The sequence below is a fragment of the Aquarana catesbeiana genome, linkage group LG01 (genome assembly GCF_042186555.1).
Source record: "Aquarana catesbeiana isolate 2022-GZ linkage group LG01, ASM4218655v1, whole genome shotgun sequence".
Classification (NCBI taxonomy): domain Eukaryota; kingdom Metazoa; phylum Chordata; class Amphibia; order Anura; family Ranidae; genus Aquarana; species Aquarana catesbeiana.
The window spans coordinates 498,090,888-498,162,976 of record NC_133324.1 but is presented as its reverse complement, the minus strand read 5'-3'; the positions used below and the strand labels follow the sequence as shown (position 1 = coordinate 498,162,976).

At 43.0% G+C, this 72,089-nt stretch overlaps 1 protein-coding gene across 1 annotated transcript; it reads left to right on the top strand.

Moving 5' to 3' along the window:
* Positions 1–39,635: 39,635 nt before the first annotated feature.
* On the top strand, positions 39,636–59,886 carry TMEM221 (transmembrane protein 221). The gene is made up of 3 exons (XM_073591068.1): positions 39,636–40,718; positions 46,740–46,825; positions 58,389–59,886. Exons 1-3 carry the CDS (start codon positions 40,432–40,434, stop codon positions 58,940–58,942), a joined length of 927 nt encoding a protein of 308 aa, XP_073447169.1. The 5' UTR covers positions 39,636–40,431; the 3' UTR covers positions 58,943–59,886.
* Positions 59,887–72,089: the final 12,203 nt, after the last annotated feature.

Below are 72,089 nucleotides of genomic sequence, written 5' to 3'. Positions count from 1 at the left end.
AGCTGTCATATGTAGTTGTCCGTGGTAGTATAAATGTATATGCAGGGCTGTACTGTGATGAAATCAGATGGTAATTAACATGGGCAGCTATACATAAACAGGTGGCTGTGTACGTTACCGCTCCCGGGTCCCGTCTGGGAATCCTTGGGTATCTCCTGATAGCAGTAGCCCCTGTTTAATGAACTGCTCCGCTTGCCGCTGTGTACAATGCCGGACACTGTCCCAGTAAAGTTATCCGCGAGCCATGAGCCAAATAATGTTGCTCATATGTATGAATGGCCGGCCATACACCTGCATCTGTTTCCTTCCGTACGGTTTGTTCTGAGTATGGAGCAGAACGCCCTCTCGATAAGTGAGCCGGCTAAACCCCATGGGGGATGACAGCAGGCGTGACGTCCGGGCGGGATGACGTCAACGCGTTTCACAACACAAACGTGTGTAGCTTCATCTGGTGTTGAATGTGCAACAAATCTTCCTGAAAGTTCTTCCTTTTAAGCAAAATGAAGCAGGAGAAGTTGGGCCTTTGAATGAAGCACCTGGAGAAACTAGGTGCCTCCATCCCTAATTATTCCTTTTTAAAAAGCGCTTCATAAATAGACCCATTTTTCATGTAAATGCATCAAAATTTAATTGTCAAAGTAAAGCATTTGAGAAGAGAAATCTGTTTGTAGTGTAAGTCAACAGAATCACTAAAATGGTACAAACTTTATTATGGTAATGTAATTTCAAATGTCATTTTTAATCTTTGTACATCTGTAGCTTTCATTAACCCCCTTTCTGTCCAGTGTATGCACTAAAGTGGGTCTTCTATTGTGGAGCCGCATATGTGTGTACCTGTGTTTATACTGGGAGCGTGCTCCATAGCACTCTCTCAGCACGGAGATTGACAGCTTCTGGTCTCGTACTAATGATCAGGAGTTGGGAAGGCTGGCTCTCGAGTCTCGACCATATGATCACTGTGCAGTAGAGCTGCATGATTAATCGTTAAGAATCGTTATCGCATTTTTTCCCCCTTGACAAAGTACTTTCCAGATTTTTTTTTTCTATGCAGAGAATTCTCTGCTCTGCTGAAGCCACAGCCGTCAAGTCTGCCAAGTATCACAACATTCTTGAACCATGGAACTAAGTATAAACAATGGGGGTTATTTACCAAAGGCAAATCCACTTTGCACTACAAGTGCACTTGGAAGTGCAGTCGCTGTAGATCGCTGTAGATCTGAGGGCAAGCTCTGAAATGAGTGGAAGCTCTGCTGATTTTATCATTAAATCATGTGCAAGCTAAAATGCTGTTTTTTTTGTTTTCCTTGCATGTCCCCCTCAGATCTACAGCAACTGCAACTTGGAAGTGCAGTCGCTGTAGATCTGAGGGGGACATGCAAGGAAAATAAAAACAAATATATAATGTTTGGGGGTTCTAAGTAATTTTCTAGCAAATAATAATGATTTTAACTTGAAACCAGCAAATGTAAGAAAAAGGTTTAGTGTTTAAGTGGTTAAACTTGCCTCGTTTACACACCAAAGTGTATTCCTTTGATCTAGGGGACAAATCGTTACAGTGGGGTTGATTTACTGAAGGCAAATCCACTTTGCACTACAAGTGCACTTGGAAGTGCAGTCGCTGTAGATCGCTGTAGATCTGAGGGCAAGCTCTGAAATGAGTGGAAGCTCTGCTGATTTTATTATCCAATCATGTGCAAGCTAAAATGCTGTTTTTTTGTTTTCCTTTCATGTTCCCCTCAGATCTACAGCAACTGCACTTCCAAATGCACTTTCAGTGCACTTGTAGTGCAAAGTGGATCTGCCTTTAGTAAATAACCCCTTGTGTTTTGTACTACTTTCTCCTTTTTAATCTAGAAAATTATACATTGTTCAAATAAATGTTTTACCTCTGCTTGTCAGAAAGATTATTCTTTTACCTCCTGGTTTATAATTGCTGCTAACTTGGTCAGCTTTACTACATTGGACATTGCCTGCTCATTGGTCAGCAGTAACGAAGCTGATTTATTGTTTAATGAAGAAGCTGAAGGTGGAGCAGTGACATAGAAAACTCCATTGTTGTACCAGGAAATAAGTATGTCACCTGCTTGGCTATAGCATGGAAGAGATATGTAAACCATAGAATTGGCTGAACAGAGTTACAAATCTTTGGCAGGAAATGTGTTACAACTGTATTTAAAGTGATTGTAAAGGCTCATTATGTATTTATTTATTTTAAATAACAAACATGTTATACTTTTCTGCTCTTTGAAAGGGTTTTACACAGATGCCCCCGATCCTCCTCTTCTGGGGTGCCCCGGCGGTGCTCCTGGCTCCTCCCCCTCATCGAGTGCCCCCACGGAGAGCCGCATTCCATTGGGGCACTCGTGCGGGCAAGCTCCCAAGTCCTGCTGCTGCGTCTGTTGACATAGACAGCAGGACTTGGCCCCGCCCCCTGGCTCCCATGTCACTGGATTTGATTGACAGCAGCGGGAGCCAATGGCTCCTGCTGCTATCAATCTATCCAATGAGGACCCAAGACAGCGGCTGGAGCTGCTGTGATTATCCTTGATGCTGGAACGTTGAGGCTCAGGTAAGAAAAAGGGGGGCACCGGGGGGCAGCTGCCCCACAGAAGGTTTTTCACCCTAATGCATAGAATGCATTAAGGTGAAAAACCCTGAGGGTTTATGTGACAGACCCACCTGGGACAGAGGCTTTTAGAGGGGACTGAATTCTAGCCTCTTGCCTACTGACCTATGGGCCCTGGCATTTGAGGGAGCTACAAGCATTTAGGAAGATATTCTGTTATGTAATGCAAGAGGACATTATTAAGGAGGCCATGATGGTCTCTACCATTTGGGGTTTGGCTGTATTCCAAGGTTCTATTGTGTCTGTCTGCCTTGGATATTATGGGATGTGTATGTAGATTAGCTGTGAGATTGGTGGTGGTGAATTCCTCCAACAGCTCTCACTGCTGACAGTCTACTCAAACCCAGAATGCAAAGGTGGGGGGATTTTCCAGAGTATTACCTGTGTACTTGTGTTTTCAATAAACAGCAACCAAACGAGTATTGTCTTGTTTTTTGGTTGTTAGCGGTTGGAATATCTGATATCTATATTCAGACTGGGAGGAAGCGGCATATGACGACAGAACTCAATTGGAGTGTGGAACATTTCATTACAGTTTACAACCCCTTTAACTGTTTTCCCAGAGGTTTGCTTTAAGAGTAAATCCCCAAATATAATGTATGGCTGTCAATACAAACAGTAAAGGAAAAACAGTTAACAACTAAGCTGTACAATCACTGTGATGCTACATTTTTTTAATGAAAATGTACCAGAAGAACATAGGGAACAGTTAGGGGTCCATTTATATTTAAAAAAATGTGAAAAAAGCCATTTGTCTATTGAATCTGCATGTGCATTTATTCTGTGCAAATTGGGCAAAGACTAATATTCTTTAGGCTATTTTCTCTTCTGATCCAATGTTCTTTATTATGGGCAGAAGTAAAATGCTGCATTATGTCCACTAGATGGAGCTAAGGCACCTAGGAAATATCTACAGTTCTATAACAAGAGATACAATGTAACAGTTCTAGAGAATGTAGTGGGACTGGGAATAAGCAAATAAGATTTTGTGAGTGATTTTGTACACTAAGGCTCCATGCACACCGGCTTAAAAATCCCTGCTTCTACAGGAGTTTTGTGTTTTGCCTGTAGAAGCAGCTCTATGTTATCCTATGTGTCCATGCAGTTCCACTCAAAAGTGGAAGCTCTCTCTCCTCACTGGCCATAGAGGCAGCAGAGGGGGGGGGGGGAGTACATTGGCTCCTGCTACTGCCAAACAGCCTGTGAGGGGAGAGCAAAGGCAGGGCCGAGTTACGCTCTGTGTGACTATGGACACACAGAATGAGGCTTGGGATTGAGCTTGCATGAGTGTCCCCATAGCAAGAGGCTTGCTATGGGTGCACTCTGCAGGGGGAGGAGCTAGGAGCACTGGGGGGAGGGGGCATCTGAGAAGAGGACTGTATAACATGTTTGTTCTTTTTAAAACAAACATTTTCCCCTTTACAATCACTTTAAAGGGGTTGTAAAGGTAAAATTTTTTTCACCTTAATGCATTCTATGCATTAAGGTGAAAAAACTTCTGACAGTACCGCCGCCCCCAGCCCCCCCGTTTTACTTACCTGACGCCTCGAAAGTCAGCTTCTCGTTCCCGACATCTATTCCTCCGCTCACCCTGGCCGCTGATTGGCTACAGTTGATGGATTGGAAGCAGCGCAGCCATTGGCTTGCGCTGCTGTCAATCACATCTAATGACGCGGCGCGCTGGGGGGCGGGGCCGAGTGATACAGTGAGCGGCTATAGCCGCCGGCTGTATCACGGGAGCGCGCCCGCAAGCACTAACCACCAGCTGCCCCACAGAAGGTTTTTCACCCTAATGCATAGAATGCATTAAGGTGAAAAACCCTGAGGGTTTATGTGACAGACCCACCTGGGACAGAGGCTTTTAGAGGGGACTGAATTCTAGCCTCTTGCCTACTGACCTATGGGCCCTGGCATTTGAGGGAGCTACAAGCATTTAGGAAGATATTCTGTTATGTAATGCAAGAGGACATTATTAAGGAGGCCATGATGGTCTCTACCATTTGGGGTTTGGCTGTATTCCAAGGTTCTATTGTGTCTGTCTGCCTTGGATATTATGGGATGTGTATGTAGATTAGCTGTGAGATTGGTGGTGGTGAATTCCTCCAACAGCTCTCACTGCTGACAGTCTACTCAAACCCAGAATGCAAAGGTGGGGGGATTTTCCAGAGTATTACCTGTGTACTTGTGTTTTCAATAAACAGCAACCAAACGAGTATTGTCTTGTTTTTTGGTTGTTAGCGGTTGGAATATCTGATATCTATATTCAGACTGGGAGGAAGCGGCATATGACGACAGAACTCAATTGGAGTGTGGAACATTTCATTACAGTTTACAACCCCTTTAACTGTTTTCCCAGAGGTTTGCTTTAAGAGTAAATCCCCAAATATAATGTATTGCTGTCAATACAAACAGTAAAGGAAAAACAGTTAACAACTAAGCTGTACAATCACTGTGATGCTACATTTTTTTAATGAAAATGTACCAGAAGAACATAGGGAACAGTTAGGGGTCCATTTATATTTAAAAAAATGTGAAAAAAGCCATTTGTCTATTGAATCTGCATGTGCATTTATTCTGTGCAAATTGGGCAAAGACTAATATTCTTTAGGCTATTTTCTCTTCTGATCCAATGTTCTTTATTATGGGCAGAAGTAAAATGCTGCATTATGTCCACTAGATGGAGCTAAGGCACCTAGGAAATATCTACAGTTCTATAACAAGAGATACAATGTAACAGTTCTAGAGAATGTAGTGGGACTGGGAATAAGCAAATAAGATTTTGTGAGTGATTTTGTACACTAAGGCTCCATGCACACCGGCTTAAAAATCCCTGCTTCTACAGGAGTTTTGTGTTTTGCCTGTAGAAGCAGCTCTATGTTATCCTATGTGTCCATGCAGTTCCACTCAAAAGTGGAAGCTCTCTCTCCTCACTGGCCATAGAGGCAGCAGAGGGGGGGGGGGGGAGTACATTGGCTCCTGCTACTGCCAAACAGCCTGTGAGGGGAGAGCAAAGGCAGGGCCGAGTTACGCTCTGTGTGACTATGGACACACAGAATGAGGCTTGGGATTGAGCTTGCATGAGTGTCCCCATAGCAAGAGGCTTGCTATGGGTGCACTCTGCAGGGGGAGGAGCTAGGAGCACTGGGGGGAGGGGGCATCTGAGAAGAGGACTGTATAACATGTTTGTTCTTTTTAAAACAAACATTTTCCCCTTTACAATCACTTTAAAGGGGTTGTAAAGGTAAAATTTTTTTCACCTTAATGCATTCTATGCATTAAGGTGAAAAAACTTCTGACAGTACCGCCGCCCCCAGCCCCCCCGTTTTACTTACCTGACGCCTCGAAAGTCAGCTTCTCGTTCCCGACATCTATTCCTCCGCTCACCCTGGCCGCTGATTGGCTACAGTCGATGGATTGGAAGCAGTGCAGCCATTGGCTTGCGCTGCTGTCAATCACATCTAATGACGCGGCGCGCTGGGGGGCGGGGCCGAGTGATACAGTGAGCGGCTATAGCCGCCGGCTGTATCACGGGAGCGCGCCCGCAAGCACTAACCACCATGCGAGGGAGCTCGCATTAAGGTGGTTAATGCTTGCGGGGAGGAGCTGAAACAGCCGCCGAGGGACCCCAGAAGACCAGGTTCGGGGCCACTCTGTGCAGAACGAGCTGCACAGTGAAGGTAAGTATAACATGTTTGTTATTTTTTAAAAAAAAAAAATTTACCTTTACAACCCCTTTAAGCAGTGGACCAACATAACTATGTGAAAATTGCCACTTCGGCGTTAAAGTGATAACAAAAGAAGTGCAAAAGCATTTCTTAAAGTGGAGTTAAACACAATTTCCCAAATTAAGCTTATTACCAAGCTGGCATAATATACATTGTCAAATGGCAAGATTATTTTTTTTCCTAAGGGTTACCTTTTTATGCATTATTAATGTGGCATTTCCTGTGTCACCCACCCGCGGGTATCGCCTTCATATCCGGCGGCGCATTGTCTCCTGGGACCTATGAATCAGTCATCCCAGGAGTCAGTGTGGCTAGCCGCCGCTAAATATCGCAAGATCCTGAAACCGGAAGTGACGCGACGACGCAAGCACGTCTTGGAGGTGTTTCTTAAACCTCTATTTTAAATGAGGACAAACAGATAATATTTACCAGTATTACTCGATCATAAGAGGCAAACAAGCGCTGCACATGAGGCATTCGTCCTGCTGTTACTACAACAAAAGGTAAGTAATCTTAATTACAGTGTATAATTAGACTCATTATGTGTCTAATTATACACCTTTTTCAATGTGTAAATGTATTTTTCTATTAATCATCATTTAGAATTATTTTACATTTAAAGCTGTTAAAAACTGGTAAGTATTGCTGCATATATACATTGTATCTTGTATTTTTATTTATGTATTTATTTTTTTAATAATGCTATATGTCTTTATTGTATTAATTTAATTATATTTTTTATTTAGGTTTTTTTGTTATGTATAGTTTCACCGTATAGTTGTTTATTTGTAATATATACAGCTAAATTTTTTATGTATACAACGTTATATATATATATATATATATATATATAATTCTTTTTTTAGTACTGTATATGTGAATTTATTAATTTTTAAAATTTTTATTTTATTTTATTTTTTTTCTTTGATGATTAATTAACTTGTACATTTTTTTTAATTATTTTTAGATTAAATTGTATTTTGAAACAGTATAGAAAAGAAGATATATCTTTACGTCAAAGATAACTGCAATAAAGTTACAGGTATAAACAACAAAAGACACTCACATGAGTATAGATGGGTAGGCCGCACACCCCATGAAATACATGAAAAATACAAGAACCCCCTGACGGGGCTTTAAAGCAGCCAATGAAGTGCAGTATAAATAGTTGAAAAAATTCAATTTTATTGATACAAAAAATATGAATAGTATATTAAAAAGGACTTTGAGAATAAGTACTGACTATTAGAGTCAGGACATGAACTGGATATGGCATATAGTAGCAGCGGACAAATTATGCAATTAAAACCAATGCAAGACACAATGTGCCAAAGGGCAACCAATATTTTTACAAGTGTTGAATCCTTAAAAGTAAGAACAACAAACAGTGCCTATAAATGAGAGCAATATACAATACGGTGTGTGTGGAACAACGAAGGCTGTATGTGTGAATCCTGACGCGTTTCGACCCTTCCCGGGTCTTCTTCAGAGGATGGTTGTCCACTGTAAAAAGGTCAACATGTATCAATCATAGCAAACTCAACAGCACAAACCCATACATGCATACCAAATAATGTAGCTGTCCAGGCCGCATAATTACCTATTGTAGGATTTTTGACGTTATAAGGTCAGTTCTAACGTTGTAGAGTATTTAGGGTGGTGCGATTTCTCCTCTGCTCCCCCGTCTCCCCCGTGTCGCACCCGCTCCCAAGTGAGTGGGTGGTGGACCAAGTGTATCTTACGAGGGATCACGTCTACCAGCCCCCCATATATAGGAGAGGGAAGGAAAGGGAGGGACAACAGGCAACCGAAAATGCACCCGAGTAGGTTCACGTTAATGCTAAAAATGAAAAATGAAAAAATGTAATAAATAAATAGCAAGGGGTCAATAGGCTCGTCCACATAGATTGGGGGAGATTCCCCAATTTTGGAGTTCTATAGAATTGGTAAATTTATGGATCCATGGGTGTGCAGAAGGGCTTTGCTAAAGAAGAAAAAGAAACAAATGGGAAAAAAAAAAGGGGGGGGAGAAGGGAGAGGGGGAGAGAAGAAGGGGAAGGAAATGTGAACGAAAAAGTGAGTGTGAGACAAGAGTAGACTGAGGAAAAGCAAATGCCCTGCTGCTACCAATCAATACCCATGCACAATGGGAGTGTGTGGAATGGGCATTAGGGTAAATGTACCGACCAACCGCCAGTGAGTAAAACAGGTGGAAAGAGGGAGGGAGAGAGGGGAAGGAAGAAGGGGAAGGGGGGGAGGGAAAAAGGAGGGGGGGGGGGAGGGGGGAAGGGGAGAGGGGAAGAGGGGAAGAAAGGGATGGAGGACCAGCGTACGGAATGAGTGAGGAAAAAAGGGGGAGGGGGGGAAGGGAGGAGGGGAGGGGAAAAAAGGGGGGGAAAGAAAAGGGAAGGAAAGGGGGGGGGGAGGGAAGGTGATAGCGAAGGGAGGAAAATCACTGGGGGGGGGGGGGTATTTTGGGGTGAGGAGGGGTTACGTGCAATTCTGTGGGAAGTGGTGGGAAAGTGAGAGGGGGATAGAGGCGATTGGGGATGTGTGAAGATGAAGTGAGAGTGTCTATCAAGGAAAGGAAGGGAATGTGAGGGCTAAAGTGAGGAAAAAACCAAACATGCACAACACAACCTACAAAACGTGGAAAAAACAACAAACAAACAGTGTAAAAGTGTAGGGGTGGTGGTGGAACTAATTACCCAATCAAGCAGAGGCTGAATAGGAAGATTGGTATATTCCTCATTCTGAAAAGATTGAGGTATACATGAGAAGTCATGGCGAAATAAACAATGATTTCAAGAAAAGACTAAATTGCTGGAATGGTAAAAGCATAGCAATCATTCCGGGTGTACTTACCAATGTGTTCAGTCAGTGAGTACATGGACTAGCATCTCCAAGTTGAAAAAGATTCAATGAGGTTCCCCTGGTAATTCCTATATTTATAGGGAGTATTGATTCGCCAACTCCCATCAGGTGCAAATAAGTATTGCCTGCCTCCCTCCTCCCCCTCCATTAGGGGAGATGAGCAGCACAGCTGTGCGCTCCGATGTGACCCCCCCGGCGTTCCGGAGAGGACAGTGCCTTCAGGCATCCCTGTCTCCTCCGCCGCAACTGCGCAGGCGCCGTCACGTTTTTATCCTTTCTTCATCCTCTCTCCCTCTCTTTTTATCCTTTCTTCTTCCTCTCTCCCTCTCTTTTTATCCTTTCTTCATTCTCTCTCCCTCTCCCTCTCTTTTTATCCTTTCTTCATCTACTCTCCCTCTCTTTTTATCCTTTCTTTGTCCTCTCTCCCTCTCTTTTTATCCTTTCTTCATCCTCTCTCCCTCTCTTTTTATCCTTTCTTCATCCTCTCTCCCTCTCTTTTTATCCTTTCTTCATCCTCTCTCCCTCTCTTTTTATCCTTTCTTTATCCTCTCTCCCTCTCTTTTTATCCTTTCTTCATCCTCTCTCCCTCTCTCCCTCTCTTTTTATCCTTTCTTCATCCTCTCTCCCTCTCTCCCTCTCTTTTTATCCTTTCTTCATCCTCTCTCCCTCTCCTTTTTATCCTTTCTTCATCCTCTCTCCCTCTCTTTTTATCCTTTCTTCTTCCTCTCTCCCTCTCTTTTTATCCTTTCTTCATTCTCTCTCCCTCTCCCTCTCTTTTTATCCTTTCTTCATCTACTCTCTCTCTCTTTTTATCCTTTCTTTGTCCTCTCTCCCTCTCTTTTTATCCTTTCTTCATCCTCTCTCCCTCTCTTTTTATCCTTTCTTCATCCTCTCTCCCTCTCTTTTTATCCTTTCTTCATCCTCTCTCCCTCTCTTTTTATCCTTTCTTTATCCTCTCTCCCTCTCTTTTTATCCTTTCTTCATCCTCTCTCCCTCTCTCCCTCTCTTTTTATCCTTTCTTCATCCTCTCTCCCTCTCTCCCTCTCTTTTTATCCTTTCTTCATCCTCTCTCCCTCTCCTTTTTATCCTTTCTTCATCCTCTCTCCCTCTCTTTTTATCCTTCTTCATCCTCTCTCCCTCTCCTTTTTATCCTTTCTTCATCCTCTCTCTCTCTCCTTTATATCATTTCTTCAGCCTCTCTCCCTCTCTTTTTATCCTTTCTTCATCCTCTCTCTCTCCCTTTCTTTTTATCCTTTCTTCATCCTCTCTCCCTCCCTCTCTTTTTATCCATTCTTCATCCTCTCTCCCTCTCTTTTTATCCTTTCTTCATCCTCTCTCCCTCTCTTTTTATCCTTTCTTCACCCTCTCTCTCTCCCTCCCTCTCTCTCCCTCTCCTTTTATCCTGTGAGGGGCATACTGCCTGTTTTAGAAGGCATGCACCTATGCGCACGTCGAGTCACGGACTTCGCATGCAAATGTGCGTATGCGCACGCATTAGACGTGCTTTGGCGCCCAGCTGTCCATAAAAGATGCTCAGTGATGCTGCCCCTTGCAGTTTGATCTGCTTCTGTTCCCTGTGTTTCTGATTCTGTACCAGTACTCTGTTCCTATGTTTGACCCGGCTTTCTGACCTTGCTTCTGTCTCCAATCCTGACCTCGGCTTGTTTGACCCTGCTCTGTTACCTGTCTTTTGCCAAGACCCAGCCTGGATTCCGACTGTTCTCTGCCTGCCGTTTTTGCTGTGTTCCCTGATGTGTATGATCCAGCTAGTCTGATTCTGCTGATCTGCATCTGCTGCTCTGCAACATGTATCTGCTAACCTGCATCCGCTGCTCTGCAAACCTGCATCTGCTGACCTGCATCCGCTACTCTACAAGCCTTCATCTGCTGACCTGCACCCGCTACTCCAGCTTCCACTTGACAAAACCACTCCAAGCAGTAAGGACTCAGCAGGCACCTTCACCTCACTGTGCTCTTACCGCCACTATTCCCACTCCAGTGGTCTCCGAGCCAGGGTGGTACGGGAGGTCTCCCTCCGCACGTCAGGCTCACATCCCAGGTACGTTACAGTATCAAACCGCCATGTCTGAGCCTGCAGGAGGGACCTCGCCTATGGACTTTGTCTGTCAACATCTCACTGCCCTCACTCAGGTCATGGAGTCTCTGCAAAACAGCCTCGTCCGAATGGAAAAGAGGACACAAGATCTACCTCGGACTTTCTCATCTGAAGTTACCAAAGTAGGCTTTGTTATCACCTTGTTGCAGGGGGAGCCCCAGGCCTGGGCCCATCACCTTTTTGAAGTCCGCCATGTAGCTCTGGACTCTCCTTCCTCGATGCCATGGCCCGACTTTATGATGACCCTCAGCGGACTTCCACCGCCGAGGCTGCCCTCCATGCGCTCCAGCAAGGCCACCGAGCGGTCGAGGACTATGTTACCGATTTCAGACGCTGGAGCGCAGATATCCAGTGGAATGAGGCCGCCCTCCGACACCAGTTCCGTCTCGGTCTTTCTGAGAGTTTGAAGGACGAGTTAGCCCGGGTTGGTATTCTTGATGCTCTAGAGACTTTACTTACATTATCCATCCAGAGCAGAAAGGTCTACTTAGCAGCTCCGCCCAGCTTGGATGCTCCCCCGGATGCCAGCTCCTGTGCATCCCGTCAGCACCAGTCCAGTTCCAGTCAAGACCGAATCTCTTAATCAGACTTTTGCTTCCATGAAACTAAAGCAGCTTGGACTGATGAAACATTCCCTGTCTGCCCAAGAACGACTTAGTCGGCAGCAGAACTATCTATGCCTGTACTGTGGAGAAGCTGGTCAATACGTCTCTTCTTGTCCTGCTAAGCTGCGCAAGGTCCTGGCTACCTCTTCTTCCAACCACGCACCTCCCTCCACCAATGCCAATCACCTGGCCCTACCCATCTTGTTCCAATTGCCAGGAAGAACAATACCAGTGACTGCGATAATCGGCTCAGGCAGTTGTTTTATTGATTTAGACTTTGCAGCTCCACAACGCATCCCTCTCCAACCCAAGGCTCAGGGACTCTCCATCTTCCTGGCAGATGGGTCCCGCATCAAGTCTGGAGTAGTGACCCAGGAAACCCCTCCTTTGCCTATAATCACCTCCATTGATCATAAGGAACTATTAAGCTTGAATGCTATTGCATCTCCCCTGTTTCCATTCATCTTGGGCTTACCCTGGCTCCAGGCACACAATCCACAGATCAGTTGTGGAACCGGAAGTATTAAGTTCCAGTCACCCTACTGCCTGCACCACTGCGTGCCATCATGTCCCAGCACCTCTGGTCCTTTGCTATGCCTGGAACCAGATCCAGAGATACGCTCTTCTGTGCCCAAACAATACCATGAGTTCTTGGACGTTTTTAGTAAACGTGGGGCTGAAGTTCTCCCGCCTCATCGTCCATACGACTGTCCAATCGAGCTTCTTCCCGGTGCTGAAATCCCTTTCGGACAGATCTTTCCCTTATCTGAATGAGAACTAGGGGTACTGAAGGAATACGTTGATGAAAATCTCAAGAGGGGATTCATCTGCCCTTCCACTTCTCCAACAGGAGCAGGAATCTTTTTCGTGGAGAAGAAGACCATTCTCTTAGGCCCTGTGTGGACTATTGGGAGTTGAATAAGATCACGGTTAAGAACCGGTACCCTTTGCCCCTGGTACCTGAACTTTTTTAAAGACTCAGAACTTCCTCCGTGTTTACCAAATTAGACCTACGGGGGGCGTACAACCTGGTCCGCATCCGTGCAGGGGATGAATGGAAGACTGCTTTTCATACCAGGTTCGGCCGTTACGAGTACCTAGTTGGGTAAGGTAGTACCTACCTTTTGGACTATGTAACGCCCCTGACACCTTTCAGCACCTGGTTAATGACGTTTTCAGAGACTGTCTGGACATTTATGTAGTTGTCTATCTAGACAATATTTTCATTTTTTCCACTTCTCTTGAGCAGCATCGAGAACATGTCAAGAATGTACTCTGTCGCCTCCGTCAACATGGACTATACGCAAAACCAGAAAAGTGCGAATTCGAGCGACAGAGTATCCAGTTCCTTGGTCTCGTGATCTCAACAGAGGGATTCAAGATGGACCCTCAGAAAGCTTCAGCCATTCTGGATTGGCCTGCACCTTCAGACAAGAAGGGGGTGCAGCGCTTTGTTGGCTTCGTAAACTTTTATCGGAGGTTCATCAAGGGTTTCTCCGTTATTATTTCTCCAATTACGCAGCTGACCAAGCAAAATGTCTGGTTTCATTGGACTCCCGAGGCACAGGCTGTCTTCACAAACCTAAAAGAACTTTTCACGTCTGCTCCTATTCTGAGTCATCCTGATCCTGCTCTTCCTTATCTACTTGAGGTAGATGCCTCAGAGACAGCAATTGGAGCTGTCATCTCCCAACGCCAGGGTCTCAAGGACTTGATGCACCCCATAGCCTTCTTCTCCCGGAAGCTTACCCCATCTGAGAAGAACTATGATGGGGTCAGGGAGCTACTGGCCATTAAATCTGCCCTTGAGGAGTGGAGGTATTTGTTGGAAGGAGCAGCGCACCCTATACTCATTTATACAGACCACAAAAACTTGGAGTATCTGAGAGCTGCCAAACGTCTGAGACCACGCCAGACACGATGGACATTATTTTTCTCTAGGTTTTCATTCCACATAACTTACCGGCCTGGCTCCAAAAACACCAAACTGGACGCTCTTTCCTGCACCAATCTGCTGATCCAGCTCATTCCAGGTTCCAGTCTACCTTCCGGCTCAGTCTGAAGTTCTACTGCACAGTGCTTCCTGAGTTCCAGACCCACCTCCTACTGTTGATCCTGCCAGGCACTCGTGCCACTCCTGACTCCTGTGCTTCCTGTACATCCTACCAAGGCCCTCGAGTCGGAGCCGCAAGAGAGGCCATCTCCTGCAAGTCGGGCTTGTCTACAAGGTACATGACACAGGCACTGCAGGTTTTACCCTTTCTTCATCCTCTCTCCCTCCTCTTTTTATCCTTTCTTCATCCTCTCTCCCTCTCTCCTTCTCTTTTTATCCTTTCTTCATCCTCTCTCCCTCTCTTTTTATCCTTTCTTCATCCTCTCTCCCTCTCTTTTTATCCTTTCTTCATCCTCTCTCCCTCTCTCCCTCTCTTTTTATCCATTCTTCATCCTCTCTCCCTCTCTTTTTATCCTTTCTTCACCCTGTCTCCCTCTCTCCCTCTCTTTTTATCCTTACTTTATCCTCTCTCCCTCTCTCCATCTCTTTTTATCCATTCTTCATCCTCTCTCCCTCTCTTTTTATCCTTTGTTCATCCTCCCTCTCTCTCCCCCTCTCTTTTTATCCTTTCTTCATCCTCCCTCCCTCTCTCCCTCTCTTTGTATCCTTTCTTCATCCTCTCTCCCTCTCTTTTTATCCTTTCTTCATCCTCTCTCCCTCTCTCCCTCTCTTTTTATCCATTCTTCATCCTCTCTCCCTCTCTTTTTATCCTTTCTTCACCCTGTCTCCCTCTCTCCCTCTCTTTTTATCCTTTCTTCATCCTCTCTCCCTCTCTTTTTATCCTTTCTTCATCCTCTCTCCCTCTCTTTTTATCCTTTCTTCATCCCCCCTCCCTCTCTCCCTCTCTTTTTATCCTTTCTTCATCCTCCCTCCCTCTCTTTTTATCCTTTCTTCATCCTCTCTCCCTCTCTCCCTCTCTTCTTATCCTTTCTTCATCCTCTCTCCCTCTCTCCCTCTATTTTTATCCTTTCTTCATCCTCTCTCCCTCTCTTCTTATCCTTTCTTCATCCTCCCTCCCTCTCTCCCTCTCTTTTTATCCTTTCTTCATCCTCCCTCCCTCTCTTTTTATCCTTTCTTCATCCTCCTTCCCTCTCACCCTCTCTTTTTATCCTTTCTTCATCCTCCCTCCCTCTCTCCCTCTCTTTTTATCCTTTCTTCATCCTCCCTCCCTCTATTTTTATCCTTTCTTCATCCTCTCTCCCTCTCTTCTTATCCTTTCTTCATCCTCCCTCCCTCTCTTTTTATCCTTTCTTCATCCTCCCTCCCTCTCTCCCTCTCTTTTTATCCTTTCTTCATCCTCCCTCCCTCTCACCCTCTCTTTTTATCCTTTCTTCATCCTCCCTCCCTCTCTCCCTCTCTTTTTATCCTTTCTTCATCCTCCCTCCCTCTATTTTTATCCTTTCTTCATCCTCTCTCCCTCTCTTCTTATCCTTTCTTCATCCTCCCTCCCTCTCTCCCTCTCTTTTTATCCTTTCTTCATCCTCCCTCCCTCTCTCCCTCTCTTTTTATCCTTTCTTCATTCTCTCTCCCTCTCTTTTTATCCTTTCTTCATCCTCTCTCCCTCTCTCCCTCTCTTTTTATCCATTCTTCATCCTCTCTCCCTCTCTTTTTATCCTTTCTTCATCCTCTCTCCCTCTCTTCTTATCCTTTCTTCATCCTCTCTCCCTCTCTCCCTCTCTTTTTATCCTTTCTTCATCCTCTCTCCCTCTCTTCTTATCCTTTCTTCATCCTCCCTCCCTCTCTCCCTCTCTTTTTATCCTTTCTTCATCCTCCCTCCCTCTCTCCCTCTCTTTTTATCATTTCTTCATCCTCCCTCCCTCTCTCCCTCTCTTTTTATCCTTTCTTCATCCTCCCTCCCTCTCTCCCTCTCTTTTTATCCTTTCTTCATCCTCCCTCCCTCTCTCCCTCTCTTTTTATCCTTTCTTCATCCTCCCTCCCTCTCTCCCTCTCTTTTTATCCTTTCTTCATCCTCTCTCCCTCTCTTCTTATCCTTTCTTCATCCTCTCTCCCTCTCTCCCTCTCTTTTTATCCTTTCTTCATCCTCTCTCCCTCTCTTCTTATCCTTTTTTCATCCTCTCTCCCTCTCTTTTTATCCTTTCTTCGTCCTCTCTCCCGCTCTTTTTATCCTTTCTTCATCCTGTCTCACTCTCTCCCTCTCTTTTTATCCTTTCTTCATCCTCTCTCCCTCTCTTTTTATCCTTTCTTCATCCTCTCTCCCTCTCTCCCTCTCTTTTTATCCTTTCTTCATCCTCTCTCCCTCTCTCCCTCTCTTTTTATCCATTCTTCATCCTCTCTCCCTCTCTTTTTATCCTTTCTTCATCCTCTCTCCCTCTCTTCTTATCCTTTCTTCATCCTCTCTCCCTCTCTCCCTCTCTTTTATCCTTTCTTCATCCTCTCTCCCTCTCTTCTTATCCTTTCTTCATCCTCCCTCCCTCTCTCCCTCTCTTTTTATCCTTTCTTCATCCTCCCTCCCTCTCTCCCTCTCTTTTTATCATTTCTTCATCCTCCCTCCCTCTCTCCCTCTCTTTTTATCCTTTCTTCATCCTCCCTCCCTCTCTCCCTCTCTTTTTATCCTTTCTTCATCCTCCCTCCCTCTCTCCCTCTCTTTTTATCCTTTCTTCATCCTCCCTCCCTCTCTCCCTCTCTTTTTATCCTTTCTTCATCCTCTCTCCCTCTCTTCTTATCCTTTCTTCATCCTCTCTCCCTCTCTCCCTCTCTTTTTATCCTTTCTTCATCCTCTCTCCCTCTCTTCTTATCCTTTCTTCATCCTCTCTCCCTCTCTTTTTATCCTTTCTTCGTCCTCTCTCCCGCTCTTTTTATCCTTTCTTCATCCTGTCTCACTCTCTCCCTCTCTTTTTATCCTTTCTTCATCCTCTCTCCCTCTCTTTTTATCCTTTCTTCATCCTCTCTCCCTCTCTCCCTCTCTTTTTATCCTTTCTTCATCCTCTCTCCCTCTCTCCATCTCTTTTTATCCATTCTTCATTTACTCTCCCTCTCTTTTTATCCTTTGTTCATCCTCCCTCTCTCTCCCCCTCTCTTTTTATCCTTCATCCTCCCTCCCTCTCTTTTTATCCTTTCTTCATCCTCTCTCCCTCTCTCCCTCTCTTTTTATCCTTTCTTCATCCTCTCTCCCTCTCTTTTTATCCTTTCTTCATCCTCTCTCCCTCTCTTTTTATCCTTTCTTCATCCTCTCTCCCTCTCTCCCTCCTCTTTTTATCCTTTCTTCATCCTCTCTCCCTCTCTTTGCATCCTTTCTTCATCCTCTCTCCCTCTCTCCCTCTCTTTTTATCCATTCTTCATCCTCTCTCCCTCTCTTCTTATCCTTTCTTCATCCTCCCTCCCTCTCTCCCTCTCTTTTTATCCTTTCTTCATCCTCCCTCCCTCTCTCCCTCTCTTTTTATCATTTCTTCATCCTCCCTCCCTCTCTCCCTCTCTTTTTATCCTTTCTTCATCCTCCCTCCCTCTCTCCCTCTCTTTTTATCCTTTCTTCATCCTCCCTCCCTCTCTCCCTCTCTTTTTATCCTTTCTTCATCCTCCCTCCCTCTCTCCCTCTCTTTTTATCCTTTCTTCATCCTCTCTCCCTCTCTTCTTATCCTTTCTTCATCCTCTCTCCCTCTCTCCCTCTCTTTTTATCCCTTCTTCATCCTCTCTCCCTCTCTTTTTATCCTTTCTTCATCCTCTCTCCCTCTCTTCTTATCCTTTCTTCATCCTCTCTCCCTCTCTCCCTCTCTTTTTATCCCTTCTTCATCCTCTCTCCCTCTCTTTTTATCCTTTCTTCATCCTGTCTCACGCTCTCCCTCTCTTTTTATCCTTTCTTCATCCTCTCTCCCTCTCTTTTTATCCTTTCTTCATCCTCTCTCCCTCTCTTTTTATCCTTTCTTCATCCTCTCTCCCTCTCTCCATCTCTTTTTATCCATTCTTCATTTACTCTCCCTCTCTTTTTATCCTTTGTTCATCCTCCCTCTCTCTCCCCCTCTCTTTTTATCCTTCATCCTCCCTCCCTCTCTCCCTCTCTTTTTATCCTTTCTTCATCCTCTCTCCCTCTCTCCCTCTCTTTTTATCCTTTCTTCATCCTCTCTCCCTCTCTTTTTATCCTTTCTTCATCCTCTCTCCCTCTCTTTTTATCCTTTCTTCATCCTCTCTCCCTCTCTCCCTCCTCTTTTTATCCTTTCTTCATCCTCTCTCCCTCTCTTTGCATCCTTTCTTCATCCTCTCTCCCTCTCTCCCTCTCTTTTTATCCTTTCTTCATCCTCTCTCCCTCTCTCCCTCCTCTTTTTATCAATTCTTCATCCTCTCTCCCTCTATTTTTATCCTTTCTTCATCCTCTCTCCCCCTCTTTTTATCCTTTCTTCATCCTCTCTCCCTCTCTCCCTCCTCTTTTTATCAATTCTTCATCCTCTCTCCCCCTATTTTTATCCTTTCTTCATCATCTCTCCCTCTCTTTTTATCCATTCTTCATCCTCTCTCCCTCTCTCCCTCTATTTTTATCCTTTCTTCATCCTCCCTCCCTCTCTCCCTCTCTTTTTTATCCTTTCTTCATCCTCCCTCCCTCTCTCCCTCTCTTTTTATCCTTTCTTCATCCTCCCTCCCTCTATTTTTATCCTTTCTTCATCCTCTCTCCCTCTCTTCTTATCCTTTCTTCATCCTCCCTCCTTCTCTCCCTCTCTTTTTATCCTTTCTTAATCCTCTCTCCCTCTCTCCATCTCTTTTTATCCATTCTTCATCTACTCTCCCTCTCTTTTTATCCTTTGTTCATCCTCCCTCTATCTCCCCCTCTCTTTTTATCCTCCATCCTCCCTCCCTCTCTCCCTCTCTTTTTATCCTTTCTTCATCCTCTCTCCCTCTCTCCCTCTCTTTTTATCCTTCCTTCATCCTCTCTCCCTCTCTTTTTATCCTTTCTTCATCCTCTCTCCCTCTCTTTTTATCCTTTCTTCATCCTCTCTCCCTTTCTCCCTCCTCTTTTTATCCTTTCTTCATCCTCTCTCCCTTCTCCCTCCTCTTTTTATCCATTCTTCATCCTCTCTCCCTCTCTTTTTATCCATTCTTCATCCTCTCTCCCTCTCTTTTTATCCTTTCTTCATCCTCTCTCCCTCTCTTTTTATCCTTTCTTCATCCTCTCTCCCTCTCTCCCTCCTCTTTTTATCCATTCTTCATCCTCTCTCCCTCTCTTTTTATCCATTCTTCATCCTCTCTCCCTCTCTTTTTATCCTTTCTTCATCCTCTCTCCCAATCTCCCTCTCTTTTTATCCTTTCTTCATCCTCTCTCCCTCTCTTTTTATCCTTTCTTCATCCTCTCTCCCTCTCTTTTTATCCTTTCTTCATCCTCTCTCCCTCTCTCCCTCCTCTTTTTATCAATTCTTCATCCTCTCTCCCTCTATTTTTATCCTTTCTTCATCATCTCTCCCTCTCTTTTTATCCATTCTTCATCCTCTCTCCCTCTATTTTTATCCTTTCTTCATCCTCCCTCCCTCTCTCCCTCTATTTTTATCCTTTCTTCATCCTCCCTCCCTCTCTCCCTCTCTTTTTATCCTTTCTTCATCCTCCCTCCCTCTCTCCCTCTCTTTTTATCATTTCTTCATCCTCCCTCCCTCTATTTTTATCCTTTCTTCATCCTCTCTCCCTCTCTTCTTATCCTTTCTTCATCCTCCCTCCCTCTCTCCCTCTCTTTTTATCCTTTGTTCATCCTCCCTCTCTCTCCCCCTCTCTTTTTATCCTTTCTTCATCCTCCCTCCCTCTCTTTGTATCCTTTCTTCATCCTCTCTCCCTCTCTCCCTCTCTTTTTATCCATTCTTCATCCTCTCTCCCTCTCTTTTTATCCTTTCTTCATCCTCTCTCCCTCTCTTCTTATCCTTTCTTCATCCTCTCTCCCTCTCTCCCTCTCTTTTTATCCTTTCTTCATCCTCTCTCCCTCTCGTTTTATCCTTTCTTCATCCTCCCTCCCTCTCTCCCTCTCTTTTATCATTTCTTCATCCTCCCTCCCTCTCTCCCTCTCTTTTTATCCTTTCTTCATCCTCACTCCCTCTCTCCCTCTCTTTTAATCCTTTCTTCATCCTCCCTCCCTCTCTCCCTCTCTTTTTATCATTTCTTCATCCTCCCTCCCTCTCTCCCTCTCTTTTTATCCTTTCTTCATCCTCACTCCCTCTCTCCCTCTCTTTTTATCCTTTCTTCATCCTCCCTCCCTCTCTCCCTCTCTTTTTATCCTTTCTTCATCCTCCCTCCCTCTCTCCCTCTCTTTTTATCCTTTCTTCATCCTCTCTCCCTCACTTCTTATCCTTTCTTCATCCTCTCTCCATCTCTCCCTCTCTTTTTATCCTTTCTTCATCCTGTCTCCCTCTCTCCCTCTCTTCTTATCCTTTCTTCATCCTCTCTCCCTCTCTTTTTATCCTTTCTTCATCCTCTCTCCCTCTCTTTTTATCCTTTCTTCGTCCTCTCTCCCTCTCTCCATCTCTTTTTATCCTTTCTTTGTCCTCTCCCGCTCTCTTATTATCCTTTCTTCATCCTCTCTCCCTCTGTTTTGATACTTTCTTCATCCCCCCTCCCTCTCTTTTTATCCTTTCTTCATCCCCCCTCCCTCTCTCTCTCTCTTTTTATCCTTTCTTCATCCTCCCTTCCTCTCTCCCTCTCTTTTTATCCTTTCTTCATCCTCTCTCCCTCTCTCCCTCTCTTCATATCCTTTCTTCATCTTCTCTCCCTCTCTCCCTCTCTTTTTATCCTTTCTTCATCCTCTCTCCCTCTCGTTTTATCCTTTCTTCATCCTCCCTCCCTCTTTCCCTCTCTTTTTATCCTTTCTTCATCCTCCCTCCCTCTCTTTTTATCCTTTCTTCATTCTCCCTCCCTCTCTCTCTCTCTTTTTATCCTTTCTTCATCCTCCCTCCCTCTCTCCCTTTCTTCTTATCCTTTCTTCATCCTCTCTCCCTCTCTTTTTATCCTTTCTTCATCCTCTCTCCCTCTCGTTTTATCCTTTCTTCATCCTCCCTCCCTCTTTCCCTCTCTTTTTATCCTTTCTTCATCCTCCCTCCCTCTCTCCCTCTCTTTTTATCCTTTCTTCATCCTCCCTCCCTCTCTCCCTCTCTTTTTATCCTTTCTTCATCCTCTCTCCCTCTCTCCCTTTCTTCATCCTCTCTCCCTCTCTCCCTCTCTTTTTATCCTTTCTTCATCCTCTCTCCCTCTCTTCTTATCCTTTCTTCATCCTCTCTCCCTCTCTTCTTATCCTTTCTTCATCCTCTCTCCATCTCTTTTTATCCTTTCTTCGTCCTCTCTCCCTCTCTTTTTATCCTTTCTTCATCCTGTCTCACTCTCTCCCTCTCTTTTTATCCTTTCTTCATCCTCTCTCCCTCTCTGTTTATGCTTTCTTCATCCTCTCTCCCTCTCTTTTTATCCTTTCTTCATCCTCTCTCCCTCTCTCCATCTCTTTTTATCCATTCTTCATCTACTCTCCCTCTCTTTTTATCCTTTGTTCATCCTCCCTCTCTCTCCCCCTCTCTTTTTATCCTTTCTTCATCCTCCCTCTCTCTCCCCCTCTCTTTGTATCCTTTCTTCATCCTTTCTCCCTCTCTCCCTCTCTTTTTATCCTTTCTTCATCCTCTCTCCCTCTCTTTTTATCCTTTCTTCATCCTCTCTCCCTCTTTCCCTCCTCTTTTTATCCATTCTTCATCCTCTCTCCCTCTCTTTTTATCCTTTCTTCATCCTCTCTCCCTCTCTCCCTCTCTTTTTATCCTTTCTTCATCCTCTCTCCCTCTCTTTTTATCCTTTCTTCATCCTCTCTCCCTCTCTTTTTATCCTTTCTTCATCCTCTCTCCCTCTCTCCCTCCTCTTTTATCCTTTCTTCATCCTCTCTCCCTCTCTCCCTCCTCTTTTTATCCATTCTTCATCTTCTCTCCCTCTCTCCCTCTCTTTTTATCCATTCTTCATCCTCTCTCCCTCTCTTTTTATCCATTCTTCATCCTCTCTCCCTCTCTTTTTATCCTTTCTTCATCCTCTCTCCCTCTCTCCCTCTCTTTTTATCCTTTCTTCATCCTCTCTCCCTCTCTTTTTATCCTTTCTTCATCCTCTCTCCCTCCTCTTTTTATCCTTTCTTCATCCTCTCTCCATCTCTTTTATCCATTCTTCATCCTCTCTCCCTCTCTCCATCTCTTTTTATCCTTTCTTCATCCTCTCTCCCTCTCTTTTTATCCTTTCTTCATCCTCTCTCTCTCCTCTTTTTATCCATTCTTCATCCTCTCTCCCTCTCTTTTTATCCATTCTTCATCCTCTCTCCCTCTATTTTTATCCTTTCTTCATCCTCTCTCCCTCTCTTTTTATCCTTTCTTCATCCTCTCTCCCTCTCTTTTTATCCTTTCTTCATCCTCTCTCCCTCTCTTTTTATCCATTCTTCATCCTCTCTCCCTCTCTCCCTCCTCTTTTTATCCTTTCTTCATCCTCTCTCCATCTCTATTTATCCATTCTTCATCCTCTCTCCCTCTCTTTTTATCCTTTCTTCATCCTCTCTCCCTCCTCTTTTATTCTTTCTTCATCCTCTCTCCCTCTCTCCCTCCTCTTTTTATCCATTCTTCATCCTCTCTCCCTCTCACCCTCTCTTTTTATCCATTCTTCATCCTCTCTCCCTCTCTTTTTATCCATTCTTCATCCTCTCTCCCTCTCTTTTTATCCTTTCTTCATCCTCTCTCCCTCTCTTTTTATCCTTTCTTCATCCTCTCTCCCTCTCTTTTTATCCTTTCTTCATCCTCTCTCTCTCCTCTTTTTATCCTTTCTTCATCCTCTCTCCATCTCTTTTTATCCATTCTTCATCCTCTCTCCCTCTCTCCATCTCTTTTTATCCATTCTTCATCCTCTCTCCCTCTCTCCATCTCTTTTATCCTTTCTTCATCCTCTCTCCCTCTCTTTTTATCCTTTCTTCACCCTCTCTCCCTCCTCTTTTATCCATTCTTCATCCTCTCTCCCTCTCTTTTTATCCATTCTTCATCCTCTCTCCCTCTCTTTTTATCCATTCTTCATCCTCTCTCCCTCTATTTTTATCCTTTCTTCATCCTCTCTCCCTCTCTTTTTATCCTTTCTTCATCCTCTCTCCCTCTTTCCCTCCTCTTTTATCCATTCTTCATCCTCTCTCCCTCTCTTTTTATCCTTTCTTCATCCTCTCTCCCTCTCTCCCTCTCTTTTTATCCTTTCTTCATCCTCTCTCCCTCTCTTTTTATCCTTTCTTCATCCTCTCTCCCTCTCTTTTTATCCTTTCTTCATCCTCTCTCCCTCTCTCCCTCCTCTTTTATCCTTTCTTCATCCTCTCTCCCTCTCTCCCTCCTCTTTTTATCCATTCTTCATCTTCTCTCCCTCTCTCCCTCTCTTTTTATCCATTCTTCATCCTCTCTCCCTCTCTTTTTATCCATTCTTCATCCTCTCTCCCTCTCTTTTTATCCTTTCTTCATCCTCTCTCCCTCTCTCCCTCTCTTTTTATCCTTTCTTCATCCTCTCTCCCTCTCTTTTTATCCTTTCTTCATCCTCTCTCCCTCCTCTTTTTATCCTTTCTTCATCCTCTCTCCATCTCTTTTTATCCATTCTTCATCCTCTCTCCCTCTCTCCATCTCTTTTTATCCTTTCTTCATCCTCTCTCCCTCTCTTTTTATCCTTTCTTCATCCTCTCTCTCTCCTCTTTTTATCCATTCTTCATCCTCTCTCCCTCTCTTTTTATCCATTCTTCATCCTCTCTCCCTCTATTTTTATCCTTTCTTCATCCTCTCTCCCTCTCTTTTTATCCTTTCTTCATCCTCTCTCCCTCTCTTTTTATCCTTTCTTCATCCTCTCTCCCTCTCTTTTTATCCATTCTTCATCCTCTCTCCCTCTCTCCCTCCTCTTTTTATCCTTTCTTCATCCTCTCTCCATCTCTATTTATCCATTCTTCATCCTCTCTCCCTCTCTTTTTATCCTTTCTTCATCCTCTCTCCCTCCTCTTTTATTCTTTCTTCATCCTCTCTCCCTCTCTCCCTCCTCTTTTTATCCATTCTTCATCCTCTCTCCCTCTCACCCTCTCTTTTTATCCATTCTTCATCCTCTCTCCCTCTCTTTTTATCCATTCTTCATCCTCTCTCCCTCTCTTTTTATCCTTTCTTCATCCTCTCTCCCTCTCTTTTTATCCTTTCTTCATCCTCTCTCCCTCTCTTTTTATCCTTTCTTCATCCTCTCTCTCTCCTCTTTTTATCCTTTCTTCATCCTCTCTCCATCTCTTTTTATCCATTCTTCATCCTCTCTCCCTCTCTCCATCTCTTTTTATCCATTCTTCATCCTCTCTCCCTCTCTCCATCTCTTTTTATCCTTTCTTCATCCTCTCTCCCTCTCTTTTTATCCTTTCTTCACCCTCTCTCCCTCCTCTTTTTATCCATTCTTCATCCTCTCTCCCTCTCTTTTTATCCATTCTTCATCCTCTCTCCCTCTCTTTTTATCCATTCTTCATCCTCTCTCCCTCTATTTTTATCCTTTCTTCATCCTCTCTCCCTCTCTTTTTATCCTTTCTTCATCCTCTCTCCCTCTCTCCCTCTCTTTTTATCCTTTCTTCATCCTCTCTCCCTCTCTTTTTATCCATTCTTCATCCTCTCTCCCTCCTCTTTTTATCCTTTCTTCATCCTCTCTCCATCTCTATTTATCCATTCTTCATCCTCTCTCCCTCCTCTTTTTATCCATTCTTCATCCTCTCTCCCTCTCTCCCTCTCTTTTTATCCATTCTTCATCCTCTCTCCCTCTATTTTTATCCTTTCTTCATCCTCTCTCCCTCTCTTTTTATCCTTTCTTCATCCTCTCTCCCTCTCTTTTTATCCTTTCTTCATCCTCTCTCCCTCCTCTTTTTATCCTTTCTTCATCCTCTCTCCATCTCTATTTATCCATTCTTCATCCTCTCTCCCTCTCTCCCTCCTCTTCCTTTCTTCGTCCTCTCTCCATCTCTTTTTATCCTTTCTTCATCCTCTCTTCCTCTCTCCCTCTCTTCTTATCCTTTCTTCATCCTTGCTCCCTCTCTCCCTCTCTTTTTATCCTTTCTTCATCCTCTCTCCCTCTCTCCATCTCTTTTTATCCTTTCTTCATCCTCTCTCCCTCCTCTTTTTATCCTTTCTTCATCCTCTCTCCATCTCTATTTATCCATTCTTCATCCTCTCTCCCTCTCTCCCTCCTCTTCCTTTCTTCATCCTCTCTCCATCTCTTTTTATCCTTTCTTCATCCTCTCTCCCTCTCTTTTTATCCTTTCTTCATCCTCTCTCCCTCTCTTTTTATCCATTCTTCATCCTCTCTCCCTCTCTGGCTACATTTAAATGAATACATAAGATTCTTTCAGAGGCTGCTACATTTTTACCTTACCTGTGGGTCACCCTGTAGTTTTCCCATGTTGATATGTTTCTGGGCAGTCTAGAATATTCCAGTGTTCCTTTTGGAGAAGATTTTATCCAAACTGAATGTTTAGTGTAAAAGAGCATTTTAAAGCTTTACTCCAGGCAGATAAAAAAACACCAATTTATGAAGGGGTGTGGTCATTAAAAAAGAATGGAGTGCATTTTTAAATGCAACTACTGTAAGTACACAAATTCGACCTGGTATTAGCCTCCTGCAATCCCCTATACAGCAAAACTCACACTTGAAGAGGGAGAATAAACATAAGGAGCCAGCAAGCTGTGGTGCAGTGCTCATGTGTTAACAAAGAACAATGCTGATAGGAGGATAGAACAGAGTGATTATCTCATCAGTCTGCTGCTTCTCCTTCATTGTCCAGTCACAAGTCAGATCCCTAGGTTGGCTTAGCCGTGTGGCAGACCTGGTTAAATCTTAGGAATGAATGTTCTGCAAAACAATTCCTTTGGCAAATACAGTACAGGTAAAGGTTCTTGTATGAAACCTAAACAATTACTAAATCCAGTTGCAACTGTATATGATGTGCACGTCTCGTAAAATATACAGAAAACGTCCTTGTCTAAGCCAAATCCTCCTTCATTTGTATCTCAGATGCTACCCCCTCCAGACACTGCAGGTGTTGTTTGACAAACTACAGTCTTGTTCAATTTAGAGACAATGCTTATAGCCAACCCTTAAGGTGGTTGTAAAGTCAGAAGGTTTTTTTTATATCTTAATGAATTCTTTGCATTAAGATAAAAAGCCTTCTGTGTGCAGCAGCCCCCCTCAGCCCTCCTAATACTTACCTGAGCGCCATTTAGATCCAGTGATGTGTCTCATCTGCCCGGGACCCCCCTTCTCATTGGCTGAGACAGCAGTCAGTCAGCCAATGAAAAAAGAGAGGAGGTGGGGCCAGGCCGCGACTTTGTGTCTGAATGGACACAGGGAGCTTTGGCTGTGCTCAGGTACCCCAATAGCAAGCTGCTTGCTGTGGGGGCGCTCAACAGGAGGGAGGGGCCAGGAGCACAGAAGAGGGACCCGAGAATAGGAGGATCTGGTCTGCTCTGTGCAAATCCACTGCCTAGTGCAGGTAAGTATAACGGAAAATTGTTTTCAAATACTTACTGTAACACCTCCTCTGGAGCCCCATAGGACCACCTGTTCCTAGCTAAAAAAAAGACAGCCCCTCCCCCAACTAAGGTGTTTGATAACCTAGCCTGCGACAGGCCACTAGGGAGGGAGTCCTGTGCTAACGTGAGGATGGGCCAGGGAAGGAGAATTACGGTAAGTATTTGATAACAATTTTCCTTTTACCTGGCCCACCTCATGTTAGCACACAATGGGATATACCATAGCTGAATAAATAGGTGGGAGAGAACAAATGAAAAGAGACACTGACAATCAAAGAAAAGCTGCTAAAACCAAAAATAATTCATCTCTCTTGTCCCAAACTTGCTGACCACACATTTAGTTTGTAAGGTTGAATAGAGACGAGAAACAAGACCTTCAAGCTAGTCATCTTATATATATCTTCCAAGCAATCCTGGCATAACTGCCCCAAAGGCTGCCACCCCTCTAGTCAAATAAGCTTGCAATTGTTTCAGAGCAGAAAGGCCTACTTCCTGTATGCCAATCTAATCGTCCTGGTAACCCAACAGTGGATGACCTTTGAGGGCCTGATGGCTAAATGAAAAGATTGTACACTTCTCTTTTGACCAAGTACACTGTTAGTAACCTGACTGAGCGTAAGAAACTGAAGTCTTCCTGCTGTGCACTCAGTGATTCTCGTGTGAAAACTCAGAGGGACTACTTCCCAGTTTCGCTGGAAACTGGTTACCACTTTAAAATTGAACTTTGGAGATAGACGTAGTATCCCTATCTCTGATAAAAAAAAATATAAATAAAAAAAAAAATTTTTTTAAAAAGACACCAAAGGGCCCTTGCAGGAAAGTGTTGCAATCTTCAACATCCTTCTGTTTGAAGTAATTGCTGTCAGAAGAACTAGTTTTACCGTGAGGTACTTCAATGGAAATGAAACCATTGGAGCAAAGGGTGCTCTCAGATCCAAGTCCCACAGAGGCAAGAATGATTTCCCTCAAGGTTATATATAGATTGTCACCTGCAAGAAGCATCTGGTCACTGGCTTTTGCACCCATCTGCAGCCTGTGAAAGATAAGGTAGAGATTTGTACCGTAAATGGAGATGTATGCCAGACCAACCTCTAGCGCTGACTGTACAGTGTCCAGGATATTGGCTAGAGCAGGGAACACAGGAGAAAAAGCTTTTGTTGAGCAAACAAAACAAACTTCTTCCATATCCTCTCATATGTAGCGTTCATGGATGACCTTCTGCCCACCAAGGTCTGAACAACCTCGGATGAGAATTCCTGCACCTCTAGTCTAGGCTATTCCATAGCCAGGCTATTAAAAGTAGTCTCACTGGATTGGGGTGCTGTCACTGAACTTACCATAAAAGATTTAATTTGACCAGAAATGGGTTTGGTGGTGCTGATGACATCTGGGAGAGCAGTGAAAGCCAAGGCCTTCTCAGTAGGTGGAAAGGACCTGTATGGCATGGACTTGTTCTGTCCATATTTTCAGAAGCACCTTTTGTATTCAAGGACACCATAGAGACAAAGATCAAACAGAAAATTCCAGAGCACTGTGAACCTATCTTGTATGATGGAGTCTTTGCATTGGTATCCTGTTGTAACTATCAGAAGCTATGTGTTCAGTGGAGTCTCCCTGAGAACTACTGCTGGAAAGCCCCATCGGGCCAATATTGGTTTGAGGCACTTTTTGAAAAATATTCTGCCTCACTGAACCAATAGTTGATTTTGCTTTCCTGGCAAGACCAACCTTACTGACTGCAAGTGGTTCTCTGCCCCGCGAAAAGTTTCTTTGCAAGATGTAAACAGGAAAATACTTTTGGTGTCCCCTTGTCAGGCAATGTAGGCTACTACTGTCTTGTTGTCAACCTTGCTCAGGCCCCCTTGAAGATCTTGAAAGGCTTGCAATGCTAGAAAAGGCTTCCTTCCATTCAAGATACTTGTGGAGTCTGCGTTCCACCGCGCTCCAATGGCCTTGCACTTGGACTCCCCAGCCCCAGAGACTGGCATCAGAATCATCCTATCTCCTGGGCTGAGAGGCATGCCCCGAAAGAAGCACAGTGGCGATGTCCAAAATCTGTCATTTCCTGGCTCCTTCCGGGAAATGACAGAAGAATGGCTCTGTCCATTAATAACTGGGCATCATAAACTGTGATTACAATGCTTCAGTTTATGAATGAACAGGAGCCTCTGTCTCCTGTCCATTTATCTCCAGTGCAGCTGAGGCTGCTGAGAAAGGGACTGGGGAATCTGTGTCCTCAGTCCCTTTCTTTGTCTCAAAGGAGACCCCTGATATCTCACCAAAGCCCCCACCTCCCCAACAGGATTGATAAAAAAACAAATAAAAAGGAAAATTGAGGAAAAATTGTAATAAATAAATATTTACAAGTAAAATTGAAAAAATAATAAAAAATAAAATAAAATAAAAAACACTGACACTGTCCACTCCAAGCACTGTAAAAAAATTAACAAAAAAAATCTAAATTGTAAAAAAAATTAAAAATAAAAAAATTGTAAAAATTAAAATTATAAAAATGTTTTAAAAATTATAAATAAAAAACTACTGACACAGTCCACACTTCATCAGTGCCACCTATCAGTGTCCATCAGTGCTACTGTCACATGAATTAAAAAAAGTATTGGTAAAGTACTTGAAAAAAAGTATTGGTACTTGTACTCGGTCCTAAAATAGTGGTATTGGGGCAACTCTATTGGCAATAATTGCATGAAAAATCTGACATGCTGGCTGTACCCAAGTTGATCGATCAATTGTAACACTATTTAGTATATTTACGAAAAGGCCCTGCTGGTGGCCGGGGCAAAAATGTCAAACTGCGTACCCCCCCACAACCCCCTCCCCCCCTATTGCTAACAGTGCATTCAGCGCCGAGCTAAACACAAACACCTCCAGGTGCACAGGGGATATATTCGGAGATTCCCCCAACACCAGGAAGTGCAGGGGGTGATCAGAGGAGACCACTCCCACCCATCCTGTAATACTGTACGGACAACTATAAGGAGACATCAGGAATACAGGAACTCCCCTCCCTCCCTCCAGTAAAAGTAGACCCCCCCATCCGGGAATAAAGACAACCCCCTTCCATTAGAAGGAGACCCCATCCAGAAATACAAGGGGGTTATCAGAGAGGACTCCTCATCCAGGAATACAGGACCCTCCCCCCTCCAGTTAAAGGAGATCCCCAGCCAGGAGGGGTGAAAGCGGGTAATCAGAGGGGAACAGAATACAGACCCCCCTACAGTAATAGGCCACCACCAGGAGATGGTCAAGCAGTGGTTCCCCCTTCCCCTGCTGGAGAAGATGAATGGAGTGAGCAGACACATCTACAGCTGTACATACATAGAAGTCCCCAGTCCCAGTACAAGGGAGGTAGCAGGAGTGTTTTCTGAATACCGTGGCCCTGTGTGTAAGAACATAAGTTGGGCCCCAGTATGACCTGCAATAAGAGAGATCCATGCCACACTGCAGCCACCTACACAAGGACATCTTTTAAAACCTCCCCATACCAACAAGCAACCTTCAGTAATAAAGCTAAGCATGCTCTGCACAGAATGCGTGGCCAAATAACGCTAACAGTGGGAGGGACTTAAAGGGCCATGGTTAACATTTAGCACAATCATTTATAAGACATTAAACGCTTCCATTAAATATTATTTCCAGGCAGCGACCAGGCTGCAAGGCAGTGATAGCTTATCAACCTTTACAACCCCATTCACATCAGGAGTCCCCACTTACAGTATATCACAGTTTCCTTTTACATCAAAGTCCCCACTAATATCAGAATCTCCTATTATATCAGAGTCCTTCCCTACATCCGAATCTTTCCTTATATCCGAGTCCCCCTACATAAGAGCCCTCTTTAGATTAGAGTCTCTTCTTACATCAGAATCCCCCCTTAGATCAGAGCCCCACATTAGATCAGGAGCCCCTCTTAGATCAGAACCCCCCCTTAAAACACTAGTCTCCCCTTGGATCAGAGTCCCCTCCTAGATTTGGAGTCAGGAGTACCCCTGTAGTTCAAAATTCCCCCTTAGATCAGAGTACTCCTTCAGATCAGAGTCCCCCTTTAGATCAGAAACCCCCCTTAGATCAGAGTCCCTCTTTAGGTCAGAACCCCTCTTTTGATCAGAATCCCCCTTTAAAACACTAGTCTCCCCTTGGATCAGAGTCCCCTCCTAGATTTGGAGTCCCAGCTTTAGATCAGATTCCTCCTTTACATCAGAGCCCCCCTTTAAACCTGGAGTCCTCTTTAGATCATAGTCTTCCCTCAGATCAGAAGTCCCCTCCTAGATCAGCAGTACCCCTTTAGGTCAGCATCCCCTCTTAGATCAGGAGTTCCCTCTTAACCCGGGTACACACAGATTTTTCAGATTTTTGGACAAATTTTTGTCTGTTTTTTGTATGCTGCTAGTCTCATATTGAAAGTGAAGAGGTTACTCAATATACGAAAATTCTCGTACGACAGAATTCAACTTCAGAAGTGATGTAATGTGTTGAACTAGTTTTGTATGTATTCTTTCGTTTCTGAGCATGCGTAGTCTTGCTCTTAGGATTTTTTTTCGGACGAAAACTGTACTAATTAAACGAAAATCGGACGTTGTGTTCATGTACGAGAGGAGTCCCCTCATTGAATGCCTCCTTATATCAGCATGCCCCTATAAATCAGGAGCACATCTTAGATTAGCCTTTCCCCTTAAGATCAAGAGTCCTCCTTTGATTACAGTGCCTCCTTAGATCAGCATCCCTTTAGATTTGGAGTCCCCCTTAGATTAGAGTGCCTCAGTAGATTGGAGTACCCATTTAGATCAGAATTCCCCTTAGATTAGATTTCTCTCATATGTCAGTGTCCCCTTACCTTACAGGGCGAGTGGTGGGAGCTATGAGGCAGGAGTCGGGGTGCAGATCTGGGAGGTGGAGCAACACTGCACAGAAGAATCCCATTGTGCATGCTAGGGAAGGGTTTCATCGGTTACTAGGATGCTGGTGATCTTAACAGCCAATCACAACATAGATTATGGTGGCAGCAGCGGTAATGGAGAGGGCAGGGTGGTAAGAAGCAGGGAGAGCAGGCAGCTGAAAGGAATCCTCAATGGGTGCACATTGCAACTTTTAATGATATGCCACTATGAGGAGGAGGTCCCGCACTGTACAGGCATGTCCTCTGCTGCTCTCTGTGCTGGCTGCATTCACTCATATTCGCTACTGTTAGCAGGAATGTTGAACTTGCAGCAAGATAACTGGAGGATCTGGAGGGGTAATGGGGAAGGTGTTGTGTAGCAAGGTCCTACTGTGCCCCTCTTCTATATGTAGCACCCTCGTAGAAGTAGAGTGGGCTTCTAGGTAAATTTGGTTGGCTCCACTGTAATCTGATAATCAGAGGAGCAGGGGTTGATTAATTAGGGTTGCTCAGTGTCTCCCAGGCTGCTGCTCCCCTGTCTTCTAAAGGATTCTAGAATCATGATGGGAGGAAGAACAGGGCATTCAGCCAGGTTTTCATGTTACACCAAAGCTTGGTGGTCCAAACAACCACTCTGAAAACAGTAGTTGTATTTACAATGACAATCCTAGTAGTAGTTATATTCTGAGGATCGGCAGAGTCCCATTTGACCCTTTTTGTGACCCAGATGTAATTGCTGCAACTCCAGACCCGTCTCGGGTAACCACTGCCCTATAAAGACCTAGGTGGCTGTCAATGTGCAGAGCAGGTCCTGGCAACAAGGCCCTTCATTATACAATCTATATGGATGTGGAGTGCCTGTGTGTGTTGAAACACCCTGGCCTCAGGGTTCCTATGTTATCAAAAGACTCCATTGCTGAATCTGCTGCCTTGATGGACTTGGGGAATTAGGTTCCATGTGTCTTGGTGAATCTGGTTGGCAGGGCACTTAGTTTGAAATTTAATCCCAGTGGCAGGAGACTTAGGCTGGTCATACACTATACAATTTTCATATTCAATTTCCTTTAGATTTACCTTCAACTATGTAGTGCAAGGGCCTACCTGATTGCATACAAATTGAAAATGTTAAGGTTTGACCTCATATTATATGGTTTTGGTACTTCTAAAGCGAAGCTGAACAAGACAATTGTATAGTGTATAGTGTAGCCTGTTCCTGGACCATGGTGCTGGGGCATGTTGCCTGCTACCAGACTCCAGCGGCAGACATGTACAGAACCAAGATTTTCCAACAATTCACTGTATTTCAGAAAATTTTTACCACTTGGACCACTGATATCTCTGTATGGGAGTGCCAATAAGCAATATGGACTATTTTTGCCAAAGCTTGTTGGAATGTTTTGAAGCTGCTCCCTAAAGGGGGATCACTGTCAGGAACTAGAACACCTGCTGGTGACACTGTGGTCCCTGAAATTCATTGTGTAGATCCAGTGTCCACCAGCAGGTGTCTCCCAGCAATCAGCAGGTCCAGCAAAGACCGCAGTTTTCAAAAAATATGTGTGTGTGTGTATATATGAATGTATATGTAAATAAATATATATATATATATATATATATATATATATATATATATATATATATATATATATATATATATATATATATATATATATATCGGGTAAAATAAGTATAACCATCACCATTTTTCTGGGTACAGGCATACCCCACTTTTAAGTACACAATGTAGATATATACAATGTACAATGGCTGGCTGCTCTGATATCACTGTATGTCAGTGCCACCAACCATTGTCTCTCATCACCGCCACAGCAGTATAATGTCACCAAACAGTCAGTATCACTAATCACCGCCACACCAGTCAGTGTCCCTAATCACCGCCACCAACTCACAGTGTCCCTAATTAATGCTGCACCACCCACAGTGTCCTTGTTCACCATCAAAAAAGTAAGTGTCCCTGATCACCGCCATACCCATTTATATACTTTGGCCTGTCAGGAAGGGGTTAAGGACCATTTGAACTGGAACTTTATCATATATAAATTATTTATTATTATAATGATGTGAAAGCCTTTATAATACTGGCCATTCTATTCCCGGCTTATCCTCTGGATTAAGCAGTATTAAATCCAAAACAAACGTATATTATATTGCAGCTTACCAATTCTTAGATGTGATGGCTGCATTCATTTTCTTTTTTCTTTCTTTCTTTCTTCTATTTTCATCTGGTGATCTAGCTAGTAAGTCTCCAGTAGAATGCATCAGTACAGAGATGAAACAAACCATTTACCACTGACAGGTGTGCTTACAATGATTCATTTTTATTTATTCATGTAAAACCTTTTAAACACTCTGACTCTCAAAGATGCTATTTTTATACCCAAGCATGTTACTGGCTTGTTACCAATTAACCCAAATTAGTTGTAAAATGTTCTTCCAGCTCTTCCTTCTTAGTACCACTTACTTTGCCAGCTTTTTGTTGCCGTGTCCCAACTTTTTTGGGACGTGTTGCTGCCTTCAATTTTCTATTGTGAATAAAATCTGGGTTTAGGAGCTTTGCAAATAATTGCATTTTGTTTTTATGTAGATTTTACACAGCATCCAAGTTTTTTTGGAATTGAGGTTGTATTAATTGTAATGACTTTCAAAAAGTATACTCATTTGATGTACCCTCTAAAAGTGCAAATAAAACACCTTTAAAATAACTCTGAGCTATGTCAAAAAAAAAAAAAAAAAAACTATATGTGCCCACTCATATATCACTGCTGCCACCATAAAATGATAAAGTAGCAAAAATAATGTTTCCCTCTCGTTGCCGTCAAGCAAGGTTCACATAAGAGGCCTACCCCGGGCAGGGGGGGGGGAGTTCTTCTAGGCTACGTAAGGCACTTTAAATAGAGTCACTGCTTTACACATGGGTACCTTTACTTGAACAGACGAATAAACTGTAATAAACGTTCTCGATGTAATATACACCACCACTATCACTTGTGCATTAAGGAGGGACACGCAGAACCCTTGCCTTCTCCACCTGTCCAGAGTATCTCCACTTCCTCACTCAGTAACGGTATGGGGTCCTGCAATGCACCTAGCACTTACTCCATGTGTGCATTTCACTTTAGGCTCGGTTCACACATGGGCGGCACGACTTGCAGGTCGCCTCAGCGAGGCGACCTGCAAACGACTGCCGGGGCGACTTGCGAGACGACTTCTGCATAGAAGTCTATGCAAGTCGCCCCAAGTCGCCCCCAAAGTAATACAGGAACCTTTTTCTAAGTCGGAGCGACTTGCGTCGCTCCGATTAGAACGGTTCCATAGCACAGAACGGGAGGCGACTTGTCAGGCGACTAGGTCGCCTGACAAGTCGCCCCAGTGTGAACCGAGGCTAACTCTTGCTCTTCTATACCTGTGCACAGGCTGAGGACCTCTGCGGTGCTGATCTGCTCCCGTTGCTATAGGAGACAGAGTACCAACAACAACTCCTCCTGTACACGCTTACAACAGGCTACTAGAGAAACCTTTGTTACCTTTGGTAACCACCTGCTTGTACTTCACACTGTATTAATTCTTGTACCGTTATAACTCAATGTGTTTAGTGACCTGTAGGGCTGTAGACTATATGTGCAGGTTACTTGCATTTCACCCCTTGAGTAATGTCAGACCAGGCAAAGGCAAAGTTTCAAAGCTTTAGCAAAGAATAAGTTAAGACAACAGTTCAACATAAAGTACAGTCTTTTTCTAACATCCCTAGTCCCTAACTTCGGGCTTGTGGCTGCCCCAGCATACCTGCATAGGAAAGAGTCCATACTTGGCAGAGTCCATGAATGGTATCTTCAGGGAGTACTGCAAGTCCCAGCAATCTCCCTTAACAGCAGGAACTCCGAACTTGGCATGGCACTGGAAAGCTACACTCCGGCAATGGCAATGAGCACTCATTTCTCTCTCTGGGTCCAGGCCCTTGTCCCTTTTTTTTAGCACACAGGACCAGAGGGTCAGACCCAAGAATTTGAACCAGTTATCACTTGATTCATATGATGGACTTTCATTTTTATCACAGCACTACTGTAAATTTGAATTTTTAGACTCACCTGATATCACTATCTTTGATATTCTTAATGGGTATAAGCATATTTTTCATGGACTAACATACTCTTCCGAAAAAAATACAAGCTCCACCTGGATAAAACAATCTATATTTGCAGAGTTCCAGCAGCATTGAAAAAAAGATTTGCAAGTGAGCTTGTAGAGACTGGAAAATTAGATTTGAGGTTAAAGTGTATTTACAGTACAATTTTTTTCTTTAGAATGGAGCTGAGTATGGTTAAAATCCATTAGGCCCCTTCCACACGGGGCAGACTCCCCCACTTAGCAGTAGGATGGCTGATCTGAATCCGCTCCGCTTATGCAGAGCAGACACAGACACAGCCCACTCTCCTCTATGGGCGTTCAGATGTAAACAGACCAGCTGTCTGTTTACACTCGACTGCCATCCGATCTGCCAGATGGCATCCATCTGTTTTTATCGAATCAGATGTCTGTGGATGTAAACGGACACATGCAATGGAAACGCATTGGCTGATTTTAGTATAAACTAATAAATGAATTTGGACTTTTATCCTTTGGTCTGTGCATGCTTTATTCTGGTAACCAGGTGGGGTACCCACTGGAGAATAGCCTTGTCTGTCGTGAGCAGCCTAACCAAAACCAGGGAGCTCTCTGAATGATTTTGTCCTCTTGCTACTTTATCTGAACTCACATCAAAGTCCTAGCACTCCTTGAATGCTTTGTTCTTCATCTTTGTTTTTTGTCTGTCTGTATCCCACTGGGAAGCTCTCCCCTCATTTCCTGACCCACAGACACACACAGTACAGCCGTAAAATCATAAATTCATATCACTTTCTATCCCAGTGACAATGATCAGAATAAAAATGAGAGAATGATTTTCCCCAGCAGGGACGCATACAGCAATAAAAGCCTAACAGAGGTTCTAATCCACCCACACTCTAACCAAAATGTAAAAAAATACACAGTTTTGTTTTAGAGCCTACCTAAAAAGCAATAATTTCAACAAGAATTTTTGAAGTATGGGTTCTATTTTACGTGACTGTAATGAGAAAACAGTCTCAGCACTATGGAGAGCTCCTGTCACCTCATTCACTAACTGAAGTTAAAACTGCTAAAGCGGCTTAGTGCAAATGATCTTTTACATATATAGTGGTTGTACAGTTTGTGAATGGAAAAGTGGAGAGGGGCAGTGATGTCAATAAAAACCTGCAGTGCTCATGCCTGTAAATGGCCAGAAGTAATAGCAGGAGCTCTACTATTAATTGATATGTAAAGAACTTTAAGTGACTTTTGAAGAAACATAAAATCAAATCCAACCCCACAGAGCTAAAATAAAAACACTGCAAGCTCTAAAAATATGAAAGTCTTGGTGCTCAGTGTTGAACTTCTTAGCCCTCTAATAAAAAGCCATTAAAGCAGAACTAAAGCCATTTTTTTTTTACAATTTGCATGAAGTAAGGGAAGGTTATGTTTTTTTTTGTTTTTTTTTTTACCATCTGTTAGAGCTGCATGATTCTGGCCAAAATGAGAATCACGATTTTTTTGCTTAGAATAAAAAGATCACTATTCTCTCATGATTCTCGCGACGTAAAATCTTTCAATTATACAAAAAAAAAAAAAAAAAGGGCTAACTTTACTGTTAGTTTTTTTTTTTTAATTCATTAAAGTAATTTTTTCCAAAAAAAATGCACTTGAAAGACCGCTGCGCAAATACAGTGTGACATAAAATATTGCAACAACCACCATTTTATTCTCTAGGGTGTCTACTAAAATATATATATATATATATGTGTATGTATGTATATAAATAAATATATATATATATATATATATATATATATATATATATATATATATATATATAATGTTTGGGGGTTCTAAGTAATTTTCTAGCAGAAAAAAAATGATTTTATCTTGAAACCAACAAATGTCAGAAAAAGGTTTAGTGTTTAAGTGGTTAAACTTTCTTCACTTACACACAAAGTCTTTTCCATTGACAAATTGTTACAATGTTTACACTTAAGTTCAACTGATAAAGAATGTTTTGATCCTTGGCAGACTGCCCAGTTTTTTCCTTCCTTTCTTTTGACGGCTGTAGCTTCAGAAGAGCAAAGAGAATTCTTTGCATAGAAAGAATCGGGAAACACTTTAGTCAAGATCGCGATAACGATTCTTGAAGATTAATCGTGAAGCTCTACCCATCTGTATACAATTGGAGAGATTTCACTTCCTGTCTTACAGCTGAAACAGGAAGTGAGAGGAAATCCCTCCAAAGTGAGGGAATCCCTAGTTGTCGCCAGGTTCACTAGAACTAGTGTTTCCACTTCAAGATTTCCCCTCTATTACTGTTCTAGTGACAACCCAAATTTGGTGATTTTCTTTCACCCTGGTGAATGTGACAAATAGCTAAAGTGAACTTCCCTAACAGGGATACAGCCAGCAATAAAAAACGACAGGTGTTCTAATCCCTCTCCACACTGTCCAAAACTGAAAAAAGTTTTACCTTTTAGTTATACCTTAAGGCCCTGTTCACACAGGTGACCTGTGTTTTACTGCACTGGATGAATGCAGGTCACTGCTAGAACACACAGAAAACAATTGTTTTGTCCTGATCACATGGCAAAACAGGCCAGAGGTGCGGTGCAGTAAGCTGCGATGAAATCCAGACATGCTGCACTTTATTGCAGCGCACAGGGAGGAACCTCATGTCACTGTACAGCGGCACTGTCATAGGCCTGGGCACACCCTAATCACCCAGTGTGGTGCATATTCCTCCTGTTTAGACCCCTGAAATGTCACCAAATTTAAAAAAAAAAAAATCTCCTTTTCTTTTTTTCTTCTAAAAAATTGTAAAAAAATGATTTAAAAAAAAAAATTGTAAAAAAAGAATAAAAATAACTGACACTGTCCACTGCCCTACTGAAACCAATGTCTGACCTTATGACACCATCCACTGCTCTACTGACCCCGTGTATATATATATATATATACATATATATATATATATATATATATATATATATATATATATATATATATATATATATACATATACATATATATATATATATATATATATATATATATATATATATATATACATATATATATATATATATATATATATATATACACACACACATATGCATATGTGTTGGAGCTTTGGGGTGCACAGCCTAATGCAATAGGCTGCACACACCTATGGGTGCTGTACCCTCTGCTCTGCTGTACAGTGACATAAACAAAGTGTTATTTTGTGCACTTCAAATAAATTTGAAAAAGGGACATGCGTGATACACTGAAATGCACATCACATCACACCGCCCCCTACAGCCTGCAGCTGGAACAGACAGCAGCAAACCGGGTCCTAAGTGAGCTTATTACTCCATGTGCACAATATATTTATACAGTAGAGAAACGATCTGCATGACAAGAATCACAAGCTGTGCAGTAACAAGGCAAGCTCTAGTATGAGTGACCACTTGTAAAATATGTAGCACCCCCTCTGGTTTATGTCCAGAGCCAGCTTTTCTATTGCTCCTTTATCTGTGCAATTCCATTGCCAGTTTTTCTGTATTTCCAATGTGTTCAAATTGCTTTTCTGTGAAGAAAGATTCAAATCACAAAAGGAGCCCAGGCATCACATATGGCTAAACCAAGATGTTGCTCCCAGTCTGCTTGCACGTTCTCCACAATAATGGCTCTCACTTTTTTGTTTTGTAATTAAGCTCCCTTTGTTCGGATGAACATCTGCTCATAACAGAGTGTGACAAGTGTAAGAGGCCAGAATGTAGAAAGAGAACTCTCAGTGATGAGTCGGCCAAGTTTCCAGATGAGCAAAAAACCTCATGAAATATTCAATTACTGTAATAAATGTGACATTTACAATTAAAACTTACAAGGTTTTAATGTAACAAATAAGAAATTTGAGGACCATACAAAACTTTAAGCAACAGCAAATGTTTAGTGCACTTGCGCTCATGTTCACAGTACACCAAAAAAAAAAAAATTGAATCCTTCACATTCAAATCAAAATTCCCTTTAACCCCAAACTGGCCATATTGACTGCTGCCAGGGAGAGAGGTTAAAAAGACGGTTGAAATTCCCGCCCATACCCCTCCTCCCTTGTCCTGTACCAAACAGTTCAAAGATTCCTTCTTTTATCCTCTTGGAAACCCCACAGTTTCTAAGAGTCAGAGGAACGAGGCAATCATTTTCAGAGGTCTCTCTCTTATTCTACCATTTTTTTTATTGTTATATAAATCTTTTCCCATAGCTCAGCCAATAATCTCAACATTTTTGGAGACTATGAAGAAGTTAAAGAGACAGCTTATTTAAGGGGTAAGACAAAAAAAAAATAGATTAGGAGGATTTTAGATAGTGTGTAATATTGATGTTGCTGGAGTCGGTAGAGTGGATGAGCCTTCTGTATTATGGAAAGTTTATAGATTCTTCTTAGGCTTGTTGGTGAGTTTCAAATTATTTTTGATATATTTTATGAACTGTGGATGTTTTGTATGTAAATTTAGATTTAGTTATAGTTTTCAGTTGAGATGAAATGCTTATGTTTTGTAGTTTTTCATTAGTAGTTGCTTTATTGTGCAGATAGTTTTATCAATGAATTTGTCAGTTATCGTTCATAGCCAAGATGCTGCAAAATGAAAAGATGTAGCATATTTTAGAATAATTTGTTTGAGTTAGACGTTTAGGTTGATTTAGGGTAGCATTTTTTTTTTCTTTATAATATCAGTTTTGGTACTGTCAGTTTAGACAAGCAGATGTAATCTAAGACTGATTTCATTGGTAAAGCAAAGGGTTCTAATGTCATGGGAGTGGAAATACTGGAGGAAATTAGGGAATAAGTTATAGATTCTTACAAAATCAGTGATTTCAATAAATAGTGACATTTCAACCTTTACTGGGCAGTTTAAAGTAAGCGAGAGTACCTATATACGCACAAACTGAATATGCCTTCCCACTACAGTCACCATTCTATAGTGGCCCTGGCTCTCTTTGGCATTCTGGCTGCCATCATGGCTTCGTTGTCAGTTATCTTAATATTCCAGGTTCAATCTGCATCAAAGCAGGGAGATCTCAGTGCTGGGCTAGGCCCAGTGGCTGCTAGGATATTATTACCAGCATCAGCAGTTCTGGCTGCTTTGTGTCTTGCCCTCAATGCCAGCTGTCTCCTGCTGTGTCTTCTCCACTCCTACTTCACCGCTGAGGTCTGCCGTGAGGATCCAGATTCCAGCAGGTGAGTGTCTACTGCTGAATCTTATATTCTAAAATGCTAAGTACATATACAATTCTATTACAGTAAAATGGTATACAGTACAGTAATAGCATAACTGTGAGAAGAATAAGGATATTCAAATATTATATTCTTATCAAATAGTAACCAGTATTAGCTTTAAAACAAGCCCTCACTGACCTCTGTAGCTGCAGATACTGTGAAACAATTCATCTTCAAATTCACAGCAAAAGGAACAGAAATTGTTGTCTAAGCCAGCCCAGCTTACTCTGCTCCCCTCCCAGCAGTGACGTGGCAGCTTTTCAGCCCTCTAATATGTGATATAAACACAGAGCAAGGTGTGCTGAGCTATGAAGAGAATTACCTAAATGACTTTAGGGCCTCTGCCGTTAAAGTAGAGCTAAAGCCAAAACATTTTTTTTTTAAATTTTGGTCAGAGGAAGGGAGGCCCCTGTTAGTTTTTCTTTGCCATTTGTGTCTCATTGGGGAGATTTTCCCTTTCTTGTCCCATAGCCAAAACAGGAATTGAGAGGAAATCCCTCCAAAGTGAGGAAGTAGCTGGTTGTCACCAGAACTAGTGTCCCCATTGGAAGATTTCTGCTACAATGCTGCAAACAGAATTGCAACTAGAAAGGAAGAATCTCCCTAACCAGTGCACAGGCAGCAATAAAAAAATTGGTAGGGGTTCTAATCCGCCTCTCCGCTCTATTCAAAACGAAATACAAAGGTTTTGCCTTTAGTTATACTTTAAATATGAGGACGAATTGCTCCATAATGCCTGCAGCTACAGAGGTCAGTGAGAGCGTGTTTTTAAACTCATTTACTGTTTCTTAAGAATATGTAAATACTTGACTGCCCATAGTCTTGGCACAGGTTGCCATTTGTATTTTACCTCTATTTTACTCAAAGCACAATCAGAGTACTGTAAACATACGTGTTTATTAATAATCTTAATAATTTTTATCTCCACTTGAAAGCATTGCAACATATAAAAATCTGAAACCAACATAATCAAGTCAATATAACAAAATTAATAACAGAATTTAAAGCAGACTTTACACCAGTAATTTTCTTCTTTTCAGTGATTACTGCTTTAAGTGGTCCAAATTGAGTTTTCCCTTGTATCCCCAATCTGATAATGGCAGTCAGGGCTGTGTTGGGAGCTGAACTATCGGGTCCCTCTCTCTGAAGTGTGTTTTTCATAAAGTTTTATAAAGAATCTACTTAAGGAACAGTGATTCCCTAAGTAATGATGTCACAAGCCCACATGAATACATTGAGAATGTACTATTAAGGGAGAAAACAGAGCGGCCTGTCATGGCCAGAAAGGGAACGGGGCAAGTTCCTCCTACTGGGGTCAAGAGAACAGTTTCCCCCAAAGTCTCTTTAGAATCTATCACTCATAGAAATGCTGGATGCCTAGTCTCCCTCTGTAATCAGTGGTTCCTCCTGCTGACCCTTATGTCACTATTATGTTCTATATATAGTGGAAGAACCAGTGAGCACAGTGGGGGGACAGAGTAGAATGACACTCCTGGGAGTGTTGGTTTCTTAAAAGGTTTCAGTCGTCAATTTCATGCAATCGCAGTGACATTAGGCAGCAGCAGAGATTAGTATTTACCATGTGCTTGGCATGGATATCTTTTATTGGCATTTTGATTTTAGTACTTTAAAAAAAAGACACTATATTAAGACCTCTTTCACACCGAGCCGCTTATAGCGTCGGCGGTAAAACACCGCTATTTATAGCGACGTTTTACCGTTGGATTTGCGGCGCATTTCGCCCACTTTTACCCCCTTCTAGCGGCCGAGAAAGGGTTAAAACCACCCGCAATGTGCCGCAATAGCTGCGTTTTGCCGGCGGTATGCCAGCGCTGCCCCATTGATTTCAATGGGGAGCAGCAGTGGAGGAGCAGTAAACACACCGCTCCTTCACCGCTCCAAAGAAGCTGCTGATAGGACTTTTCCTGACATCCTGCCAGCGCAGCACTCCGGTGTGAAAGCCCTCGGGCTTTCACACTGGAGACAATGCTGCAGCTGTTTGAGGGCGGATGGCAGGCGCTATTTTTAACGCTATAGCGCCTGCAAAACACCCTCGGTGTGAAAGGGGTCTAAGTGTTTTGCTGTATCATGCTTTGGTGTAGACTGTATAGCTTGTCCTTTCCATACATTCATGGCAGATGATCTTGAGTGCCCATTTATTTTTTTCACAAATAATTTTTATTGAGTATTCAAAAAGATAGTACAAAGCCATAAGAAGGGTTACAAAGTGAGTCTGAAAACTCTTGATGTAAACATACAGAAGCAGTTGACATCAATGACATCTTTAACAAAGACATCAATAAAAAAGTAAAGGCAACTACTGCCCAGGATAGCTCGGTAAGAGCTATGCTAGGAGTAAGGTGAACAAGAGTCTCAAACCCGCAAGAAAAATTATTAGCACTGACAGGTGCACAACAAGTGGCTATAACATAGGGTTTTGCATCAAGATATCACAATGAATTAGTGTGGCAGATGGCTCCTCTGGCAGTAGCACCCGTAAGCCCAAGAGATAATGAGAGAACAGAGAGATAGTATGAGAATCAATGTGGAAGGGTAAATCTAGATTCAAGAAGCCATAATTCCCATTGTTTAAAGAATTTATGTGTAGTGAAGTGAGCTTTAGCGAACATGAATTCCAGGTAACAATGCAAGCCTCCTTAAAGTGTTTGTAAGGGCATGAAGAAGCATGAAAATAAAAAAAATCCTGTGTGCTGCTCCCCCCACAGTCCCCCCATTACTCACCTGAGCCCCGTCTCAATCCAGTGATGTGCACTAGAGCCTCGGCTGTTTGGGACTCCCACTCCTCATTGGCTCCCACTGCTGTCAATTACAGCCAGTGAGCCAATGAGGAGAGAGTGGGGGCGGGACCAAGCCATGGCTCTATGTGTCTTATGGATGCATAGAGCAGGGCTTGTTGGTGAGCACGCACTAGTGCCCCCATAGGAAGCGGCTTGCTATGGGGGCACTGGTCAATAGGGAGGAGCCAGGATCGCCAGCAAGGGTCTCGAAAAGAGGAGGATCAGGGCTGCTCTGTGTAAAACCATTGCACAGAGCAGGTAAGTACGATATGTTTGTTTGTTTTTAAAAATCCAAATCTTTAATACTACTTTAACTCTACCTCCTACAGAGAAAAAACCCAGCAATCATTCTGGTGCAAAATCAGTAGCTGAATAAGCATGCAGGTAGTCTCATGATGATAACAAGTAGTTCATGTAGTATAAGGGTCTTCAAACTATGGCCCTCCAGTTGTTCAAGAACTACAATTTCCATCATGCCTAGCCATGTCTGTGAATGTCAGAGTTTTACAATGCCTCATGGGATGTGTAGGTCCGCAACAGCTGGAGGGCCGTAGTTTGAGGATCCCTGATGTAGTATATACTAAAAGCAAATACGTGAGCAGTCCAATGGTTAAAGTTCTTATCGAGTGAAATTGATGCGAGTGGATAAAAAACTGCAGCTATCCTTAGAGTAAGCCAGCTCTGGGTGAGAAAAGAAGGGGAGGGAGAAGGAAGCACCAGCTAAATGCAGAGATAAAAAAAAATCCATTTAATATAGAAGGTTAAAATGCACTTTTATCCACTTTTACCTTTTATCTCTGCACTTAGCTGGCGCTTTCTTCTCCCTCCTCTTTTAAACTCGATTTCCTACAACTCCCTATAGTCATGGACATGCCCAGGAAAGATAAGTTCCCTAGATCCCCTCCCTCAGCAGCTCAGAGTGGTCACACCCAATGATGCAGAGGTAGTTAGGCAAGTGATCTGTAGCCAGGTGAGAGGTCCTTCACTGTTATAACCTGTGTCCAAGCAGTCCAGCAGGAGCCTAATAGCACAAAGCCTCTCCAGAAGACTCAGCTACTCTAGAGACCCCCTCCCAGTTTGCTACTAGAGTACTCCAGTTCTAGTGGGGTGGCCCTTTGTTCTTGGGTCTCTGATCCCTCCATCTGTTCACCTGTTACCAGAGATACACTGGACTTTTCTGAGAGGGATGCTGTTTATGAGGATAAACGCAATTAGCTGTGTTCTGTACTATTTTACTGAAGTTGTGATTCTCAGCTAAACTCTTTGTTGTTGTTGCTAGACTATGCAACCACTTGTTAACCTGACTCAGCCATGGAGACATTGCTGTGAAGAGTCCATGCTTGTGCAATTTCATGGCCCAGGGAGTTGCAGGTATCATTTACAGCCTGCCATTCAAGTGAATGGCAGTATGTAACTATACTCTTGTAAACGCCAATAGTTCCTTGTATTAACATTTAGCCCACAAGTCGCCTGTGTTTTCTAAACGTTAAATATCCCTACTCAGGAAATAGTTTGGAAGCATGGCTCCCCAGGTACAAGAAAGCACTGGGAAAGTTATATGCATATAAAATACCTACAAATGTCCATGTGCATGAGCTCCAAATGATTTACATGTACTGATTTCAGCCAAACTCCTAACTATGGGTAATACAGATTTTGTATTTATTTGCATTGGCCAAAAACTGCCAGCAATGCAACATGACTTTCTTTAGACAAATGCTAGAAACAGAGCAAAAAATCTAAAAAAGTTCACTAAGCCATAACTAGTTCTTTATATTGAAATTCTTTAGCATTGCCAAGTGCTGCTGATCTTTGCTGTAATGGGTTCAGTCGCATTCTAATTAGTCATTAAAATCAGTGTGTTCAGAAACATAATTTCCCAGCACAGTGCACAGTAATTTCAACTAACCTGCTCATTACATGGAGCTCACGTTCCAACCTTACATTTAAAGAGCCTGATCTTTGCCTCCCTCAGTCTCTGCCCCAGATTTCAGATGCTCACCCTTTGTTCCAACCAGCTATTGGAAACAATGACCCAGCATGGAACTTCATCCAGCTTGCTGGAAACCATGTGACTATTAACTCGTAACGGTCAATGACAGGGTATTGTCCCAATTTGAGTAGCAAGTGCTAGAGGGAGATGGGAGATGCAATCAGTAAAAGTGCCCTTGCTTACAAAATGCTACTTAGGGTTACAAGCAGATAACTACCGTTACAATAAAAAGTCAACATAATTCTAAATACATTTTCAATGTTATACATGTATACTTTTTTGCATACTTTATGTAAAAATAGGATTCAAATAATAATACATTTGACAAAAAGTAAGAAACGTAGGTGAGGTCACGTTTACAAAGTAGATTATGCACACATGGTTGTAAACTGTGGTGCCATGCCTAAAAATTTGCAAAGTTTACAAATTGTGGTGTCTCTGTTTACCCACTTATAACAGACATGGAATTAAAATGCATTATTTTTGAAATTATAACTATAAAATAAAGAAAAATAATTGATAAGACAAAACAAAAAAAATTGCAAGCAGGTCATCAATTTATAAAATGCATAGGAGGTGAACTTGGAAGAGGTAATGTACAGGAACTGCATGTAACAAAGAAAGTCCTTTAATTTGTAAAGGGGACCTAAGTAAAACATTCTAAAGCTTTTTCAATAAGCAGTGCAAGTTGCAAAGTGTTAAATAATAGGTGTAATGACCCATAGTAATCAATACCAATTCAGACCAGGTGGATACAGACTGGTTGCTTTGGGTACAGCACTTGTAGATAGTGTTTCATTCTTTTAAGTGTTTTTCTGAATAAGTCTATGTAATTTTAACATTGAGTCTCTTTATATATTCATAAATATATGTGGTAGCCCACCTTCCCCCATGTCAGGGTGCTGGGTGGATTATAGGCCAGAAGTGCACAGGTGCTGTGATTTGAGACCTACTGACAAGTTTACAAATGTTTGGGTAGGGAAGGCTTATACAATAAAAAAAATAATTTTAAGATCTTTGGTGAGCCTACTAGGCTCTAGCGCTAGGTTTTTCAGGGTACTGGATAGAAAATACAGTGGTTCCTAATTTTAAATTTTTTTGCACTTTTTGCCATGACAAAAGCTGTAGTAGATCTAACATCTTGACTTGAGGTGATGACAACTAAAAAAATGTTGTCTTGTGTCTGTGTAGGTGTGAATGGTTCCTGCTGGATAACCGCAGTATTCGCCAGTCTGCTCTCTGCATTTTTTGCCTTGGAATCTCACTATATTTAACAGGTAATTAAGCAAATATGGAAAATAATAATTCTTCATATGTGGTGACAAATTGGAATAAAATGATTTTATGTTGAGATATAGAGAAAGCAACCAGGTCTGATAAAATCACATTTGTGGTTATTTTCTCCCATTCGTTAATTAAGCCCTGGTTCACACTGAATGCGACTTTGAAATTGTGCGACTTCACTTGAAATCCGCATGTTAGTGTGACTTCAGGTATGATTTGGCTGACATCTGTGTGACACCATGCACAGATGTCTATGCAAGCCGCAGCTGAAATCACCAAATGTAGTGCAGGAACTACTTTTTCAAATCGGAGCTGCACCGCAAATTTGGGGTAGCACCGATTTGAACAGTTCCATTGCACACAATAGGGTGCGGCTTGTCATGTGATTTGACCTGTCAAATCACATGACAAGTCATACCCGTGTGAATGGGGGCATGTTTTTTTTTTTTTGACTAATTACTCCTGGAACTATTTACTGACATGTTCTTGTGTAGCGTTACCCCTGAAAGAGCCGCTAGAAAAATGCTCAGAGTTCTTTTCCTCAACAGTTGCCCATAGCCAGGCACATGGTCAGAGTCACTCATTGGCTCAATGAACAGTCCAGGGGTGTTCTTTTTAGTGTTTTAATTTTTGGGTAACTTGGATAGGGTTAAGGAATTGAGTGGGATACTCCAAAACTATGTACAAGTATAAGGACACTTACAGTATGTTCTATAGAACTATGAGCCTGTAGCAAACTTGAGGATTGTACTGTAATATGCACCTGGTGGATAGTCCGAGCAAAGTCCTTTCACTGGGAATTAAATAGACTAAGCTGTTCAGGACACTAGACACTGTGGTGTCCTTTTATGAAAGTGCGGTAAAATACCGCTTTTCAGTTCTCAGGCATTCTCAGAGGAGATCGCTCTCCTCTGAGTGCCTGTTTATGAAAGTGTGTAGATCGCTTCTCATGTTGAGTTGAGGAGCGATCTACAAATGCCGGGAACTCCTGAGAATGGCTCCTCTCACTATAATCTCGTGTGATGTAGCGGGATTACAGTATGAGGAACCATAAAATACAAAAGTGTAACACAAATCAGCACACATTATTCCCCAACATATTAATAAAATAATAAAGATAAATTCCCCCTACACAATATACATTAACCTAATTATAAAAAAAACATTGTTTTTATCAATATTTAAAGATCATACATGTTCCTATTTAAATGTGAATGGTGTATAGTAAAAGAATGTAATGCACATATGTAATGCAGCTATACACCATTCATATAAATGCAAAATACATTTATAATCATTAAAAAAATAATTTTAATAAAGTATACAAGTATAAATATTTATTAATAAATTAAAATAAAATACATTTCATTATAGATAAACATAAAAATTGATAAACTGGTGCGATGCGAGAACACTGCGAATCCACTGCGGGTTCCCGCATCGCACCGACTCGCATGTCAGTTCACACTGCCATATGCGAATCGCTGGGGAGTGTCAATACATTGTTAACGACACCCCCAGATCAGCTTGCATATCGCACTGCGAACTGACAGTTCGGACATGAATCGGATCGCATATGTGTGAACACACATGCGATCCGATTCTGGTCCGAACACAAAAAAGGGTCCTGTGCGTGTTTGCACCGAATGCGGTGCGATATCAGCCATACTATCTGTACAGCTGATATCGCACCGCACAGACATCGCTTGTAATGTGAATGGCAGTGTGCTGCGAATAACATGCGATGCCTGTGCGATGTTCGGCATCGCACAAGTGTGAACTGGGCCTAAAAGTTAACAACACCCCCAAATCAGTTTGCATATCGCAGTGCGATCTGCAAACTCGGACAGTAATCGAATCGCATGGGTGTGAACACCCATGCGATCCGATTCTGCTGTGGACCAAAAAAAGGGTCCTGTAAGAGTATGGTCCGAGGGCAATGCAAATTTAGCAATACTATCTGTATGGCTGAAATCGCATCGCACAGAGATCGGATGTGATTTTGCACTGCGGTGCGAATCACATCCGATCTCGGACACCGCAGCAGTGGGAACTGGCCCTAAATCATATTGCATTTGCACCAAAATGGTACAGGACCCTTTATTTGGTCCGCACTGGAATCGGATCGCATGGGTGTGAACACCCATGCGATCCGATTCCTGCACCATTACATAGTTCGCACTGCGATCTGTGAAATGATCTGGGGGTGTCATTAACTTTACATTGACACCCGCAGTGGTGCGCAGATGTCAATGTAGGTGCGATGTGAAAACCCGCACAGGAATCACGCTGGTTCATGCATCGCACAAGTGTGAACCCAGCCAGAGACGTGAACATCTAAAAAAAAATATATATATATCTATATATATATATATATATATATATATATATATAGATATATATATATCTATATATACACTATAAATTCCTATCCTGCTGGTTTTGGGGTGTGTAATGGTGGGGAAGGTGTGCTCTGACTGTTTGGTGAAAGAAAGAAGTCAAAAGACTTCTTGCTTTCTCCAGAATATCAGCCAGTTTCAGGCTTCTCACTCTGATTCTCCACTTCTGAAATGGTCAATCAGAAAGTGAGAATTCTGCCACAGATCGCCAGTGAGGTGCTGAGATCGCACCTTCATAAACTGGCCGTTTCTGTGAAGTCAGTTACAAATTCTCACTGTGCTGAGATAATCAGCGGAGAACATGTTCTCCGCTGATTATCTCAGTTTCATAAACTGGTAATGAGCTGAGATCAGCGGTGAGACTCAGGATCGCCGCTGATCTCAGTTTCATAAAAGGACACCTATGTCACCTTTACACATACAGCTGAATCTATCTCACAAGAGATGGCCTCAGCCCACAGTTGCTAGGATCTCTCTCTCCAGTCTGTACTCACAAATGTCCTTGGAAACTGGTTGCCTAAGGGTCGGTTCACACATGGGCAACACGACTTTAGCGCGACTTTGTACCGCGACTTCAACGCGGCTTCAGCGCGACTTTAGCGCGACTTCGGCAAATTACGAGGCGACTTGAAGTCGCCTCCATGACAGGCGACTTCGCCTGTGGCCAATCACCTCTCTGGGAGGGAGGGGGGAGGGAGGGGTTTTCTCTGCAAAGTCGCTTGAGAGATCCGACTTGCAGGCGACTTACATTGAGTTGAATGGGTACAAGTCGCCTACAAGTCGGATAGAAGTAGTACAGGGGTGACCAGTACTTTCATTAGAAGTATGCCCCTTTACTGGGATGAGGACGTGACGTAGGACGTCTGTGAGGGGGAGGGGCTGATGTCGGCGCCTGTGTGAGGATCTGAGGCGAGCGGCTCCGGGCGGGAGAGAGTTGCGAACGGGGCGAGATACTGCAGCGGTCTCGGTGTAAGTACTCCACCGAGACGTCCTGGCTCCCGTGACGGGTCCCCCCCCCCTCCTCGTTCCCCGCTCCCGCGGACGGCGACACCTTCAAGGACACGACCCAGCCGGCCGGCTGGGACGTGACAGATCTAAAAACGAGCAGACAAACAGCTGTTTATCAGCTGGGGAGAAGCCCAGAGAGCGGGTGGAAGAGTAGCGAAGCCGTTTGAATAGCGTGCTATCTGCGTGAACTTTACCCGACGCACTGGACATCTGATGACCCCCCCCCGGGTGTTTCCTCACCCCCCCCTGCTCCCCACCCAGGACCAGGACTGCGACCCTACGTTGATGGAGGGCTATTGCCGAGTGACAGTGACAGAAGAAAAGGTAGGAATCTTTCCCTACCCTTATGTGAAGTAACTGGAAGGCACAGCGGTATATGGACGGTTAACAACCTGTAGAATCAGTGTCTGAGCAGTGTTTGAGTGCAGGGAATTCTGTGCTTTCCCCTCCTGGACCTGGCTGCGAATTTGTGAACAAACTTTGGGTACTGGGTCTGTGGTCTGGTCACCCTCTCACGCCTGAGAACTGGCTCATATACTCTACAGCCCACCCCCCTGGGTCCTTGCCCTGCTTCTGAGACATAAGGAGGGGGACCGATAAGGCCACTCATTCAGGTCCCGTCATTTAGAAACCTCCCATAATTCAAGGAAATATCCAGCATCAATGTAAGGACTCTTTCCAAGGCGGGTGATAAGGATAGCAACAGGCGAAGAGGGCTAGGAGGGCTCTCCCTGGGACCTTGTGTGCATCGGAACATAATTTTGCCTCTTTTGGTCCTTTTCTCTTTCTCTTTATTTTTCTTTTGTGCATGCGGTGAGGAGGCACCACCAGGAGGGACCGAGTAGCACGCCCTGGGGATAGGTTTGACACCCTAAAAGCTGATACCCGGTGGAAGTATGAGAGGGCGGTCTCAAAAAACAGCAGAACCTAAAAACTCAAGAGAGAGCCTCAATAACAGCACCATACAAAAATATCTCACAGAACCAAACCCAAAGAGTCCAGGGCAGGATATGAAACACTCAGGAACAAACGAAAAGAAAAAAGAACAACAGAAGCAGAAGGGGGGACAGGGGGCTAGGCCTAAGGAGGGCTTGGGTCTGGAGGGGGGAGTGCTGAGTGACACCCCGGAAGAACAAAGAAATATGGACCGTGGCATGAATAGAACAGAAATGCTGGAAATGTTCGCTAAACTGGAAGGAGTGATAAAATCGGAAATCATGAATGTACGTTCAGACATGGGCCACTTACTCCATAGGGTGGAAGAAGTCGAAGAGGTATCAGCAAAGCAAGCAAAGACGATCTCTGACCTCCAAGATCAAATCGTCAAGATTCAGAGTGAAAATCGCATGTTGTCCTACAAAATGGAAGAGCAGGAAAACCAGAGCAGGCGACAAAATCTGCGAATCAGATCCATCCCGGAACAACTGAATGAAGATCTGGGGGAGAAAGTGAGAAAAATATTCAACCCCATTCTGGGTAGAAAGGAGGAGGAGGCCCTCAAGATCGATCGGGCCCATAGGGTAAGGAAACCCCCTAATCTCAATCAAGATACTCCCAGGGATGTTATTGTGAAGTTCCACTCGTACGAAGACAAGGAAAAAATATGGAGGAATCTTAGGGGTGCTCCCCCAATCTGCTTCGAAAATAAAAACCTACAGATTTTCGCGGACATATCGGCTGGAACCCTAGCACGAAGAAGACAGATGAGACCCTTATTAGATCAACTCCGAAGGGCCAACTTGAAGTATAGCTGGGGGTTCCCAACATCCCTGCTAGTAGTTAAAGATGGGAGAACACATAGGATGAGGTTTCCAGAAGAGACTCAGGATTTTTGCGCAAGTGTGGGGATCACGATGCCAGAAGAACTGAGATAAGAACCATAATGATCATCCCACTAAGCTCATTTGAGTATGAGGGGGACTCTGATCCCTTCCCTTATTTTTTTTTTTTTTTCTCTTCCTCGGTGATCTCCCTCTCAATCGGGGGATTGTTGAGTTCAACAAAGTTACGGGACTTTGGGCATTCTATATTGCAATAAGGTGTTTGCTGGGCTGGGGTGGGGGGTGGGGGGGGGGGTGTGGGTCCTAGTAGGAGCGCTGGCCTTTTGTCCTCTTAACCTCCCTCCGTGCGGGGGGGGGTGGGGGGGAGAGATGGGGGAGTTTTTTTTTTTTTTTTTTTTCCTCTCTCTCCTCCCTGCCTTCCCTCGCGTAGCGGGGGGGCGGCACGGGTTGCCGGCATGTCGGCACCACCCCTCGAAGTAGTGCGCGCTGTATGGGATCTAGAACATCCCCTATAAGCGGGCCTTGGGCTGGGTGGCAGCCGGGGGAATGGGGGGAGGGGTTGGGGCGGGGGGAGTTTGGGGGTGGGGAAGAAGGGGGGGTGGGTGTTCCTGCGAGGGGGATCTTAGAAGGGCAGAGAGGAGCGGCCAGGGCCGTGAGCCTAAGTAATGCCTGACCTCAAGTTTCTTTCATACAACGTAAAGGGCCTTAACTCTCCTGTAAAAAGACATAAAATTCTGAAGGAATTGCAATATTATGGGGCTGACATAGTCTTTCTCCAAGAGACTCATCTGGTGCTGGAGTCTAGGATCAGGCTCTTCTCTCCGGGCTTGCCGCAATGGTTCTACAGCGACTCCCCCATCAGAAGAGCAAAGGGGGTGGCAATTGGTTTCTCAAAGTCTTTAAACTTCTCATTAATAGATAGACTGTCAGACCCGGATGGCCGGTACATTTTCTTGAAAGGTAGCATCGGAAATAAAACACTCACTCTGGCGAATATATATTGCCCTAATAAGAAACCAATTGCATTTTTCGGTCAGGTGTTGACAAGGCTGATGAGTTTTAGAGAGGGAGAGGTGGTACTGGCGGGAGATCTTAACTTTTACCTGGACACTGTTCTCGATACTACGTCCCGGGCACGGGGGACGAGCAGGGCCTCTACCGTCGCAATCGGGCGGCGGCTATACAACTGCCGCCTTGTAGACGCTTGGCGGACGCAACACGCCAAGGATAGGGACTTTACCTTCTTCTCCCCTGTGCACGGGACGTATTCGAGACTAGACTACATCTTTGTTGACCATGGCCTCTTGGAGCAAGTAGAAGAAACTAAAATTGAGATTATTTCACTTTCAGACCACGCACCGGTCACTTTAACGATGAGACTCCCTGACAGGGTCGAGAGGACTTATGCGTGGAAACTGAATGAATCTCTGCTAAAAGACCCAAAAGTGCTGGAGAAGATACAGGGAGAGGTGGACTTTTACTTTAAAGCGAATGATACAGGAGAGGTTTCATATTCCACTCTATGGGAAGCGCATAAAGCGTTTACCAGGGGGGTCCTTATCTCCATGGGAGCGGGAATTAAAAAAAAGAGAAGGGAGGAAAGGGAGATGCTGCTCGCTGAAATTTTTACCTTGGAGCAGAAACACAAGGAGAGAAGGGGATTTAGTCAGGAAATCTTCCACCGACTAGTCAATAAAAGGGAGGAGTTGAGGGATATTATAGATCAGGAAACTAAGAGATCCCTTAATAAACTAACAAAAGAAAATTACCTGTGGGCAAATAAGTCGAGCAAGCACCTGGCCAGAATGATCAGAAAGAAAAAAGACAGGAATTTCATAGGCAAAATACAGAACAAAAAAGGAGAGCTTATCAGCACTAGTACAGGTATAGCAGAGGAGTTTAAAAAGTTTTACGGGGCGCTCTACTCCATTGGCCTAAATAGAACGGTCAGCCCTACGCAGGGGAAGAGGGTCGAGGAGTTCCTAAGGGAGGCAGGAGTGTCGGAGCTCACAAAGGAAGAGAGAGAGGCCCTGGATAGACCGATCGGAGAGGAAGAGATCATGGTTGCCCTCAAATCCTCCCCGAAAGGCAAGAGCCCTGGCCCTGACGGCTTCACCACATTATATTTGGAGAAGTTGAAACACATTTTAGTCCCTAGACTGTGCCAATATTGGAACGATCTGGGTAATAACTGTGAGATGGGGAGAGAGGCGTTGTTAGCTTCAATTACTTTAATTTTAAAGGAGGGGAAAAACGATAGGCTATGCTCCAGCTATAGGCCCATCTCGTTGTTGAACGCAGACGTGAAGCTTTTTGCAAAGGTTTTGGCTGGGAGACTGAAGGAGAGAATGGCATCCCTGGTGCATGCAGATCAAGCAGGTTTTATACCCGGGAGACAGAGCAGAGATAACGGCTTAAGAGCAGCGCTCCTTATGGAGTTAGGTAGACGCAAGGGACCCCCAGTTCTATTCCTGTCAGTTGACGCAGAAAAAGCGTTTGACAGGGTAGACTGGGGGTTCATGTGGAAAACGTTGGAAGTCATGGGGGTGGGGCAGAGGTACATCTCCTGGGTGAGGTCCCTCTATAGTCACCCTATGGCTACAGTTAGGGTTAATGGGGTATTATCAGAACCTCTAGAGATGAAAAACGGTACTAGGCAGGGGTGCCCGTTGTCCCCTCTATTGTTTGTTCTATCCCTTGAGCCTCTCCTCGCTATCATTCGCAACGACCCAGATTGCAACGGGGTGGGAGCGGGAGGGGAGGAGCATAAACTCGCGGCGTTTGCCGACGATATATTGTTTTTTATTACCAATCCTAGAATTACCCTCCCGAACCTGCTCCGAGTAATTAGAGGGTACGGGGAACTATCAAATTTCAAAGTTAATTTGAAGAAGTCGGAGATCCTAAATATTAGCGTGGGCAAGGACGAGGCCTCCCATCTTGCTCAGGTATTCCCATTTCCCTGGAAAGAGGAAATTAAATATCTAGGGGTAAAACTTTCCAACTCCATAAATGGAATGTACCATAAAAATTTCTTACCACTGCTGGATGAGATTAGGCAGGAAACTAGAAGGTTAGCTACGAGACCGCTCTCGTGGCTCGGCCGCGTGAATGCGGTTAAGATGATACTGACCCCTAAGATACTTTTTAAATTCCAGATGCTCCCCATCCCACTTCCTCTGTATTATTTTGGAGCCTTAAAGCGATTGGTGGCGAGGTTTGTCTGGGGGGGCAAAAAACCACGTATCTCTTACGTGGTTTTGAGTAGGGGAAAAAAAAAGGGGGGGTTGGCCCTACCGGATTTTTATAGATATTATATAGCAATCACAATATCACGGGTTATTGAATGGTCCAAAAAGGATACTGAAAAAAGATGGGTCGGATTAGAATACTACATGAGTAACACTGATCTACGTAGAATTGTATGGAATCCACCAAAATACCGAGCACTGGGCACTAACACAGCGGTTATGACACAAAACACTCTTAAATGTTGGGATTTGGTACACACACAGAATAAGTGGACATTTAACTCACCTTTAATTTACATGAAAGACAATTCTTTTTTTGAGCCAGGGATGAGGGAGGTGGGAGGGAATTGGTTAAAAGACGAGGGTATCCAACTTAAAAACTTCCTTAGTAATAATGGAAGGTTACGCACATTTTTTGAGTTAAAGGCAGACCCGGGGATTGGGGCTTTGGATGTGTGGAGGTACCTTCAGCTCTCGCACTTCATTGAAAAGCTTCCAAAGCCACTTCGGGGGGAAGGGGAATACAGACCACTCGAGCAGCTCTGTGGGAGGGAGCAGCCGAGTGGGACTATCTCACAAATCTATAGGATCTTGGGCATGAGGCTGGAGCTGGAGGTTCCCCCGTACATCCAAAAGTGGGAACGGGAATTAGGATCACAATGTGGGGAAGTCACCCTAGAGAAGATTTTGAAACTGGTACATCTGGCAGCACAGGATTCCAGGAGAATGGAAACTCACTATAAATGCTTGGCAAGATGGTACGCCACCCCAGACAGACTCGCTAAAATGGACAACACCAAATCCAACTTATGCTGGAGGGGTTGTACCTCTATAGGTTCGATGGCCCACATGTGGTGGGAATGCCACGTTATAAAAACTTTTTGGGTAAAAATCATAAGTCTGATCAAGGTAATTACAGGAGAGGTTATCCCGATAGACCCATGGGTGTGCCTATTTCATGGCACGTCTAAGACGGTGAGGAGTTATCGCTCCTCTATGGTATCCATATTGCTGGACGCAGCTAAAAAACAGATAGCAACAAAATGGCTAGACCCGGCTGCACCAAATATTCGGGATTGGCTCCTCAGCGTCAATGAGGTGTACAACGTTGAAACTATGGATAGCAGAGGAATCGATCCTGGGGAGGGGGGGGCAGGAGATGGTAAATGGGAGGGATGGCAACGGTATAAAATGACTTGGAGTTATGCCGAGCAATTTATAGATAGTACTTAGGGGGTCGGCGAAGTGGACATGGATATGAGTCCATAAATTCACTAGCGGCTCCCCTTTAGATCCTCCTGCAGGAACAGGGGTGGGTGGGATCGGGGGTTTTTGGGGGGGTTAGGATGAACTCTGTCAATGAATCTGTATCATTTTCTTTTGTATTGTGATGAGTTCGGTTTTGTATGGAAAAACAGTAAATAAATAAATTATTTAAAAAAAAGAAGTAGTACAGGAACCTTTTCTGAAGTCGGAGCGACTTCAGTAGTGTCAATTAAGACGCTCCCATTGCCTACCATGATAATCTAAATGCAAAGCGACTTGGGGCGACTTGGGGCGACTTGAGGGCGTACAAGTCGGATCCCAAGTCGCCCCAGTGTGAACCGACCCTTACCCTTGCAACACTGCCTCCCTGCGATACCAGACTAGATCCTCAGAGGACAGTTCCTCTGTCAGCTTTCTGCAGCTTCCAGAAAAGCAGGTCTCCAGGTAGTCCACCTGAGGCCTTGGCACTCTGCAGGCACATGGCAGGATGACCTAAGGGGGCAAGCTGCCCCCCTTAGGCTGAGATCTTCTTCTAAGTAAAAAACCCTGCTGCCCTCTGTCCCAGAGTATTTGTACAGGCTCCCAGTTACCATCTGGGGAACACTCCTCAGTGATTGGCCAGGGCTGTATGAATATTTATCTGCTGATTAGACTCTTCCTGCTCATTATTTTCCAGAGCTTTCTGGTAGACATGTGCATGTGTTTAGTTCCGAATACTTTTTTTTAACGAATTTAGACAAATTTGGAAATATCCGAATTTCCAAATTTTTCCAAATATTCCGAAATTCAAAACTACGGAAATTCGGAAATCCAAAAATAAGAATGAAAATCCAAAAATTCAAAAGAACGAAAATCCGAAAATAAGAACGAAAATCTGAAAATTCAAAAACCCGAAAATCTGAAATAATAACTAACTAATAATAACTAACTATTAAATTATAGGTATTGGAATTTCCTTTCAAATTTGGCTGTTAGTGAACATAATGAATATGAATTTATCTGAAGTTACGAATTATCTGTAATAACGACTGGCATATCTAAATGAATGGAATGTAACAAATTAATAATAAATAACAATAATAATAAAAACTTATTATTATTATTTCTTATTATCCTGTTCCGTTCCATTCGTTACGATGCGGCATTCATTATTTCGGATAATTAGTAACTTCAGATACATTTGTATTCATTACGTTCACGAACAGCCAAATTTGAAAGGAAATTCCAATACCTATAATTTAATAGTTAGTTATTATTAGTTAGTTTGTTGTATCTGTTTTATTGAAATACTTACCTTTTGGGTTTGTTACCACCACATTCGTTGAGCTATGATGACCTGCACAAATCAAAGCAGACTCAATTTCAGGGCACATAGAATAGAATTGTTTTCACACCACAATGCTGCACTGAGGTGGGTTGTTTGTTGGAAAACCATGGCAAGTTTGTTGCAAGCTATGAAAAAAGCTAAGTATATTGCATAAGGCTGCGTTTGCATGGGTGTTTAGCCACACTGAAAATTCCAGCAGCAAGAATCTATTAATTCTTGTGGGTGGTGTTGACAGCTGTGTGTGGATAGCTATGGCTGCCGACAGCCTGTTCTTACACTGTACAGGTTTGGCAGCTATAGCCGCAACAGCATCATCAGAGAGGATCAATCTCCTCAGCAGGGACAAAGACAGCAATAAAAAAACAGAGGCTCCAACCCCTCCTAGCTATATGCAAAAATTGCATCATAGACTTTCACTTTTATGACCTAAATTCTAGTTCATTAGTTCAAACAGAACATTAATTCAGCAATCATGTGCCAGTTTACCTGTTTTACTAACTTCTGTTTCCACATATTGTTTTCAGCTCTCTCACTTTACATGCTAATCTTGTTTGAAGTTGAAACGGGAATAGCCAGTTCCTGCATCCTCTGTATGGGCTCCATTTTCATGATAGTCACAGTGGCCCACATGTTCAGCAAAGCCACGCAAGCTTCCTGCCACAACAATGAACAGGTCCCCAGTACACTCTATGAAAACGACTCCGCACATGAGGCAGACCTTAATGACTCCACTCCGTCGTCTGACCTGAACAATGATAAAGATATGTCACCAGTCCGCCCGCGCCCTGAGATCCACAGGGAGTTTTCCTACCCTCCATTTCTTCATCAGCACCAGCAGAAAATCCAGCCTATTTCACCGATATTTAACAATGCGCCTAATATGGTGAAACAAAGTGAAAGTATGTGCAACAGCAGCAGAGATGAGCGCTACAATATTTCCAGAATGCAACGGACGCTTTCTGTTGAATCTGGCCTCATGCAGCCCAACCCCAAGGCCTGGAATGGGGGAAATCAGGAAATGAGAACTATGGTATTAAGGAAACCAGGAGTGGTGGGAAAAGACTCAACATTGGTGTAAATACTATTACCAAACTACAAAAAAGACTAAATTCTTCAAAACTTTTTTTATACAAAATTTACAATTGCAAACACGTTTTGATACTGGTATTAAATGAAACCTTTTCCTTTGCAGATGTGCAAAATCTGTTTTCACGAATCTCTTACAATATGGAAAACTGGTCATATCCATAAATACAGTTTTTCATGTATGAAAGCTATTAAGCCTTGATTCACTACTGGAACTAAACTATATGGCCAAAAATATGTGTGCATCCCTTTAAATGAGTTCAGCTGTAAAACGCCATAAAGACATGGTTTGGCGAGTTTGGTATGGGGGAACGGGAGTGGCCTGTGCTGTTTGTCTGAGAGCAAACTCCCTCACATACTCCAAAATCTTGTAGAAAGCCTTCTCAAAACCGTGAAGGCTGTAAGAGTTTCAAGAATGAGGGTGAGTGGGGCAGCATATTAATGCCCATGGTTTTGGAATGGGATGTCTCACAAGCTCATGAAGACGTGATGGTCACCACTTAATTTGGCTGAAATGTTGGAGATACCACAAATGGCTTGTTATATCACCATTTAAATGTGTACATCACTGAATACCTTTATATTTTTTTATGTTTAAAGCGGACCTTCAGTCATTTTTTCATCTTTCCATCTATTAAATCTTCTGTCCCTGTTGTTTTAACTTTGGATAGCAACATATTTTTTTCTGCCAGTAAATACCTTTCTCAGCCCACTTGCTGTTTTTTGTCTGGTCATTAGCCTAGGCTTATGACATAATGGACAGCTCTCCCTCTCTCACTTTATAAAGGAAAATTGACTATTGAATGTTGCCTTGAGGTAAAAGTTCCCAGAAGGCAGTGAAACACCTTTGAAAGGGCTGAAAAGTACCAGTTATGAAAAAACAAAAATCCAAATGTGTGTGTGTTTTAGTATTTTGAATAAACTGAATAGTTATGTGTTGGAACATTGTGGCAAAAACCATGTTAAATTTTTAATGTGTGTTGTTCTTAGTCCATATTCAAACCACATGACATACAGTATTTTTATTTGGAGAACTATAATAGTCACACTAGTAGTGTGGTAATAAGATATCTTAGAAGCACAGTTTATAGCAACCCCCGGCACTGGTTCCGCAAGCGGCACGCAAAGCCTCTTATGCCTCTCGACTCCCTCCCCATCAGCAGAGCAGCGCAGGGAAGTGTCATTGACACTTATGCATTCCAATTTCAGAATTCCTCAGGCCACACCTGCACTGAGGGGGAGGTACATTGTTTGGTTCTCTAACTTTGCTGTAGCTGCGATCATCAGCTTTTGTGATGGGGAAGAGATTGGGTGCAGTTCTGCTGGGGTGGGGTGGGGTGGGGTGGAGGACTGTCTTGGCTACTGCTAAAGCCAATCACAGTCCTACTAGCCCTGTCCACCATCTGGAGGAAGATGACTCACTTGGTTGCCACTACAGATCTCAGAAAGAAGGGATTTCACTGTGATTGAGAAAACCGTGATCAGGCGACAGTTTGTGGAATTACTTGAGCTTCTGGGAACTTATGAAATTATTCTTGAACCTTTGCTTCATTTACTACTGAACTCCTGCACTCTGTGTCTCTTTAAAATGGTTGTAAACCCTCCCTAAAGTGGTTGTAAACCCTCCCTGACTTTTAACTATAGGTAAGCCTAGAATAAGGCTTACCTATAGGTAGTGGAAATATCTCCTAAACGTGCGCCGTTTAGGAGATATTTCACTTGTAGTGTGCCGATGATATAATCAGCGCACGCGCTGTGAAGAAACGGACCTCCGTGCCGTTTCTTCCCCCAGCGTGTGCCGTTACTGACGGCTCCTGCACCCAAGCACAGGAGTGACGTCACGCGGCTCCGGCCAGTCACAGAGCCGGAGTCTGTGGCCCCCAGAAGGAAGAGGGGCGAAGAGGGGCGAAGATGGACGCAGCCTGCACAGGGGACAGCAATGGATTCCTTTGCAGGTAAGTGTCACATAATGGGCTAGTATGCGATGCATACTAGCCCATTATGCTTTTCATTTGCAGGGAGCAAAAGAGGAAGTAAAACTCATCAGGGTTTACTTCCTCTTTAAGCCAGAGCCAGTATTCAGTGCAATGAAAATCACACCCAACCACTTTTTCTCAGCTGCGGGGGGCCCAACTTATAATCTTGCACACAGGCCCACTGCTTTCAGAAAATGCCCCTGACCTGAGCTCATCATTGCGCATCCATTCCAGATGCTTGTATGTGACATCACATGCATCACATACAAGCACGTGGGCTGGATGGATCAGCAGGATGAGTGTGCCTGGACAGGTCGATGTGTCTCATCTCTGCTTCCTTTCACCACTCTCCATATCATGCATATCATAGATGAGAAGAGGGTACAGCGGTGGAGCAGATGAGCAGGAGAGTACAGCAGTGGGAAAAATGAGCAAGAGGGGTTCAGAGGTGGACAGAAGAGCAGGAGGGTACAGCAGTGGGGCAGAAGTGCAGGGAGGTACAGTGGTGGAAGAGATGAGAAGGGGGTTCAGCAGTGGGACAGAAGAGCAGGGGGTACAGTGATGGGCCAGATGAGCAGGGGGGTTCAGTGTTTGGGCAAAAAAGCAGAAGGGTAGAGCAGTGGGACAGATGTGAAAGGAGGTGTATTGGTGGCGCAGGAGAGCAGGGGGAACAGAAGTGGGGCAGAAGAGCAGGGGGTACAGAGGTGAGACAGATGTGCAGGAGGTACATTGGTGGAGCAGATAAGAAAGCAGGTTACAGTGGTGTGGCAGATGAGCAGATGGGTTCAGTGTTAGGACAGATGAGAAGGTGATTCAGTAGTGAGACAGAAGGGCATGGGGATACGGCGGTAGAGCAGATGTACAGGGAGGTACAGTGGTGGGACAGATGAGAAAGGGGGTACATTGATGGGGCAGATAAGCAGGGGGTTACAGCGGTGGGGCAGAGGAGCAGAGGTGGGGAAGATGTGCAGAGGAGAAAGGAGGTACATCGGTGGAACACATGAGCAGGGGGTTACAGTGGTGGGGCAGAAGAGCAGGGGGAACAGAGGTGGGACAGATGTGCAGGAGGTACAGTCCTGGGGCAGATGAGCAGATACGTTCAGTGTTCAGAGGGGTTACAGTGGTGGGGCAGATGTACAGGGGGGTTACAGGGGGGGGCAGATAAGAAAGGGGGTGCATTGGTGGGGCAGATGAGCAGGGGGGTTACAGTGGTGAGGCAGATGAGCAGTGGGTTTACAGTGGTGGGGCAGATGAGCAGTGGGTTTACAGTGGTGGGGCAGATGAGCAGTGGGGTTACAGTGGTGGGGCAGATGAGCAGTGGGGTTACAGTGGTGGGGCAGATGAGCAGGGGGGTACAGTGGTGGGGCAGATGTGCAGGGTAGTACAGTGGTGGGGCAGATGTGCAGGGGGTACAGTGGTGAAACAGTTTTGCAGGAGGTCCAGTGATCTGAGGTGTGAAGGCGCATGAATTGGGGCTCATCTGAGGTGTGAGAGTGCAGGATGTTAATTTCTCACTACTAAAGTAGTTTACAGCATTTACTTTATAGAAAATCCTTTTCGTGATTCAGAGTGTAATGTTAACATTTTTTTGTTATAAAATCGGCATGCTCAATTTCTTTGAATACATTTTTCGGCACACTGTGCTCAAAAGGTTGCCTACCCCTGATCGATAGCATGCAGGAATTTGGGGTTGCACTATAGAACACACCAGCAAGTGTGAATTCCTTCATTTCCAAACCCTGGCAAGCATTTTAAAGAGCAGAGGCATATTTGAAAATATATTACCTGGGGAAATATTTACTCTATTTACGAAGCACCTTCACCATACATATGAATGTTCATTTTTCACATTCACCAATATCTGGTGGATAGAATGTACTTAAAGAGGAAGTAAACTCCTGCGCATAATTTGTACCTATACTGTAGGTAAGCCTATAATAAGGCTTACCTCTAGGTACTGTAAATATCGCCTAAACGTACACCGTTTAGGAGATATTTACATTATATGCAGCCGATGACATTATCAACGCATGGGGTCTGAAGGAACGGATACCTGTGCCGTTCCTTCAGAGATGTGTGCAGTGAATGACGGCTCCCCCGCACACGCGTGGGGAGTGACATCACCACGGCTACGGCCTGTCACACAGCCGGAATCCATGGACCTGGAAGGTAGACCGGGTGAAACCGTTAACTCAGCAGATCTAACATCAATATGACAGGGCATCTTTATTACCCTATTATAAAACTCCCCTACAACAGAGATAATAATTGATCATGCTCATAGATCTTGAGGGCCTAGAAGGACAGACCAACAAGACCAAGTGATGTACCGTAATTTGTAGAATACACTATCTTCAAATAAAAGAAAAAAAAAACACATTAGTGGCTTGGCAATGTAAAACTGTAAACTTTGAGGGGGTTCAGTTGATATTGTTCCATGACCTATCTAGACACACGCTGGTTTTAAGAAAAGCTATGAAACCTATCTTGGAGCTTCTTCAGAAAAGAGACATTTAGTATAGATGGAGATTTCCATTTCAATTGCAAGTGTTACATAAAGGCACAACAGCCACATTTTGTGGTATAGAAGATCTGCCTGGATTTTTTAAAACTCTCCAACTCCCTGAAATAGAACTACCTCACTGGCTTAGAATATACACTGAGTCAAGGCTTATACCAGTGCCCAAATTAAGGCGAAAAGTTCAAGATCCAGATCACCCCAATATGTAGCGGAGATAAGTTTAAAAAGGAAAAGAAACAAAAAGAAAGAACTTGGGAGAGAATTATAGCTGGAAATAAGGAAGGGCTCCAAGAGGGGGATGGAGGGAAGGGAATAAGGGAATGGGGATGAGGGTTGAAATTCTTTTTTTTTTTCTTCCACTAGGGATACATAACTCAATAGATGTATTAATACGTACACTCTAAAGAACATTTGTGATTAATAGGGGCATCACAGTAGAAGAGATATAACAATATACATATGGTCTATATAGTTTACAGACCGCTGATAATACAGGAGCACTGTTTCACATATAGACGGGGACAGAAACAAACTTTTTTTTCTCTCCAAAATCCTTATATAAATATCCATACATTGTTATTACACGTCACATACACTATATGGAATTAATAAGTAGAACGTGGGGGAAATGGAAAGGAGATTAGGAAGTAAACACACAGTTTTATGCATGCACTTTACAGTACATCACATCTAATAGGGTTTTCTTTTTATCCTCTCCTTTGTCCCCCTGTATCCCGGGAATTGATCCGCATGTTCATAATAAAACTTGATATGTTTAGATAGGAAATTTAGGGTGTGATATAAACGGAGATGTATGTTTTAGAATCAGAGTGTTGCTGCAGTGGGAGGGGAGAGGGCGACACATATGAAGAAATGGTTGCCCTTTGTCCTCTTTAAGATTTTCCCTGATTTATAGTAACTGTATTGTTTTTTGATTGAGTCCCTCTTTTCTGGGGGAGGAGTGGTGAGAGTGGAGACACCACATACATGAAATGTGGCGATCTCTCTCTCCTTCCACAGACCCCTTCTTTAGGGAATGGAGACTGATATGGGAATATTCGTTCAGACCACATTCCCGATATATGTAATAGACAGTATCCAACATGGATCCATGATTCATTCCTATACTCTAAATCTCAAGGAGCTTCCATTACAATCCATAAAACCTTACCCCATCAAGTTCTACAAACATGGAAGGGTAGAGATGGAAGATCTTAAAAATCTCATATGGAAAGATCTTTACAGTCATTAATCTTTACTTGCCAAATTATGATCAGATTAAGACTGGAATACAGGTTTTACGAAGGCAATGGAAAAAGCAGAAGGAATGGTAATTATTGGAGGTGACCTCAATTTTCGAATGGATTCAAAATTAGATACAACATCGACTCATCCACATAAAAATAGTGGCCAAATAAAAGAGTTTAAACAGATACTTGAAAAACACCAATTGGTGGACCTATGGAGGGTTCAACATCAGACAGAGAAAAATTATTCTTATTACTTGACTATACATAACACATACCATAGATTATATTATTTCTTTATTAGCCAAATAGGATTGATAACGACTCCTTCCTCTGAAATTGGGAGTTTCCTGTGGTCAGATCATGCTCCGATAATTATGGATTTGGTGGTGACTGACTATAGGAAACCGCAAGGCTCATGGAGGTTAAATGATAACCTGCTTAGGGATAAAACATGCGAAATGGATATCCGTGACGCGATATTTCTGCAGATTCATGAAATAGATAATACATCAATCCGCATACAATGGGAAACATTAAAATGTGTGGTGCGCGGATTGTTCATTAAACATGGAGCTAGATTGAAGGCAGAGAAATCAGCCAAAATATCTAAACTATTAAAGGAAATTCCAATATTAGAAAATTCTTACAAACAAAATCTTACTTCAGAAAATAGAATGCGATGAAATGATAAACGCATCAACATGCAAACCTGTTGAATGAGCAATCCCTGTGAAAAAAGGGATAAAATAGGGCCAGGTTTTATCAACAAGGGAATAAACCGGGGCAATTGTTAGCAAAAACTCTGATACAAACGACAACTCGCGGCCTCTTTAGTTAAAATTCAAAAAACTTCTGGGAAGTAACACATGATCCTGCGGAAATTTCTAAGACATTTCACACATACTACTCTAAACTATATACTATACCAACACAAAAGAGAAGTAAGGATGGCGAGAAAGACAAAAAGAAATACGCCAATATATTAGAGAAACGGCATTATCCGTTATTCCTAAAGAAATAACAGAGGAATTGGAAAGATACTTTTCAATAGTAGAAATAAAACAAGCTATATCTGGGCTGGTCCCAAAAGGTATTTCAGGAAATACTTACTCCTATTCTTAGTAGGACGTATAACTCTATATCTGCCTCTCAAATCTTTGCTGCACAGAGTATGGAAGCACACATCGCACTTATCCCTAAACCTGATAAGGATCATACGATATGCGGTAACTACTGGCCAATTTCCCTTACAGATATAGGCCTGCGTTTGTACTCTAAAATTATTGCGAATAGGCTGACACCCATCCTACCCACGCATATTAGCCTACATTAGGTGGGCTTTATGATGGGTCGGGAGGCAAGGGACAACACAATAAAAACTTGCACATTAATGGAATATGCCCAGAGAAACGCTATCCCATCATGCCTTTTATCAATTGATGCTGAGAAGGAATTTGATAGGGTGGACTGGTGTTACCTGGGAGAAGCCCTGAATCAACTCGGGGTTGGACCTCGGATGTTACATAGGATTATGGCCTTATATTCCAATCCCAGAGCGAAAATACAAACAAATGGTATACTCTCAGAATATGTGCAAATATCAAATGATATCCGACAAGGTTGTCCCCTGTTCCCCTTGTTATATTTGATAATAATGGAACAGCTTACTACAGCTATACGCAATAATAGCGATATTCAAGGTATTAAGGTCAAAGGAAAAGAATATAAAATGTCAGTGTATGTGGATGATTTCTTATTATATGTCACCAATCCGATAATGACACTACCTAATCTTATACATGAATTTAAATGGTTTGGAGAGGTAAGCAACTTTAAAGTGAACTATGATAAGTCAGAGATGCTAAATATATCATTGCCAAATGAAGTTCAGGAACTCCTTCAAAAAACTTTTCCTTTAAAATGGCAAGAAATAGCAGTCAAATAACTAGGGATATATATCCCAAGAGATATGGCTAAATTACAGTTAAATTACTCACCATTGATCCGAAAAGTTATAAAATCACTTCAAAGATATGATAAAATGGTCTATTGATGGATGGGGAGAATTAATGTAGTAAAAATAGATAAATTACCAAAATTATTATAATGTATTTCAGGCAATACCTATGGTTCTTTCAATTAACTTAATGGCACAACTACGCAAAGCCATATTAACCTTTATGTGGGCTCAAAAACCATCACGGATAAAAAGAGAAATCCTAATTAGAACAAAAGAGAATGGAGGCCTTGCCCTTCCAGACTTTATAATATACCTGCATGCAGCGTCTATAATTAGGATTATTGATTGGTTTCACAATGCGAAATATAAACAATGGGTAACCCTAGAAGAAGATATTATTTTTTTACAACTTAAATCCCTCCCATGGATTAAACCCCAGTTTCGACCCGGGAAAAAAGAACTAACACTTTTTGTGACATCAACATTAAAGATGTGGGACACAGCGATAAAAAGGAAATGCCTCTCTACACTGGATGAGCCTATGACCCCACTATTTTCTAATCCCGAATTCCCACCAGCATTAGAGGCTATACATTTTATTAAATGGAACAAGGCAGAGAACACAAGGATAGTACAGACCTTAGTGGATGGTAAGCTTCCTCGGTTACCTCAATTAGGGCATGAACACAGACAAAAATTGATGCAATATTCTCAATTATATATATATTGGATCAAGTTTACAACTTTCCCTGATCGATAGACCATTAACCAACTTTGAGCAAATTTTAATACAAGAACAGAAACCGACTCATAATCTGTCAATCATATATAAGCTTCTACTTCGTTCTGGGTCTTTGGAGGAAATAACACATATGAAAAAAAGGGAAACTGAAATAGAGAGGCCAATTTTTTTAACAGAGTGGAAGGTGGCATTTCAGTTAATACACAAATTATCGATGGCGACTAAACATCAGGAAAGAAAAGCTAAAATTGTGATGAGATGGTATTGGAGCCCTGTCGATTTAAATCAAATAAATGGAGATAACTCAGAAACATGTTGAAGATGTCTTAAGGAAAAAGGTACAATGATACATACAGTTGTATGCAAAAGTTTAGGAACGCCTGACAATTTCCATGATTGTCATTTATAAATATTTGGGTGTTTGGATCAGCAATTTAATATTGATCTATTAAATAACTGAAGGACACAGTAATATTTCAGTAGTGAAATGAGGTGTATTGGATTAACATAAAATGTGCAATATGCATCAAAACGAAATTAGACAGGTGCATAAATTTGGGCACCCTTGTCATTTTGTTGATTTGAATACCTGTAACTACTTAGCTCTGATTAATTGGAACACACAATTGGTTTGGTGAGCTCATTAAGCCTTGAACTTCATAGACAGGCACATCCAATCATGAGAAAAGGTATTTAAGGTGGCCAATTGCAAGTTGTTGTTCTCTTTGACTCTCCTCTGAAGAGTGGCAACATGGGGGCCTCAAAACAACTCTCAAATGACCTGAAAACAAAGATTGTTCTACATTATGGTTTAGGGGAAGGCTACAAAAAGTTATCACAGAGATATAAGCTGTCAGTGTCCACTGTGAGGAAGATAGTGAGGAAATGGAAGACCACAGGCACAGTTCTTGTTAAGGCCAAAAGTGGCAGGCCACATAAAATATTGGAGAGGCAAAGTCGAAGGATGGTGAGAACAGTCAAAAACAGCCCATGGACCACCTCCAAAGACCTACAACATCAACTTGCTGCAGATGGTGTCACTGTGCATCCTTCAACAATTCAGCGCACTTTGCACAGGGAGAAGCTGTATGGGAGAGTGATGCGAAAGAAGCCTTTTCTGCACACACGCCACAAACGGAGTCTCTTGAGGTATGCAAACACACATTTGGACAAGCCAGCCTAATTTTGGAATAAGGTGCTGTGGACTGATGAAAAAAAGATTGAGTTATTTGGTCATAACAAGGGGCGTTATGCATGGAGGCAAAAGAACACAGCATTCCAAGAAAAACACTTGCTACCCACATTAAAATTTGGTGGAGGTTCCATCATGCTGTGGGGCTGTGTGGCCAGTGCCGGTCCTGGGAATCTGGTTAAAGTTGAGGGTCGCATGGATTCCACTCAGTATCAGCAGATTCTTGAGAATAATGTTGAGGAATCAGTCACAAAGTTGAAATTACGCCAGGGCTGGATATTTCAACAAGACAACGACCCAAAACACTGCTCAAAATCTACTCAGGCATTTATGCAGAGGAACAAGTACAATGTTCTGGAATGGCCATCCCAGTCCCCAGACCTGAATATCATTGAACGTCTGTGGGGTGACTTGAAGCAGGCTGTCCATGCTCGGCAACCATCAAACCTAACTGAACTGGAGATGTTTTGTAAGGAGGAATGGTCCAAAATACATTCATCCAAAATCCAGACACTCATTACAGGCAATAGGTAGCGTGTAGAGGCTGTTATTTCTGTTAAAGGAGGAACTACTAAATATTGATGTGATTTTTCTGTTGGGGTGCAAAATTTATGCAACTGTCTAATTTCATTTTGATGCATATTGCGCATTTTCTGTTAATTCAACAAACCTCATTTCACTACTGAAATATTACTGTGTCCTTCAGTTATTTGATAGATCAAAATGAAATTGCTGATCAAAACACCCAAATATTTATAAATGACAATCATGGAAATTGTCAGGGGTTCCATACGACTGTATATGGTACTGGTGCCAATTGGTGAAGGATTTCTGGCTTAAAGCGAGATTCCGGCCAGCTAAAAAAAATTTTTAAAGTCAGCAGCTACAAACACTGTAGCCGCTGACTTTAAATAAGTAGACTTACCTGTCCTGGGTGCCCGCGATGTCGGCCGCCCTGTCCCTGGGCTCTCGGGGCCCGGCGCCGCCATCCTAGGTAAGGGAAACAGGCGGTGGAGCCTGGTGGCTTCACTGCCAGTTTCCTAGTGCGCACGCGCGAGCGGCGATCTGCGAATGGCCCCGTGGTCTTCTGGGAACACACACAGTTCCCAGAAGACAACGGGGCCGCTCACCGAGGAGAACACGCCGCGGAATAGGAAGAGGCTGATTAGGAAGACTGCCTAGCAACAAGGGTTTAGGTAAGTATACATTTTTTTTTTTCCCCAAATGTTTTTTTTCCGACGGATGTTGGCTTAAACTTGTCTTGCATACACACGGTCGCACAAAGTTGTCCGAAAATCCGATTGTTCTGAACGCGGTGACGTAAAACACGTACGCCGGAACTATAAAACGGGGCAGTAGCCAATAGCTTTCGTCTCTTAATTTATTCTGAGCATGCGTGGCACTTTGTGTGTCGGATTTGTGTACACACAATCGGAATTTAACCGATCGGATTTTGTTGTCGGAAAATTTTATAGCCTGCTCTCAAACTTTGTGTGTCGGAAATTCCGACAGAAAAAGTCTGATGGAGCCCACACGATCAGAATTTCCGACAACACAATCCGATCGCACTTTTTCCGTCAGAAAATCCGACCGTGTTTACAGGGCATTAGTATCTCAATACTATCTATTATTCCTGGATCAATGAAAGCTATCAGGGCGGATGTCCTTCGCCATATGATAACAGCCGCTAGAACAATAATAGCTCGAAATCGGAGAAAAGCAAAAAGTCCCACAATAACAGAATGGATCTGTGAGATAAACGAAATGCAATCAATGGAGCAAATGACTAACTTCAAGGAGAGTCTAAATAATTTAAATCAAAAAGCATGGCAACAATGGGAAAAATTTCAGGTCTTGGCAACTATCATACAATACCTATAGATGGGACCGTATCCCCCACCCCCTTTTTTTTGTGCTATTGTTTTGGTTTAACCACTTCCTGCCTGCCCACCGTCATATGACGTCCTGGGCTTTGAGCGGGTATATCTGAATGATGCCTGTAGTTACAGACATCATTCTGATATTGCCGGTTTCAGCTGGCGAATCTCTACACCATAGGAACGATCATAGCGGCCGTTCCACCGCTTGATCGTTCTCACGGGAGGCGAGAGGGGACTTCCCCCCCCTCCCGCCGCCCTCCGATGCTTGTTCCGACTCACCGTTACGATCGGGGAGGCGGAGAGCAGATCCGCCGGCGCCGGATGTATGTATTGACCCCATATCTCACTATTAAGAGGACCTGTCATGTCATATTCATATTACAAGGGATGTTTACATTCCTTGTAATAGGAATAAAAGTGATCAAATTTTTTTTTTTTTTTTCAAAAAGGTGGCAAAATAAAAAAAAAAAAAAAAAAAAAGTTTAAACCGCCGCTGTCCCCGTGTGCTCGCACGCAGAAGCGAACGCATAAGTAAGTCCCACCCACATATGAAACCATACATGTGAGGTATCGCCGCGAACGTTGGAGCGAAAGCAATCATTTTGTCCCTAGACCTCCTCTGTAACTCAAAACATTTGTAACCAGTAAAAAAATTTCAAGCGTCGCCTATGGGGATTTTTAAGTACCGAACATTGGCGCCATTCCACAAGCGTGCGCAATTTTGAAGCGTTACATGTTAGGTATCTATTCACTCAGCGTAACTTCATCTTTCACAATATGCAAAAACATTGGGCTAACTTTACTGTTTTTTTTTTTAAACACAAAACTGTTTTTTTTCCCCCAAAAAAACACGTTTAAAAAATTCCTGCGCAAATACCGTGTGAGATAAAAAGTTGCAACAACCGCCATTGTATTCTCTAGGGTCTTTGCAAAAAAAAAGACATATATGTTTGGGGGCTCTATGTAATTTTCTAGCAAAAAAAATGATGATTTGTGTAGGAGATGAAATGTCAGAATAGGCCTGGTAGGGAAGTGGTTAATGTCTAGGGACGAATGGGATACAGGAATTCCCATATATAGAATGTTATCCAATTTTATAATGTGATCAAGAACAAAAAATATTATACACACACACACACACACACACACACATATATATATATTTTAAAATTAATAAAAAGAGATTGAAAACGTAAATGTATTGTGACAAAGAGTGAAGCTGTCCACTTACATGGGATGTTCAAAAGATACAGAAAGCCTTTTATACAGTAGAAGCTTATTTGGTTTAGGGGGTTATGTACATAGTTTGCATCAGCACTGCTTTTCAAGTCAATGGGAATGTAAATGCAGTTTGGTGAAATTTAGAATGAGGTCAGAAGCACATCTAAAAGGAACTTGAAAGAATCTTAAAGCACCCCAAAATGATATCATACAAGCTAAGTGACCCTGAATGCACATCCCATTTGCCCAAAAATCTCTTCATTTGTATTGCAAAATGTATTCAAAAGAAGGAAACATGGACTTTAGAGGCACATCTGTAGCGCTGAAATACAAAACAAACTTTTATTAATCTTTAAAATTTACATTATTGACGTGACATGTAAAAACAAAAAGACGT

Excerpts from the sequence above, each read along its gene's own strand:
- TMEM221 (XM_073591068.1), top strand. The coding sequence starts at position 40,432 with ATGCCTTCCCACTACAGTCACCATTCTATAGTGGCCCTGGCTCTCTTT. Across the intron at positions 40,719-46,739 it reads GAGGATCCAGATTCCAGCAG|GTGTGAATGGTTCCTGCTGG; the intron begins GTGAGTGTCTAC and ends GTGTCTGTGTAG. Across the intron at positions 46,826-58,388 it reads AATCTCACTATATTTAACAG|CTCTCTCACTTTACATGCTA; the intron begins GTAATTAAGCAA and ends TATTGTTTTCAG.